This window comes from Chenopodium album, chromosome 22, assembly GCF_948465745.1.
Source record: "Chenopodium album chromosome 22, dcCheAlbu1.1, whole genome shotgun sequence".
NCBI lineage: Eukaryota > Viridiplantae > Streptophyta > Magnoliopsida > Caryophyllales > Amaranthaceae > Chenopodium > Chenopodium album.
Window position 1 is genome coordinate 6,189,695 of NC_137855.1, and position 63,918 is coordinate 6,253,612.

A 63,918-nucleotide genomic window follows, 5' to 3' on the forward strand; every position below is an offset into this window, starting at 1 on the left:
AATACGATTTCTCCGGAAGTAAAATCATCTTTGTCAAAATTCAGAGAAGTAAAGCCGTTTTGGGATCATCTTCAAAAACGATTCGCTCAGACCAATGGCCCTCGTATACAGCAACTTCGTTCTTCAATTGCTCGGTGTGAACAGAGCAAAACCATGCCTGTTTCGGTTTACTATGGCAAATTACATACTCTATGGCTCGAATTAGATCACCACGAACCGTTAATTTCCTGCAAGTGCTGCTCTTCTTGTACGGCAGGGAAGCTTCATGAGCAGCGCCGGGATCAATCAAGGCTTCATGATTTTCTGATGGGCCTTTATTCGGATTATTACGCCTCACTCCGTTCTAATATTTTATCTCAAGATCCCTTACCTAGCCTCGACAGGGCGTATCAGCTGGTGGTTCAGGACGAACGTGTCCGCAACGCAAGAAAGGAGGCCGAAGCCAAGCCGACAGAGGCTGTGGGCTTTGCTCTCCGGGCTAATTCAGGTGGTCGAAGCTCTGTTTGCTCCCACTGCAAGAAACAGGGGCACGATTTTACCTCGTGCTGGTTTAAAGCTCCGTGCCCTCACTGCAAGAAGAAGGGCCACGATCCGTCTCGATGCTTCGAGGTGATTGGCTATCCCGCAGGTTGGACACCAGGGCCGAGAGAAGGCTCGGGTAAAGGGGGGGCTCGTGCTAATATGGCAGCAGTAGGGGACTCTTCTAGCTATGCCGCAGCTTCCTCGAATCAAGTGTTCACTGCCGAACAATGGAAGGCACTCTCGGGGTTTATTGGTAATACAACTATTCCCGAAAATCGCCTACATGGTAAGTTTGATGATTCTTGTTGGATTATTGATACCGGAGCGACTCATCACGTTACCGGAAATTATTCTTGGTTATTTGACACTCGTTATATTGAATGTCCCGTTGGGTTGCCGAATGGTGATTGCGTACTTGCTACTTTGGAAGGATCGGTCAAGTTATCTGATCAAATTACCGTCACTGGAGTTCTTTATGTGCCAAATCTTAATTGCAATTTGCTTTCTGTAACTCAACTTAGTGATCAATTAAATGTTGTTGTCCAATTTAACTCATATATGTGTGCTATACAGGACCGACTGAAGCAGCTGATTGGAACGGGACTTAGAAGGGACGGACTATATTATTTCTATGGCAAACCGAATGTGGTGCAACGGGTGTCTGTGGTTGAAGCAACATCAGATTTGGAGCTTTGGCATAGAAGAATGGGTCATCCTTCAGAAAAAGTGGTTAAGTTACTTCCGCATATTAGCAATAATAAAGGTAGCTTAGATAAAAGTTGTGAAGTATGTTTTCGTGCTAAACATCATAGAGATAAATTTCCCTTGAGTGAAAATAAATCTTCTAGAATTTTTGAGAAAATACATTGTGATTTATGGGGTCCGTATAGACATGTTTCGTCATGTGGGGCTCGTTATTTTTTAACAATTGTTGATGATTATTCTAGAGCTGTTTGGATTTATTTATTGATTGATAAAACCGAAGTTTTTCAGATGTTCATGGCTTTTGTAGCTATGGTTGAAAGGCAATTCAATCAAACAATTAAAATTGTTCAAAGTGATAATGGAACCGAATTTAATTGCTTGATTGATTTTTTTATTGCAACTGGCATAATTTTCCAAACCTCTTGTGTGGGAACCCCTCAACAAAATGGTAGAGTAGAACGAAAACACAAACATATTCTTAATGTTGGGAGAGCCTTGAGATTCCAAGCTAAATTGCCTATTTATTTTTGGGGTGAATGTGTTTTGGCCGCTGCACACTTAATAAACCGAACTCCAACACCTCTTCTCCAAAACAAAACTCCATTTGAAATACTCTTCAATAAACCCCCTTCCTTTGATGCTATTCGTACCTTTGGTTGTTTATGTTTTGCTCATAACCAAAAGACTAAGGGGGATAAGTTTGCTAGTCGGAGTCGAAAGTGTGTATTTTTGGGGTATCCGTTTGGAAAAAAGGGGTGGAGATTGTATGATCTTGAAACAAAAGAATTTTTTGTGTCTCGTGATGTTAAATTTGTGGAAGAAATTTTTCCGTTTGGTTGTCCGGATGATATCAATATTGATGTGAGTATGCATGATATGGGGGAAGATGTTCATAATGATTTTTTGGAAATTTTTGAGCCCGTTGAAGCTTGTGACACTCCCGAGACAGCCCACCCCGCAACCCCCTTGCGGCATAATGCTGCTGGCCGCAGGGAGGCTGCGGAGTCCTCTGCCCCGGAGCAGCAGCAGGCCACTGCCAGCACTGACCAGCAGCAGCCTGCTGCCGAAACTGCTGGACAGCAGCCAGCAGCCACTGCCAACGCTGCTGAGCAGCAGCAGCTGCTAGCTGAGTCACCACAGCAGCACGCCACAGAGCAGCAGCGTAGTGACCCACAGCAGCCCGTTTCTAGCACCACATCTCCCGTAGCCCAACAGTCCAATATGGGGCGCGGATTTCGAGAAAAATACTCGTCTGTTTTGCTTCGTGATTTTGTTACTCACTCGGTTTTTGCCAATAGTCCGTCTCCGTCTTCCAATCAGTCTTTAGGTACTCCTTATCCTTTAGCACACTATATACATTGTGACAAATTTTCTGTGAATTATCGGAAGTTTATTTCAGCTGTTGTTCAAACTAAAGATCCGACATCTTTCAAAGAAGCTATGCAACATGAAGGGTGGCGTAAATCCATGAATGAAGAAATTCAAGCTTTAGAGAACAATGGTACTTGGATTTTGGAGCCTCTCCCTCCAGGTAAAAAGGCTCTAGGGAGTCAATGGGTCTATAAGACCAAGTTTCTTGCCAACGGTGAAGTTGAGCGACTTAAATCTCGTTTGGTGGTATATGGGAACCATCAGAAAGAAGGTGTCGATTATGATGAGACTTTTGCTCCGGTTGTTAAAATGACGACGGTTCGTACTGTTCTTGCTATTGCGGCCGCCAAGAATTGGGAAATCCATCAAATGGACGTTCACAATGCATTTCTTCATGGTGACTTGGATGAAGAAGTTTACATGAAATTACCACCTGGTTTTAAGTGTTCCGATCCTTCTTTGGTTTGCAGATTAAAGAAGTCACTCTATGGTTTGAAGCAAGCACCTCGATGTTGGTTTGCTAAACTCACCACTGCCTTAAAAAAGTATGGCTTCAAACAATCTTACTCTGACTATTCTTTATTCACTCTTACTACTCATGATACTCAGATTACAGTTTTAGTGTATGTTGATGATTTGATTATTTCTGGGAACGATTCCGCTGCATTGAATGTTTTTAAGGCATATTTGAGTGACTGTTTTAAGATGAAGGATCTAGGTCCTTTAAAATATTTTTTGGGGATCGAAGTGGCTCGTAGCTCTGCAGGTTTATTCTTATGTCAACGGAAATATACTCTGGATATTATTTCTGAGACAGGTTTACTAGGCGCGAAGCCTAGTGGTTTTCCCATGGAGCAGAATCACAAGTTGGGGTTGGCAACTGGTGATTTCCTTTCTGATCCAGAGTCTTATAGACGGCTTGTTGGTCGTCTGATTTATCTTACTGTTACACGTCCTGATTTGGCGTATTCAGTTCATATTTTGTCTCAGTTTATGCAGCAACCTCGTAGTGAACATTGGGATGCTGCAATGAGGGTGGTTCGTTACTTGAAAGGGACTCCCGGTAAAGGTATTTTGTTGAGCTCTGATTGTGATTTAAATCTGCAGGGTTGGTGTGATTCAGATTGGGCTGCTTGCCCATTGACTCGTCGTTCTTTAACTGGTTGGCTAGTTTTTCTTGGAAAATCTCCAATTTCATGGAAAACTAAGAAGCAACCAACTGTTTCTTTCTCTTCTTCGGAGGCCGAGTATAGGTCCATGTCTTCGTGCTCAAAAGAGCTAAAATGGGTGAAGGCTTTATTGTCGAGTCTTGGAGTCCAACATCCAAAGGCGATTAAGCTATTTTGTGACAATGAAGCGGCTCTGCATATTGCAAAGAATCCGGTTTTTCATGAACGAACAAAGCATATTGAGATTGATTGTCATTTTGTTCGTGATGCAATTTCCGAGGGGTGGATATCTACTTCTCATGTTCCGACTACTTCACAGCTTGCGGATATATTTACAAAGGCACTTGGGAAAGCACAGTTTGATTACCTTCTTTCCAAGTTGGGCACTTACGATCCAAGCACTCCAACTTGAGGGGGGGTATTGAGATATTATCATATATTTAGAATATTTAGATTGATTTCCATATGTTTATCTATATTCTATTTTAGTTAATTACCTAAGATCCTACATTATCTTGTCATACGAGGACTAGGAGTTGTATTGATTATATATTCCCAATTGCGATTAATGAGAAGGCAAGTGATTATCTTTCTAATTCTTCAGCATACAACCTTATTTAGAATGCATTCAATTCACTTGATATTAATTACTTATCTAAACCTACACAGAGTAGAACTTATCAAAAACTCGGGTTTTATAACTTAAAGTTCACCTCTAGCACTCTAGGTCACCTTTGTGGATCCTAGGAGTGAGTTTCAATCAACCTATCTTTTATCAAAATATGTTAGTTGCAAGTCACTCTACCATGCAAAAATAGGAAGAAAAAAAAAAATGAAAACAAAAGGGATTAACGGCGATTTAATAAGATCCACTAACAAAGGGGTGCAAATTTCATCATAAGTAATGACTAGGTGGTCCAAATATTTTTGGGAATTGGTGTAATCAAATTTGGTCAGTTGCTCAGTTGATCATTATTCAGATATTAAGGCACATGGTTGTGTCACTTTCGTACCATTACTTGTAATTAGTACACAAGTGTACTAACTAATTAATGTTTATTATCTTATTTAATGCATATACTATTGCCATTGGATCCATCCCAATCTCTTTTTCTATAAATAAATTAAAATCATGAATGTACTTTGTAATGTTTCTCTCCATATATGGATAGCATAATCGAGCAAATTCTTACATGCACCCGTAAGTAATTGGAGTTACAAAGTACGAAGTATGTAAATAATGTAATACACACTAGTACATACATTATTCAAGCATGTATGTCATAGATTTACTCATTGGAAAAAAAAAATATGGAGTAATAAAAATAAAACAATCTTTCCTTCGGGTGATTAGTAAGTTTTGAGACTCATTTTAATGCTTCTTGCAATTATTGTTTGTCAATATCATCAATAGAGTGAGTATTTATTTGGTAAAAATTAGCTTTACCAAATTTGTAATTAAAGAGATGCTAAAACCAGAGAAATTATCGTTGATATTAATAGAATTTGACTTTTATACATTACAAATAGTGAACAAAGTAGGTGAATTAATTAATAATTTTGACCTCAAAGACACTTAATTACCCATGTGATTATCTTCTGACTTCAAAGAAATTTTATACTAGTATACTTGTATTCTTTAATTTTTCTACTTGTATTTCCTAAATTTATTAATGTGCTGACTTTTATTGCCAGCAGTTAGTAATATCACACCAAGCAATTTCAAATGTAATTTCAATTAACCAAATAAATAATTAAAAAGGGAAGAAAGGGCAAAAAATGAAATAAAAGGGAAGAAATCTGACCGTCCAGTAAGTGAATAATCTTGGCCTGCTATCACCATAAAGCTCCGGACTGACCTGACTAGTACAACAATCATATCCTTAGGGCTTCCATCATCAAATTAAAATAACTATTGTATTCATGCATAAATCATACATATGCTAAAATTAGAATAACTCAAAATATGTGTATATATATTCCGCATTAAGTAATAATGCAAGTTCTAATATGAGACGATTTGATGTCATGACTCAAGAGAATTGACATAGTAGTAATTGCGTTTTATAAAAAGCACTAGACTCAGCAAACACTTTTTAAAGGAGCAAAAACTAAATTTAAAATAACAATAGATTGTTTCGATCAGTATTAATCAAGTGAAAAAAACACGACCTCAAATCCTCAATAAAGTATGAGGTCGAGTGTCAAACCGATATACGTAGTAATATAGGGATTACATACAAATGCCCTAGAGGTATATGGGATATCACAATGCATGTATTAACAAGTTCCTAGCTACTCCAACATCAAGGTTGATACTATGAAGTTAAAAAAGAGAGTACATAATACCTGCCAACCAGCTTCAATACTGTTAAGATCAGAGCCGTCAAAATTGCCAGATAAAACCCAAATTTGAGAAAGGCTAAATTCGTTCAATTCTTCAATTGATGGATCCCACACGTTTATTGTTGCCTTTGCTCCATATATTTCTCCCGATGTTCCCGTATAAGCTATTGCATGCTACACATTCAACAATTTTTTACATTACACATTGAAATAAGATGAATGATTATAAAACAATATAAAAGGCAATTCCAACACAATTCATAGAATCTGTGCACTAACAGGTAAAACTACTATAAATTACTTCATATACAGAAAGTTTGCATGTCATGATGGCACGTGTATTTTCTTTATATATAACCTCATATTTTCCATAAAATTCAGATATTTTAATCCTTTTTTTTAAATAATAATTTGATGTTTTTCGATGTACAAGTACTCCATTTTCTTTACTTGATTGCCATTTTCTTCTTCAAATAAGTGAATTAATTAAATGAATATTTATTTACAAAAATCAAGATGCAAATGTAAGTTTATTATTTTCTCCTTGAACTTTTCATAATTTTAGTTTGAGTTTTAAATTAATAATTGAAGAGGAAGACGGAAAAATAAGATAAATATTAAAGTTTTTTAAACAAACTACTCCTTACTAAAGAGTGAAAGTTCAATACTTAGAAAATCCAATTTAACATACGTAAATGGAGTTAAGTATAATACAGGGGACTCAATTCTTGCAAAATGTGGGGAAAGAGGACTCTATTTATTTAATAGAGGAAAAGGGGACTAGGGTTAAATTTCTGGTGTTAGGGGGTATTTTTCAGGTGACTTAACTCACCTTTAACCCAAGAAGAATTAAGTCCCCTTATTATTGCCTTAATTAAACCAGACAAATTCAATCCCTTCATTAATCATTTCTGCTGATTGTTTTGAAAATATAGCTGTTTGAAATTAAGAAAGTACAACAACAATACAAAAGCTTTGTTCTTGAAATTTTTTTAATGTTTGTTATCCAAAAAAAAAAAAAAAAAGCTTTCAATAATTTTTTAATGTTCTTCATCTCTCTGGTTTGTAGCTTATTTGTCTTGCATTTGTAGTAGAAGCACACATCGTAATTTTAGTGAAGGCTTGTAGGGCCCTAAATTTTTTTTATCGATAAGCCTAGTGTATATTGCAAAAGAAGGTCATTAAGGAGAGTTTCTAAGAAAGTCAAGCATCCTTTTATGAGATTTCTAATATGCCCAAACTATAAACAAGTGTATGGGTGTGATTATATTAGGTGGTAGGTTGGTTGACAGTCCACGTGAGTCAGAGTTAGTTTATGAGATGGTCATGATTTTAATTAAAGAGAAATGTGGAGTTAGAAGGTCGATGATGTAATGAAGATGATGAAGAAATAAACATTCAAAGTATTGTAATTTTATGCTTTATTTTTGTTCCAAAAAGAGGAAGGAAATCTTTTTTTTTTTTTATTGGTCTTAAATTAAAATGTTTACCAAAAAAAAAAAAAAACATACTCCTTTTTTTTAGTTGACCAAAGTGACTCAATTGTTTAACCAAGGGGACTCAATTCTTTCCCTTATTTAATTAGAACCCACCGAAAACTCAAACCCATTCTAGCCCAGTCCCTTTTCTCTCTATAAAATAAATAGAGTCCCCTTTCCCTATATTTTGCAAAAATTGAGTCCTTGTTTTATACTTAACTCTACGTAAATGTGTTATGTATGAATGGAGGATGTGGAGCAAAAGTGGTGCATTTAAACCTTGGGCCCGTCAATAAGCCAAATTCAAGGAATGAAGGAAACAAAATTGGTTAGGATAGACCCATTTTTATTAAAGTTCCTTCAATTCCTTACATCTCTCTTTGCCTCTCAATTTTACAGTTGGCATGACCTTTGTTTTGTAATTTTTTATTTTATTTTATTTTATTTATTTATGTTCTTATTTTTAATAAGGAAAATTACTACTCAGGTATGTAAAATATAGCTAATAATATTATATGATTTTATCAAGAAAATCTAACCTTCCACAGGAAAAACAAAATATTACGAGTTTACAGCATTAACAATCGCTCTTACCATGAATAAAAAAGAGTCGGTTTTCGTTGTCACAACTTGACTTTAGACTTTAGTTTATTTCTTAAATGGATGATTGAAAATGCATGAGAGGCCAGGGAAACAGGAAGGTTTTATTAGCCTCATTCTTTGTGGACCAACTTACAAGTTTTAATTACTTGTGGAAAATAAGAATAGAAATCATAATCAAGTAAGTGGAACCACAATTGGATCAAACACTTCTTTGAAAAAGTGATGTGTCTTATCACTAATTGTCAAAAGTCAAAAGAGTCAACATACTACATAATCCTAATTGACTATAAATTCCTTGTAATCTTGATTATAAGCGCATGCAATTTTTAAAAAAATTGCTAATGTTCCCTAATTAGTTGTCTTGGCCCTTCCTAATTGATTGTCTTGACCAGTGAAATGAATAGTACAAATTGCTAATGTTCCCTAATTGATTGTCTTGGCCCTTCTTAATTGAGCAAGCTAAGGTAATTACTAATTATTAATTCCAAATTTCCAACTGCTAGCTTTTCTTTCCCTTTTATGCTAAAATAGTACACTATAACGGTCTATGTATCTAATTTATAGGCAAGTAGATATCAACTACGTAGTATAGCTTAGTTAACGTTATAGCTAGCACTGTCAAAACGGTTTGACAGTTCGGTTTCGGTTCGGCTTGAAATCGGTTCGGTAGTTAATCGGGTCGGTTTGGAATCGGTTTAATTGTCTCACGGGTCGGTTTTGGTTCGGTTTAAATAGTTATCAGTTCGATTCGGTTTCGGTTTATTCTTAAGCGGTTTTAATTCGGTTCGGGTTGTAAACAGTCCGGGTAGTAAACGGTTCGGTGCAGGCGGGTTGCGGTTTGTTAACGGTGCGGTGTAAACGGTTTTTATCCAGGTTCAAACAGTTTCGGGTTGGAAACGGTTTCGGGTCAGAAACAGTTCGGTTCTTCTTTGGTTCAGTTTATAACTGGTTCGAATCTTTTTCGGTTCAGTTTTTAATTGGTTCGGTTTTTTTTCGGTTCAGTTTATAACTGGTTCGGTTCTTTGATGGTTTAACCACTTTAACGTTATTCTTATCGGTTCCATTTCAAGTTTACTAAATTACGGTTCGGGTCGGTTTTCGGTTTCAAAAAATAAATTGTTTATCGAGTTGTTTGGATTCGGGTAGTTAATTGGTTTTGGTTTGAAATTTGATAGTACTTGCTAACCTTTTGCGTTCACAAGTTTTATATAAAGTCGGCAAGTCGCGAATCATTTCTTATTTAGGCATCATATTATAAACAAATTCTCATTGATTTTATAAATACATACTATGTTCTGTTTCAAGTTTAGTCATACTGATTTTACTAGTTTATTACGAAGTAGATTATAAGAGTTAGTGTATTAATGTATTATTGTTTTACAATTAGGTTATTATATGCTTCTTATTTAATCATTTATATACTACGCATAGTATCATAATCATGATTTGATGAGTTCTTGACTTCTTGTGAAATGAAAATTTGCAATTTGGTAATTCGATACTTGATTAGTCAACAAGACTGATAATTATGACTCATTTATCATTATATATTTTCATGAAATTATGAAGATATTACAAAGTGCTTTGATTTGTATAATGAAAGAAAACACTAATGACTAATTAACAAGGTAATATTGATTAGTTCAACCGATCATATGTACACATTATTAACACATGGCATCTAACCATCTCATAGTTAAATATTCGTATCATCGTTATTCGTATGTATTAGTACAAAGTTATAGACTCATTAGTGATCTTTATAAATTTATCTATTTATACATTTTATTAATATAACGTTTTTATAATTTTTACGTGTATGAAAATAAAGATATACCAGTAGATGTTTTAATACGTGTCTTGGGCACTGATCCCGATCAAATGGGGCAAAAAAAATACTAAAGAATTGAGGGAATAATATTTTTGTAGATGAATGTACAACACACAAACACACACGGATCCCCACTCTCAACCATAGATTAAAAAATCAATGGTTAGATTCTTTCTCCCACAACACACACGGATCACCACTCTCAACCATAGATTAAAAAATCAATGGTTAGATTTACATGAAACCCTTTTGAAACCCAATTAGGAATTAGGGTTATCACTTATCAATCTTCCCCTCTCTCTCTCTCCGCCGTTCCTCTCTCTCTCTCTCCCTCTCTTGCTGTTCCTCTCTCTCTCTCTCCTATCTCTAATTCTACTTCATTTCTTGTGTATTCTTTGACAGACAAGCGAATTTCTTGATTTCTTCTAGTTTTGAAACCCCCAAAATCATTATAGTTTTGCCGTCGACCACAATCATCCCTCATTCCCTTTCTCACATAGTCAAATGACGTCCGACGGATATCCTACCGCAACGGCAAGCCGGTGACTGCGCGAGTACAAGATCTCGCCGCAAACAAGCACATGACGATGACTGCAAGTTGTAGTGTTAATTTAGATGTTTTCATGGTTTGAGATGGGTCCAGTTTAGCTATGAGTTTTAAGGAAGATGTTCATTATTAATTGTTAATGTGGTTTTCCTATGATAAAATATTACAAGATCCTTCATTTTTTTGGATTTTTGGATTATATGGCTTTGTAATTGTTGCTGGTCTGCCTGTTAGTATTATTTTTATAATTTTGTTTTAATTAATTATAATCTCGGTAGAATGGATTTAATAAAATCGGGTACCCCATGTACCTGATTTTCTCGGGTCGGGACATGGGCCGACTTTTGAACTACTCGAAAAAGCGGGTACCCGGATTTGAACACCCCTACGCCCTACCTGAGGCTTGTTTTGCTCTTGTTTGTGAACACTGATTAACCTTAAGACCTTAATGAATGATTTGCCTTGCTATTTTAAAAAAAATATTCTAATATTTAATCCATTTAACTATATTCCCGTCAAAAAAAAAATCCATTTAATTATATAAAAAAGTTTGTAAACGGTTCGATTTAGAAGCGGTTAGGTTCATAAACGGTTCGGTTTATAACCAGTTCGGTTTACATTCAGTTCGGTTTTTAAATGGTTCGGTGCAAACGGGTAGCAGTTTGCTAACGGTTCGGTGTAAACGGTTTTTTTGCCAGTTTAAACGGTTTCGGGTTGGAATCGGTTTCGGGTTAGATACAGTTCGGTTCTTTTTCGGTTCGGTTTTCTTTCAGTTCGGTTTATATTTGGTTCGGTTTGTTAACGGGTTCGGTTCTTATACGGTTTAACATTATTCGGGTCGATTCGGTTTCGGGTTTACTAAAATACGGTTCGGGTCGGTTTTCGGTTTCAAAAAAATCGGTTTTTAATCGGTTCGGTTCTCATTTGGGTCGGTCGGTTTCGGGCAGTTAAACGGTTTCGGTTTGAAATTTGACAGCACTAGTTATAGCCCTTATAGACGGCCATTTATAACGAAGAGTCATACGAAGTACTCCGTATTATTTTGCAACAAGTATATAAATGGCCATTTCGTGAATAAGTTTTAACAATAAATCTAAATTAGAGCGGATTATAATTTAATACATTAAAATTGCTATTATCCATTACATTTACTAGTTAATAATCACTCTACCTATGTATCTACTCAACATGCAATCATGTACTCTCGCATACAATGTTTAAGTTTAACAATAATGTACATTCGTGGAAATAAACCTAGCTAACAATGAAGAAATAGATTATTGGATTAATCCTCAATCAACATCATAATTATGTATGACAAAAATATCATTATCTCTTGATCACTACTTGACACACATTATAATGATACCAAGATTATCAACAATCAAACAAATCATTACACCAAGAAGTATTTCCTCCAACCTTCCTTTTCATTCTAAATTATAACAACCCAACAAATTATAAAATTTTAACATCAATTAATTAATTAATTATGTAATTAGCTAGTTTGAACACAAATTAAATTACATACCTCATGGCCATTGCCATTAACAACATCAGGAGCATCAACCCTTCTAGCTAAAGGTAGTGATCGCGGTCGTTTCTTTCCGAAATCATACAAAGATTTAGACCTCAGCACATCATGAACCGTACTCCGTCGTACCGGAACAGTTCCCTTAGGGCACCTTGTTCCATTTAAATGCCACATTTGCCATTCTATTTCTTTGCCCTTCCTATTATCCCCTTCTTTTATTTCATCTATTTTTACCATTCTCATTTTTGGCCTTTCTGTTGGTGTTTTCTGTCACATACAAAAATAAATTAGATTAAACAATTTTGTAACACTGATGAAATAATACTGTCTCTATCCGAAATTAATAGCCACGTTCACATAAACGTTATTTCGTAGTTGTGCAATTTGGGCTACTTATGTGACACCTAAACTCAAAAAGTGAAAGTACTCTCGTGAAAAGTGAAAATTAAAGTTTTAGAAGCTGAAATCACTTGAATAATGGTATAGTCCAATGTAACATTAAGTACCAATTAGTTTTGCACCTAAAGTTCCAAGCTTTTATTCACATTAGAAATTTAAATAAAAAAAAAAATTAATTTTTCTTTGCCAAAATTATTAGAGGAAAGAAGAAACAAACCTGAATCTTGTGATTCTTCAAAAGGGGATGATCAAAAGCTGGTTGTTTTTTTCTATGAACACAATCTATAATGTCTCCATCAGGGCTCTGAAATTAGTGGAAAAAACAAAATTAGTCATACAAAAAAAACAAAATAGAAGATTCATAAAACCAACAAAAAACTAATTAACAAATTAATAGATTAATTTACAAACTAATTAACAAACAAACCTGAATGGAAAAAATAGAAGGCTTGTTAATCTTGTTAATGTGCTTCTGAATCCTCTCAAATCTCAAATCACTAACATGTCTATATTTTGTGTAATTTAACCCCAAAACAACATTAAATCTTCCCAAAAACAGAAGAAATAATGCAACAAAAACAAGTTGAAAATTACTCGAAAGATAAATATTTCTTCTCTCAATTGAAAAACCCATTTTATTTTTCAAACTTTCTTTCACATTCTCACTGTAAAATAAAAAATGATAAAAACCCAGATGAGAAAAAAAGGTTTTTGAATCCCTAAAAAAACAGAGTAAGGTTCCTCTGTTTTTATATATGCTCTGTTTTCTTTCTCTCTCTAGTTTCTCTCTCTAAAACAGTAATGTAGAAGTGAAGAAGGTGGGTGTAAAAACTGGAAAATGAATTAAATTTAGAAGTTCAAAGGGTTTGAAAGAAGGACAGAGAGATCATGATTGCTGAAAATGCATTGGAGTCATATATAACTTCCCAAAATTAAAATCACTCTGTTTTACAATTAATAAGTAATAATATTTCAATTTTTTTTGAGATTTTTTTTCTGGGTTTTTATGAAGTGGGGTTGTAAGAAATTTATACCAAAAAATAAAAAAAAAAAATAAAAAGAAAAAAAAGAGGGAAATGTGACTTGAAAGGCAAAAATTATAAAGGGTGGAAGAGAGAGAAAGTAGGGCAGACCTACCCAAAGGAAAAGGAAGTTAATGAGAGTATACCCACCTAATTTAATTAATTACTTGTCAAATTGAATATGAGTTTTTAATGATTTGTTATGCATCTATCTGCCAACACCACTGAGTTTAAGAAAGGAGCATTAATTTTTCTTGAAACACCACCAATCCACCATCATTAACTACTACTACTATAGTCTAACTAAGTCTATGGGTGTTTTTTAAGTTTATATTTCCTTTTTCATTGTGATTTTTGCATGTTGAATCAAGGTTAATGTGTATTATGAAGCATGAAATTGAAGTAATTGATAATGAGTCCATCTCATGTTAACATGGTCTAAAGAATGTGTATTAAATTAGTTGATTTTTAACATTTCTTTCTCAGCTTTTTGAGTGTTTTTTGTATATTTTGTTGTAAGGTTTTAGCCTTGGTAGCTATATTGCAATTTTGCTTTATGTTTGACTTTTGTATGATTTAAACTGCATGATAAAATAGTATGTATATCAAACGTGTTTATATGTTACACAAATTTGTCTATGGTGTATCATAATTGAGAAAAGTACATTGTCAATCGATTGTAAGCTTTTGCCTTCTATTCTACTATGGAGATTTTAATGTTAGAATTTTCAAGCTATAATCGAAGTTATTTTGAATTGACAAAGGAAAAATGAAATTTAAAACAATAAAGTATGTGAAGTTTGGTATCATAACATATAAATTTCTTTGTTTATATCGTTTTCAATTGACCTAAAATTTTATTGCATGTACGGTCTATTTTTTTTTTCAATTATTAAAAAGTTGATGCAAGCATACAACGATACAATTCATGAATCATTATGAGTTATTTTCATTTTAATTTAAAAGTCAAAGAATAGTAAAGATTTTTCTCCATTTTAAATGTATACAAGGTACATGTAATGGAAAAGAACGTTCTTACCAAACTATCACCATCAACATCCCTTTTTCTCTCCTTTATTTTTATTTTCTATTTTTATTATTATTCCTTTTAGGGATTATCTTTGCTTTACATATTTCCATCCCCTATAATTAACCGTTTTTTTCTTCTAATTTTAGGACATAGTAGAAACTAGAAAAGTAGAAAGCAATGAGTGTGTTCTCTAACTAACTTACTGCCACGTGGCAAATAGGCAATTTAAACAAAGTTTTACTACTAAAGATTAAGTGAAAACTAAAGGATAAATTAAAATATTGTGATGTATTAAGTATAATATGTTGACGTACACGGCACTTGGTCAGTCTAAATGTGTAGTATACTGTAAGGAAATACATAAACAATACTACATGCAATTTCATATGGTAGTTTTTGCAGCTCAAATTGTTCAACCAAACTTAGTTGATATTTTGCCGAAAAATGGTAACTTTCACTCGTTTAGCATGTTAACTGCTTCCTTTAAATAGGTTCTGTAAATAAGGAAATCTGTTTCGGTTGAGTGTTACTTGTATCACAATACAAGTACTATGTAGGTGATAGGTTATGCGAACTTATTCGCATTTTCGATTAATTAGATAATTATTGTATTAATACAAAATCTAGTTTCTAAATCGTTAACATGTAATTGCATAATCTTAAGGTGAAAAAGTAAATTGATAGCCAAATTATTATAAAGTGAAGATTTTTTTAAGGGAGAAATATTCATATATATTGAGAGGTGACTTCATTGACTTGTTATGTTATTTAGATAATTTGATATTTCTTCAACATAATTTAAATTATACACTAAATTTCAAAAGTGAACATTCCGAAATTGATTTTTTTTTTTTAAATATTTTTTTGTAGGTTATGACTAATGAGAATATGAGATTATATTATTGCGCTGGGAACATTTATGATCTAGGACCACATACATACAACCATATTACAATATTGACAAGTACTCCGTACTAAGTAAATATAGTATTCTTAAAAAAAAATAAAAAAAAAATGTTAAAAATATTTTACTGATAGTAAGATATTTATCAGTGAGGGGATGAAGATAAGAAGCAAGTAGTAGAATGGTAGGAAAACTCTTTCTTTTGATTTCCAACCTCAAGTTCACAATACGTGAACTTTCATTTATATAGCCAAAATAATTGAATAAAATAATATACATTATTATACTTTATACAAATTATTGTACTTAGTAAAGTCTTCATTGACCTCAATTACCACATGTGAAGTTCAATTCAATCATGTTTGCATGTTTCTCAACACTCCCCCTTTGAACGTTCACATGGAATGGGGTACAAGTTGCCTCATTAAAAACCTAGTTAGGTAAAACCCTGTGGGATAAAAACCATAGCTAGGGAAAAAGAGTACAACTATATTGTATTATATGTTTTGGTGTACTGCCTCGTTAAAAACCTTGTCAGGAAAAACCCAGTGGGATAAAAACCCGATCGAAGGGAAAAAGAGTGCAGTACATATAATACTCCCCCTGATCTCAGCATAGTTCACGAAGATGTCGCATTTCGATTTTGTGAACTAACTGCTCAAATTTCTTCGAAGGAAGTGATTTGGTGAACAGGTCAGCAAGATTTTCACAAGACTGCATTTGCTGGATATTTATTTCCTCGTCCTTTTGCAGATCATGTGTGAAGAACAGTTTTGGGGCAATATGTTTCGTTTTATCTCCCTTAATATATCCTTCAGTTACTTGAGCGATACATGCTGTATTGTCTTCAAAGATGATGGTTGGGTCTTCTGTTATTGTGTTCATTCCACACTCCTTTTGGATATTACTGATCATCGACCTTAGCCATACACATTCCCGTCCTGCTTCGTAGAGGGCTATCAACTCTGCATGATTTGATGATGTCGCAGTCAATGTCTGCTTTGTTGATTTCCAAGATATTGCAGTGCCTCCATAAGTAAACACATATCCATTTTGTGACTTGGCATTTTGAGGATCTGATAAGTATCCAACGTCTGCATACCCAATGAGAGCAGCATCTTGTTTTGGTTGGTAATATAAACCAAGGTCTTGTGTCCCTCGTAGGTACCGGAGTAAGTGTCGAACTCCCTTCCAATGCCTATATGTTGGTGCATTGCTGTGCCTGGCTAACAAATTCACAGAGAAAGCTATGTCGGGTCTAGTATTGTTAGCTAAGTACATTAAGGCTCCAATTGCACTTAAGTATGGTACTTCTGGACCCAGAATCTCTTCATTTTCTTCTCGGGGTCTGAATGGATCATTTTTCATATTCAAAGAACGAACAACCATTGGGAAGTTGGTTGGAGTTGCTTTGTCCATGAAGAATCGTTTCAAAACTCTTTCTGTATAGTTTGATTGATGGACAAAAATACCATGACTCAAGTGCTCAATTTGCAGTCCAAGGCAAAATTTAGTTTTCCCAAGGTCTTGCATCTCAAATTCTTTCATCAAGTATTTTGCAGTTTTCTCGAGTTCATTTGGGGTTCCGATGATATTTAAATCATCAACATAAACTGCAATGATAGCGAATCCTGATTGTGATCGCTTTATGAAAACACAGGAACTAACTTGGTTGTTTTTGAATCCTTCTCTCATAAGGTATTCACTCAGACGGTTGTACCACATCCTTCCAAATTGCTTCAATCCATAAAGTGACCTTTTTAGTTTTATGGAAAGCAGTTGTCTAGGCTTGTGGTTTTCTGGTAGTTTTAGTCCTTCGGGGACTTTCATGTAAATGTCCGTATCAAGTGACCCATAAAATACGCAGTCACTACATCCATTAATCGCATTTGCAGTCCTTTTGTGACTGTCAAACTTACCAGAAATTTTAATGTAGTTGCATCAACCACTGGAGAACATGTTTCTTCATAATCAATCCCTGGAATTTGAGAAAATCCTTGGGCTACAAGTCTTGCCTTGTATCTAACTATTTCATTTTTCTCATTACGTTTTCTCACAAATACCCATTTGTATCAAACGGGTTTTACACCAGCTGGTGTAAGGGTTATTTTTCCAAAAACTTCTCGTTTTTCAAGTGACTTTAACTCAGCCAGCATTGCCTCCTTCCACTTTGGCCAATCACTCCTACGTCGACATTCTTCTACAGTTCTTGGTTCAACATCATTTTCATCAGACACAATGTCGATTGCGATGGAATTAGCAAATATTTCATTAACGATAACATCTTTCCTATTCCACTGAGTCTTTGTAGAGACGTAATTCATTGAAATTTCATTGTTATCGATGTTTTGAACATCTTGTTCATTCCCCGTAGGGTTGTCTTCTTGTTCGTCCCCTTTTGGATTATCATCATTTTCTTTACTTTTATCCACATGTGGTCTTTCTTGACCTTCTGAAGGGGGAACATCATTAGTCTCATTTTCTATTCCATCCAATCTTTTCAATTTTCTTGGCTTAGAATCTTTTGAACCAAGTGGTCTTCCACGCTTTTTGCGTGCCTGAGATTCATTTTCTATGGCCTTATTACCAGTTGGGATTTCAATACGTGCAGGGGAATTTTCTGCTGGTATATGTGATTTTGTCACCTTCTTTGTGTCTACAAATGCATCAGGCAATTGATTTGCAACACTTTGTAAATGAACAATTTTCTTGACTTCTTGTTCACACATATTTGTTCGTGGGTCTAACATCAACAGTTGTATTGCATTCCAAATAAGTTCAATTTCTTTCTTACGTGGGTCCACTTTCTCTCCCCCTAAGACTGGGAATACTGTTTCATTAAAGTGACAATCCGCAAATCTAGCCGTAAATAAGTCACCAGTCAATGGTTCAAGATATTTAATTATAGAAGGGGATTCAAACCCAACATAAATTCCCAGTCTTCTTTGTGGACCCATTTTTGTTCGTTGGGGTGGAGCAATGGGAACATATACAGCACAACCAAAGATTTTTAGATGTGAGATACTTGGTTCTCGACCACAAACAAGTTGTAGTGGTGAGAATTTATGATAAGCTGTAGGTCTCAATCTAATTAGCGCTGCTGCATGTATTATAGCATGTCCCCAAGCAGATGATGGCAATCTTGACCTCATTAATAATGGTCTTGCAATCAATTGTAATCTCTTAATTAGTGATTCAGCTAGACCATTTTGTGTATGAACATGAGCTACTGGGTGTTCGACATCAATTCCAATTGACATACAATAATCATTAAATATTTGGGATGTAAATTCCCCAGCATTGTCAAGTCTTATTCTCTTTATTGTATGATCTGGGAATTGTGCTCTTAATTTGATGATTTGGACAAGTAATTTTGCAAAGGCAACATTTCTACTTGAAAGTAGACTAACATGTGACCATCGTGTAGAAGCATCAATTAAAACCATGAAATATCGAAATGGTCCACATGCTGGATTAATTGGCCCACATATATCTCCCTAAATTCTTTCCAAGAATTTTGGAGATTCAGTAGCAATTTTGTTCATGGATGGCCTTATTATTAATTTGCCAAGTGAACATGCAGAGCATGTTAATTCATCTGATCGGGGAACTTTGACATTTCTTATTGAATGTCCAACTGAATGTGCTATTATTCTTTGCATCATCCCAGCTGCTGGATGTCCCAAACGATCATGCCATAAAATAATCAAATGTTTGTCATCTAACTTCTGGTTAGATACCATATTGATTTCCACGGGTCGTATGTTTATACGATATAACCCCGAAGAGTATGCTAGCAATTTCTCATATATATGTTTCTTGCCATGTTTTTCTGCCGTGAGACATATATACTCTTTTTGATCTGTCGTCATTGTTTCTAGATGATAGCCATTTTGGCGTACATCTTTAAAGCTTATGAGATTTCTTCGAGATTTACTCGAATATAAAGCATTATTGATTATTAATTTTGTTCCATTTGGAAGCATTATACAAGCCTTTCCAGATCCTTCAATTAATTTAGCTGACCCGGAAATAGTGTTCACATTTGCTTGAAACAACTTTAGTTGTGAAAAATAATTTCTATCCTTGAAGATAGTGTGTGTTGTTCCACTGTCCAAAAGGCATTGATATTCGAAACTAACTTCAGGTAGATCCATATCTTCATAAAATAAATTTGAGATTAGTTTAGAATAATATTATACAATCTTTTATTGATGATAGAGATTAAAAGTACATGACTAGAAATTTAAAATACAGGGAACTAAGAAAATACATTAAAACATAGCATATGTTACATTAGTAGATGAGAAACCTAAGCATTGTTGTTTTCTCCAAGAATGAAATCATTTCCAATTTCAGCATTATCCATGAAATAATCGGATACATCAAGGCTGGGACAAGGAGCATTTTCCTCATTAACATAATTTGCTTCTGCATTTTTCTCTTTGCCCTTTACAGAAGCCTGGTAAAGATCTACCAAATGTTTGGCCGTACGACAAGTACGTCCCCAATGTCCTGTCATGCCACATCTGTAACATGTGTCTTTTCCTTTCGAAGGAGTTTGTTTGTGGCTTCCAGATGATTGCCCCTTCTGTTTTTCAAAATTTTTGAAATTACTGTTTCTTTGAAAATTGTTTCTACCACGACCACGGCCGCGTCCGCGATAATTTCCACGGCCTCTTCCACGGCCATTGTAATTCACGTCCACCTCTTCTTGTAGCATTTGACTCGGGTGGATAGGAATTTGTTGCATTTGCCTCATGATGAGTGGCCAAAGACCTAGTTGGTCTCAGGTTATGATTTTTCAACAAAAGTTCACTATTTTGTTCCGCAACAAGCAATACACTCATTAATTCATTGAACTTTTTAAAACCTCTTTCACGATACTGTTCTTGCAACAGTATGTTGCTTGCATGAAAGGTAGTGAGTGTTTTTTCAATCATCTGTTCATCCAAAACTGGATGATCACAGTATCTCAATATAGACACTATCTCATGTATGGTTGAATTATAATCAATTACAGATTTGAAATCCTGGAACAGTAGATTTGTCCAATCAAATAATGCCTTAGGAAGGAGCACCCTTTTGTGGTGTCCAAATCTTTCATTAAGGCAATCCCATAATTCTTTGGGATCTTCAACCATCATGTACTCAGTTTTAAGGCCTTCATGTAAATGATGCCTTAACAACACTAAGGCTTTTGCCTTATCTTGTTCAGTAACAGGTTTTGCAACAGTCATTGCAGAAGTGGTAGTATCAGTTGTTTGACCAGAAGGACTTTTATTTTCTTTAACAGTGTGCTCCAAGCCTTGAACTTTCAAATTCATCATTGCATCCACTTTCCATTCCAGAAATTTCTTTCCAGATAAATCTAAGATGCTGCTGTCTTTCATAAGGTCTCCCATTTTAGCTACAACAAATTACGTGATAATTAGTTTATAATAACAAATTATATGTACAACTCACATGTTTAGTTCTTCCATATTTATAATTAAGTTAATAAGACACGTGATAATTAAATTTAATATAATAATAAACCATAAATAATATAATCTTTTCTCCCCCTTGATTTATTATTGTGAGTAATTATATGATTAGACAAAAATTAATCATGTTAGTTGCAAAAAAAAAAAAAAAAACAAAACGACAACAATAACAGTAGTAACAATAATTATAATGATAACGGTAATATTATACAATGATGATTAATAACAACAAACAACATAATAAAACAAAAACAAGCTTTTAATATACTATTACGACAAAATAAGTGAGTTTTACTTATACATAATGACAAAAACTAATATTGCTACTAATAGAACTACAAGTGCCGTAATTAGAAGGAAATATTGTTTTATCTTCCTTAAATCTTCTTCAAAGGTGAAGTTGTGGGTGTTTTGGGTGTTCTGGTTGCCGTCGTCGGGGAACATATCGGAGAAGAAGGGGGAGATAAAATTTTTAGGTGATTTTTGGATAAAAAGTGGGAAGGGATAAGGGATTTGTGGTGAAATTGGGGGAAAAATCCGCCTTTTATAGAGGTAGGTTTATCCGTTATTGTTCTGTACAACTGTAAAAATATCATATAATAGTCTAATGTACTGGCATAAAATTATGATCCATATATATATATATATATTTATAATTGTAAAAGGTTATCACACTGGGAATGCAAGCCATAGTGGTCCGAGAGCCCTAATATCTATAAAAGATCATGGGTTCGAAAACGGAAAGAAACACAAAAAAGTATGTAAAAGTAAGAAAAATAATAAGTATAAAAGGCTGCATCTTTTTGTTAATCTTAATAATATGCATGCAAAGTTACTACTTAGCAATTATAATAACTAAGATCAAAATTTATGTAAAATGAGTATGTAATATCAACATGGATCAAACAAAGAAACATCAACATGAATAAAACAAAAGATGATAGTAATGAATTCACAAGTAAGAGAACTTTCACCGTTGTTTTTGAGGTATATATAATACAGTAAATGTTTGAGTTTCTGGTATAGAGCATCCCAAATATGAGCAACTATAGAGCATACTCCTCGAAACATTTAGAAGTAGATAGTATTATTTGTTATAAATTTTTAGAAGTAGGTATAAATATACCTGACTAGAAACTGGTGCTGATAACGTGTTAAAAATATTTTACTGATAGTAAGATATTTATCAGTGAGGGGATGAAGATAGGAAGTAAGTAGTAGAATGGTAGGAAAACTCTTTCTTTTGTTTTCCAACCTCAAGTTCACAATACGTGAACTTTCATTTATATAGCCAAAATAATTGAATAAAATAATATACATTATTGTACTTTATACAAATTATTGTACTTAGTAAAGTCTTCATTGACCTCAATTACCACATGTGAAGTTCAATTCAATCATGTTTGCATGTTTCTCGACAAAAAAAAAAATTTCAGTATATATGTAAAGTCAAAGGTACATGGTCAAATAGAACTATCTTTCCAAAATTTTAAGTAAGTTCCACCAAAGAAAGTATCCTATATTTTGTTGAACTGTTGTGCCTTTTTCCGTCTAAAAAAGACAAATTTAGAGTACCAATTTCCTTTCTCCATCTTTGGCATCTTTCTTATGATCCCAATATCTTATTGTTATTTTACTTGAGTTTTTATGGTTTTGCTTACGCAGACTCTTGTTAAGGCCGCAACAGCAACACAAATTCCATTTGTGAAATTTGTTTTGAATAAATTACGTACATCCTATGGAAATTAAAAATAGCAAGAGTTTATAAAGCAAGCAAGAATTTATTTATTTTTAGCATTGCTAACAAGTTGGATACTAATTACTTTGAAAAGGATTACGCACGTCTTCTTAATAATAGCATGGTATAATAGAGCAAGCAAGAAATTACTGAGCTGAAATGAATTGTTTTTAAGAGAAGAAAATTAGGAACTGAATTGATTAGAGCTAAACTGAACTAAAATTAAGCTGAAAAGAACATGCCATTAAGGACATAAGATTAGAAGTGTTATTAAGAATTTCGGGTCAAATATGAATGCCATAAATTTTAATTTTAATCTTCAAAAGTTAAAAATTGGATTATTAATGTTTCTCACAAAAAATTCTACCGATATTAAAATAATGTCTTCTTGCATCATGTACAATAGTAGTTATATCTTCCAATTAGAAAAGAGCATAGCATATACACAAAGTCTTTAAATAGTGATTAATTTTAGTGAATGTGACATACTAGACTTAAGAAGTTGGGCGTTAATATCAGAATAAGGTGGCTAAGAGCTGTAAAAAAGTGGGGACAAATACAGAAAAAAAGAAGACGTAGTTGTCAAAAATAAATAGCATAACCCGTACTTTTATAAATTAGTCTCCCTTTTAAGGCACGATTAAGATGAACAGCGCAGCCGCACAACCAACACAATCTGATCGATCACCAGCTACATTTTCATTAATTTGCAAGTACGGCAGAAAAAACAAGTACACTACATTGCAACTAAAGGCAATTTTATTTCAAAAAAGCTCAATTTTCGACCTTTTGATTTATATTTGACAAAAAGGAATACAATAAAAAGCAATAATTGGGGGATCTAAAGGACCAAAATTACTCATACATATTCTATCTACAATCGCGGAAGGTACTCCCCCTGTAAAAGACATGTTTTCTAGGTGTGTGTTTATGGTGTTGGTATTAGTCTCCGCCAAAAGGAATCACGATATACAGCCTATGCTGCAAAATAACTCACAACGAGCATCCTGTTACAGCAGCTCAATCATCCTTTAACCAAAACTTTCTACAATCGATCAAATGAATGAACCTAAAAGTAAAATTCTCAGCCACTTGTATTGTCATCTTCACTATCTTCATCACCATCACTGCACATCAAATAACGGTCCCATTAGTGAGTCAACAAGGAGATAGACACAATCTGCGCACACAACTTTCTAAACTAAGAGCATAACAGTTTGATGGATGGGTGCATGAACGCAAATATCATTTTCACAACCCTAGGATTATATAAACTGCGATATTGCTTCAAATGTATCTACAACCTGGTATCTTTTGAATGCTAAGTATGTTACAACTCCACTCTTATCTGATCCATATTGCAACAATGTCAATTACGCAATGCAAAAAGGGAGGTCACCGCTCACTTCAGTGGAAGAATTAAAAGCTAAACTAAGACTAATCTGATGGAAACGAAAGATAATCAACTGCAACATTACAATTTTCATAAAAGCAGTTGTTACAACGACCGAAAAAAGAAGAAAAACAAAATTTACCCATCAACTACAATTTACTGATAGGAACATCTTAAAGTATGAACCAAATGAACCAATGCATTAGAGAAAATCGGTTTTGAAATCTGATATCACAGCTACTGTGTTTAATACACTTTATAAACAGGGGCATACCTGTGTTCGGGATATTTAGCAAGTCGTCTTGCATCCAAGCCAGTGATGTATTTTTGGGCTGCCTGAACATTATCTGGTCCTGTACACAGTAGGCCAAGACCCAAGAGGCATGTAATGTGATTAATTAATGTGAAATATATTACTACTTTTTATCTCTCTCTCATTAACAGCCTCAGAAAAGCAATTACCTTTAGCCAATTGGAATGAATGCACAGCACATCGTTCTGCAGCAAGCTTCACAGGTGTACTTCCATCCTTTAGACACTCAGCCAATGCAGGACCAAAGATCGACACATGTCTCATAATGGCTGAAGGATTTGCCTGCCAAACAATATAATTCCAGTGTCACATGAGTAGGGAATTAATACGATACATCAAAAGTTTATGTCTAGAAAATAAGTTTGATACCTTTGCAGCAGCCTTCAGAGCAGATAATGCTCTTCGTCTAACTTCACTGGAGTCATCTTTCAGCGCAGAAACTATAGAGGACACAGTTTGAGCATGCAAAGAGCTACTCATTGGGTCACTTTGAATCTGATAAATTAGATATCTTCCAAGTGCTTTCGTACAACTTTCACGTACTGGAAACTGTATAAGGGAAGTAGAAGAAAACCTAATCAGGATTTGAGAAAGGAAAATGTTCATTTCTGCATCTTGATATCAATGTGCACTCTGTGTGTGTCTTTCAGTTGGTACCTTCTCATCTTTTAGCTTGTCTTTCAGCATTTGTATTATGGAGGGTGACAAAGATGATAGACAAACTCTTGATGGGCAGTGTCGAAGCATGGATGAGATAGTGAGTATTGAACCATGTCTTGCAGTCCAGCTGGAAGACAAAGCTGAATCTAACAGGTCTTTGAGTAGATCAGCTAGCTGACTGTCTTCAATGTACTGTAGTCAACAATATTTTAGAACAAGAAAGAAACATGGGAGATTTAGGTACATACATGGAGATAGGCCTAAAACAATTTCTTTTCATACATACCTCAGATGTGATCCCAAGGATGCTAGCAGCAGATACACGAACTAGGTCGTCTTCAAGATCAATAAAGTCTTTTAACAGGTCACAGACACGAGTTTTTACAGCAATGCTTAAACTTTTTCCTGCATGCTTTACAACACCTCTGAGAGCAATAAGAACAGCTTCTCTCACACCCCCTTCAGAGGCCTAACAATCAACACCACACATTAAACAGCAATACGAGCCAGTGCAAGACAAATGAGAACAGAGAAACACAAATTACCTGTAAACTAGACAAAAGATCACTAACTAAAGGATCAACCCTACTGCTGAGTGCACTGAGTTTCCCCAATGCCAATGCAGCACTTGAACGAACAGTTCTGCAAGAAACAGCTATTAAAATAAACTCCCACAAAAGAACTCTTAGAACTGCCATCAGCATACAAGACTATTAACACTCGAAATCACTGCTACAAAGCTATTTAAATCAGCAGCTTACCTGGTGTTGTCCTGTAAACATTTGATGAACGTTGTTTGCAACTGTGGTAGAAAAGGTTTTAGGGCCATGCCACCCTTCTTAATTATGATGGTCAAAGTTGACAAAATGGCACTTTTAACCTGCCATGGGAACCTATCACCTATGATACGAATCAAAGGCCTGCAGTAAGAATGAAATTTGGTCAGGATTGATTTTGTATTATAGTAACACCTATGCATCAAAATAAAATATAAGAGAATAACGCTTTGTTTGGATAGCAAAGAAGGAGGGAAAGGAAGGGGAGGAAAAAAGGAGGAAGGGAAGGGAAAAGAAAGGGAGGGGGAGGTGAGCTCCATTTTCCCTCCAAATCTCCCCAAATTTGGACGGATTGTGCTCTTTAAAGAGAGAGGGAAAATGGATCCCTCCCTCTCCTTTCCCTTCCTTCCCCCAATCCTTTACCCAAACAAGAGAGTTTGTCCCCCTCCCTTTCTCTTCCCTTCTTTTCCTTCCATTTCCTTGTACCCAAACAAAGAGTAAAGGAGCTACAATCAAATTCTGTCTCTGCATCATACGCCCAGGCGCACACACACAATTACACAAACACAAACAAACAAACTTGAGAGGGGGGAGATGCAAAACTAAAACAACATAATGTGCAAGCCAAATTCAACCTTCAGACCCTCGATACAAGAGATTAGTACAATTCAAGAGGTGTAGTTCACAAGAACAGTTATATGCTGAAACATTAAGCTAGAACAGAGTAAGTGCAAATGAACTAGCACAGCAACCCATGAGAACAAGACAGACATCTGAAGGCTTATCTTTCAAAGAAAAATCATCAAACATTTTAAGTATAAAAAACCATGAAAATGCATGTATATATTGCCATCAGGATAACATACCCTGTTATTGGTATAACAAATGCCTTCAGTGCTGGCTCACTAGTTACATCAATCAACTCTCCAAGACCCAAGGCTGCCTGTTCCCTCAGTTCTGCTGACCCACTGATCAAACCCTGTTAACAAAAGAAAGGAAAAGTTCTGGTTAAGTAGTATTTTAACAAAAGGGCGGGGAGGATAAGCCATGAATATTACGAGGTTTCTAAAAGGAACACCAACAATTGTTTATAAGAAAACATAGGATAAAGCAATACACTATTAAACAAATTTATCTCGAGATTTTAACACCATCAAGAGTTGCTTATGCTGTCCCTTTGATCTATATGATCAATATGAGGTTTTCCCCATAAAAGTGCCAGCAAGAGTATAACGCATCAATATGGACTAACATGAATAATGGAATTCTTGACAGAATTGCTGGGATAAAAAAACAGAAAGGCGTCAATATCAATGCAGCTATTAAAAAATTTCATCATTTGAATAAGGCACATAGGCGGTAAGTCAGATTGAAAAAAAGGAGATTAGGAATTCATGTGTAGGCATCAAATCAGAAAATGTACAAACTACAAAGGAATGAAAAAAGTTAAGGTCTTGGCCTATTCACACTAGCATGAAAAAGCACCCGAGCAAACAATTAGAAAGTAGTCCAGGTCATAAACAGCTACTATATGCCTTTGATCCACACGAATGAGGTTCCTAGATAATGCATAAAGTTGACATACTGCCAGTGAGTACAGACACAGGACTGAAACTCAAAAGATAAGACACGGCCTCTGTAGCGTAGAACAAGTGGTTTGATTTAATAGGACATGCAAATTCTTACAGGTCCTTGACATATGAAAAAGAAAACATGATATGGCATCCAATAGAATTTGTTATGTACACCCGGGTGCACCGTACACCCAACTAACCTAAGGTAAGTTTTTGCTCTTCATTTGATGATAAAATGAAAAACAGTCATCAAAATGAGAACAAATACTCATGGGTGTACATGACACCCGGGTGTATATAACAACCTCTCGGCATCCAATGATACTTTTCTGGCTACTCAATTCTGACACCAAATTAACCCAAAACCCATTCTCGCTAATTATAATAGAGTTCAAAGTTCAACCAACGGCTAGGTAACAATACATAACCAGACTACTTTCAGAAAGAACTATATACAAAGACATTCACCAAAACAAAAGGACAAATATTTCATTCTAAAAATATTCTACCCTAGCATAGTCTAGGAAAAGCAAGCTTGATTTTAGGAAATACAAAGTCACGAAAATATGACAGGTGATTAAAATGATACACCAGAATCGATTACTATTTTAAAGAGAATTCCAACTAGCTGCAAGCCATCACACACTACAAATTCATATATAAAAGGACTGGCCACCTTTTGAAGATTTACAAAAAGTCAAGAAGATACCTGCAGGAAGATGGGAAGCACAGGTTGCAGGGCTTTTGGAAGACAAAATCCTGGTACTAGTACTGGTCCTCCCTACAGATTTAATGAACCATTAAACCTTATGACTCAAACAACGTCCACTTAAAATACAGTACAGAAATCATTAGAAAAGGAAAATCACAGCTAAAAAAATAAGAACAATAAGATGAACTTGCCTTCTTCTTTCTTCGCTCCTTATCTCTGGCAGTGGATACAGCATCACGAACAAGCTTTATGTGACTTGGGAGTACTTCTTTAGGAATTGAACTCACAACCCTTGACAAAGCTTCCCAGGCAGTCTGCAAAATAAAATATGAGAAACAATTCATGGTATAGAGAATTAAAAGCACATAGCAATGCATTTGCATATCCTACCACAACAGTCTCATGATCAGAATCACTGAGCAGAACAATCAAGGTAGATATCATGCTGGGAGCTTCATCATCCAAATAGAGCTTGCTATTCTCGAAGAGATGGCCAATAAGGTACGAAGAACTCCTCCTTATCGATGCCTAAAATCCAGATAAATTGGAAATTACAATGGCTTCAAAACATGAGAACTATAACTCAGGCTTGACAACTAAGAGATTAGATTTTGCTGGACATACCTTGCTATCACCAGAACCTTTAATAAGCTCTGATATTAAAGAGTCAATTCCTTCGTCATCAATGACCAATACAACAGTCTCTGCAGCTTTCTTTGCTAAATCTTGGACATTCTATACAGTGAAATTAAGTTGTGAGGAATTGGCACAGCTCATAAAGGAAAATCAACATGTATTGGAAGGAAGAAGCAAATAAATGTTTGAGATGCCACAAACCACATTGTCATCACCCATGGCAGACAGCAGGGCAGGAAGAACAGTATTAAGGTGCAAATTCAGACCAGACCCAGCAACCTCCGCCAAAGCTCCAAGAGCATGTGCATTAAATTCACTAACACAAGAGTAAGAAACATAAGGAAATAAATCTTTGGAGAGGGCATACATGATAACATCACACAGTTATACATACCTGAGGGGAAGTTGAACCAGCTTGGGCAAGATGTGCGGTAATACTGCAGCAGTCCTCACACTAACAATACCGTATTCAAAGATGAAAGGATCAGCTACTTTCTACAAAAGAAAATTGATTACCAATGTGTCTCACGAACAAGGAAACTAACCTTAAAATTTGCTTAAGACCATCTAATGCAGTGTCAGAGGTTTCATCATCCTCTAAAGCATGCAGAAGAGTAGGAACAATCTCATCAATTGCTTGCAGTCCAGCACTCTGTAGATAGTAGTATAGTACGGCATTAGCAGCTTCAATCTTTCAGACTTATTGAAAGGATGGTAAAAGATGCAAATCAAACCTTGTATAGAGTACTGAATGCCACGCCTGCTGACTCACGAACCTCCTGCTCACTGTTGATGAAAGGAAAAAATCATTGTCATAAAAGGGTACTAATTTGGGGCTCTAAACTAGTCAAGTCTTTGCCTACAATCATGTAGTGCTAACAATGAAAATCTTTTACCAAACTCAAGTGAATCTCCATGACAATGTATGATTTACAAACCTGTCACAAAGTGCAGTCCGAATTGTAGGGATAAGTGAATCCATAAAGCTCAACAATTGACTCTTGCCAGCACTCCCCATCACCTCACTCAAACCAATGCAAACACCCTGCCCACCATAAAAGCTATGTAAGTTAAGCTATCAATTTAACTTCATTGTAAACACCACTACCACAAGCATCAATATAACTTCCAGATAGTAAAAGATAAAGCAAGCACATAAGGATTATTATAGATAAACATAGATGACCAATAAAATAGCAATGACAATTGGCAACACTAATACAAACATTTTTTTTAATCATAAAAGCACAAATAACTGGAAACTTATCTCCAGCATCAAGTTCATAGTCTTGTTACAATAAGCTGAATTGTATGTGTTATATAAAATCATAATGCCACACTCATTTTATATTAATTTTTGTGATTCAATGTGTAGGCATAAGTGGAAGATGCCAATACAAATAACTACATCAGGCAACGTGTCATACACTCATACAGCATAGACCCAAATCGGGGGAGTCTAAGAGCACAGCGTCTATCCAGTAATTTGATATATATAATAGCAGCAACTACAGACCAATTTCTGTTAGAATGGACAAAGCCACATAAAAAGACGCAGACACTTTATATGTGCAGATTTCACTCGAAATATTGTAGCGATAAAAGTTAGCTAACAAATTCAAACATCACGACAGCTTAACCCAAATCACAATGACCAATTAAGTGTGTACCCATTAATAGTATATTGACAGGTATTACACAAGCACAATCCCAACAAGTAACAAAGTTGGTTGAATGTAGACACAAAAGTTGGGATATTTCATACTTGTCTTCTGCCAGAATCAGGGTCTTTTAGTCCACTAGATAGAATAGGTATAATCAAAGGAAGCACTCTTTCACCAAGCTTCCTAACAAGCTCACCCAATGCCCTTCCTGCAACCTAGTAGATAAACACAAGAGCAAGTAATGAACATATTTCACAAATTAAGTTCTTTAACTGAGAACAGCATTAGACATAAACAAACCTGTCGCCTTTCATTAGATGGTGATGCAAGTGAGGATATCAAGGTATCCATCAATACAGGCATAATTTCCTTGAGCGTCTTAGGGGTATTTGCTACTATGGTCTTCCATACATGCAAAGCAGCCTATGATAACAACACAAACAAATTATCAAAATTTTGACCAAATTAAGTGTTTTAAAATTCTTAAACTGGACATGTACCTGACGCACTGATACACTGACATCAGTCCGAACCATGTATAAGGCTGCAAGCACTTCATTACGTTTTTCTCTACCAAGCACCTCTATAATAGCACGTCCTTGTGCTTCTGTACTAGCTCCTTCATCATCACTACCTCCCTCAAGCAATGCTTTCCCAGAAGTACCAGCAACCTACAGACGAAATATAACTTTTCTTTGGTTTTGGAGACAAGATGAGGGCGATATGATCTCAACTATTTCAAACAGAGCAATTCAAGTAAAAGGGAAACAAGCCTCTAAAAACACACCTTAAACAACAAGTCTCCCAAAAGCTCGACTGAGCTCTGTCTAATACGCCAACTATCATTAAAAATTCCATCCTCAACAGCAGGAAGTAGCAAACGCAAGGACCTGACAAAATTACAGCAAAGCATAGCACAAGAGATAAATATTTGCCTAACGACTTCATAATTTCAGGCTCATACAGTAATATGTTCAAAAAAGACTAATCCCGAAAAATCCAGAGTTTTTGGTTTTAGAAAATAACGTTCCTTAGGATTTAGCTATAACTTGTACATGGTTCACATAAAATCCCAAACATTTGGACGGAGGGGGGAGGGGGGGTGGTGGTGGTGGTGGTGTAAGAATGGATGATGGTTGGGGAGAATTAGTAAACAAAAGAATGTATTCAGGTAAAAAAGCATAACAATGAATGAAATATTTGAACTAGTATCAGAGAAAAAGGAAGCTTAATAATAAGGCTTGGAAAAATAAAATAAAAAGCACTCACGTTGTTGCATAGTGCTCAACAAGAACATGTCCAGCACTAAGAGCTGCATCACGAACTGATTCATTTTCATCAGCAAGACCTGAACAACAATTGAGATTAATAGAAGTCAAAAAGGGTGGGGAGGAGGGTAAGGACTGTGCATACAAAGGATTAGGCTGTAAAAAATAAAAAAATAAAAAATCATAGATCAATTTCAGAAGTCTACTAACCATCAAGTATAGCAGGCAACACCTGCTGCAAATAGTTCTGAAATTGTACACCAAGAGACCTCGGCAAAAACTACAAACAAATTCAAATTAGGTCACACATTTAAAGGACAATCTTCTATCTAAACATATCACATAGTTCGGAAGTTGTTATTACCTTAAAGACAGTCAAATAACCTTCCCGGACATAACCCTTTTGATGAGCGCTATTTCTTATTATATCTGGAAGAATGTGCTCAAAGTACTCAATACCAAGAGCAGACAAAACCTAATAAGAGAGACAAAAAAGAGAATAATCAATAAATATGATATTACAGAGCAAAAATGTTTCCTTTCAATACAAAATATAATGCACTAGCAACCATTCTGAACAAGACATCATGTGTAAAAAACTAAAAAATTAAAAGTCGATACCAATACAAGACAAAAATTTCATGCTCGAATGATGGTAAGGTAACACAGTCTATAAAATGAGATTTAGAAGAATCTGCTAAAGAATCCTTCATCTAAGAAAAGGAGCATCAGGAAGACGACCATAGTAAGATATTAGAATAATGTAAAACAAATACTACTTCCGTTTTTTTTTAGTTGACATCTTATATCACCCTTGCCAACGCACTATTTTAACGTTTAATATCTCTAATTCTCGACATTGTGAATTTATAAAAAGTGGATGTTAATAAAATATGTATTGAGACAATTCAAACAAGATCCCACTTGACTATATTTTATCGTAGCTATAAGTCACAAATGCTAGTCAAAGTGTAGTTTGTGAATAGTATAAGGAACATTAGTATTGTACACACTCATGATAGATCACAGTCCTATATTAACAAACTAAGCTTATGGCAGTAACTCCAATACACCTGGCAATATATATTTACTCAAAGAAACAATTTGCTAGATAGTTATTGGTATATTATAAGATAATAATACTTGAACATATCAGATTGAGAAAATAACTTTATAACATAAATGATAAGCATATATAAAGGCTTAGAACTTTGAAAAGAGCAACCTTTGGCCTGCAAACTTAATGGTTTCAGTCTCCCATGTGAATTAGAGGAGAACTGTAAAAAAAGTATGATTGGATATAAACAGACCAGACTCACCCTGTATATTAGTTTAATAGCTTTGGTAATGATTTAAGAAGCCCCAAATACGGGGTTCAAGGATTAGTGATAGACAAGGATCAAGAAAGAGACTAGCAGATAAGTAACCACAAGTTTAAAATTAAAGTCCTCAAATCCGAACTGCTTGGGTAATCCTTTTAATATAGTAACCAATTCCTTTTGCTCATAAATATTTTTATTTAGTCCCCTAAAGATATCAGCTACACAAACCAAAATTTCTGCTGTAAGGAGCTTAGTAAGAAAAGGTAGATAAAAGTGTACATACTCCAAACCAAGTGCTACTAGCACTCCCAAGTTGAGGAATCAGATAAAGATTGGAGTCTCATATACATTCAAACATGAGTATGGAAGTAAATACTCGTCCTAACTTTTGTTTCCTTCTCTTACTCACTACTTTCCATTTTACTCCTAAGTATACGATAATTGCCTTTTTTAAATGATAAAAAGATTCCTAAGTTGGTAAGAAAGTAATTCCATGCCAAAGCTTTAAGGAAAACAACGACAGGGATAAGAATATATTGCAGGAACTGTAGGTTACACAAAAAACAATAAAATAGAGTAGGTGGATAAAGCTACACAAAAAAGGGGTGGGAAAAGCCACATACGATGTGTGTGTGTAGGGGTGGGGCATTGAAAAACAATAAAAATGAGTATGAACCAAAATGCTGATCAATTTATATACCCTATCTCTTTTCTTGATATGGGAGGGGATTAGGGACAAAGGAGGAGAACGAAGGCTCAAATATCCTACAGTAAATTCTTGTATGCAACAAATCACAATGTTGAATATCAACCAAGAACACTATCATAAGAAAAATATTAACATTCAAAAGAAAACAAATTGAAAAAGCGAAAATAAGACTTATTTTTCCCCAGTAAACCCACCTCACTCAATCCCTGTGCAGCACCAGAACGTTCAACATTACTTCCATCAGATTTAAGCGTTTCCAGAAGCCATGGAACAAGGTCAGGGAAGTGTTCCTCTCCCAGTCCTTTTATTAGGGAGCCAAGTGCCCTAGCAGCCACAGACCGAACTTCAGGTATTGGATCAACAAGAACCTGCATAGGGGCACAGATATTACAAACCAAGACTAAGTATTCAGGGGATATATCTAAGCATAAATACCTTTTTCACTTCAGGAAGGAGCAAGCCAATATAAGGTATCATGTCTCTAGGCTCCGTAACTAATGAGCACATATTACCAACAATTTGGGCAGCTTTCTTCTTAGTTTCAGCACTCCTTTCCCTCAACCCTCTATGAACAATTGGTACGAGAAGAGCAAGTGAAGGAGCATCAACAGTGTTAACAAAGGTAGTCTGCAATCAAACACTGAATATCAGAGAAAAGAATGTGTGTGCAATCGTAAGTCACAAAAGTTATAAATTAAAATGAATAGGCTTACCTGGAGAAGTATGTCCAGAGCAATTCTTGTATGATCATTGGGATCAGAAAGTGCCGTCAGCAGGGTAGGAACCAGGGAAGCAATTTCAGGATTTTTTATCACACTTCCAACCTGAAAAAGAAGGGGGAAAGTTACTAGTATATCTATTGTCTAGCACTGACTAGCTGGGATAAGCTGAATGTCGAGTTTTTCAGATCTTACCTGCTGAAGTGCAGTTTGGCCAGCTGACTGGACCTTTGGATGGGTATCTGTCAACACCTGTCACATCACCATTACTTTAATATCATGGAAAGTAAGCAGTATATCTATTACTAAACCACATTTTCAAAAGAAATGTCATAACTGTAATGAAACTAACCTCTGTCAATTTAGGCACAATCTTAGGCAAACATTGTGACAGTTGTTGAGGAGCACAATATGCCATTGCACCAAGTAGCTGCACACTACTTTGTTTAGTTCTCCAAGCCTTATCTTCAAGACCCTAGCCAGACCAAAATAAGACCACTAGCATAAGAATTAAAGAAACACCAGAATGTCTAACAAAAAATAACCACCAAAAATAAACAAATTATTCAATATGTTACTCATGAAAGCAAACAAAATGAAGAACAAATAAATGAATGGAAGAAAAGCTTAATCAATGTGACAAATGTAATGGCACTAGAACGACCTTCAAAGCACAACTAACAATATGGTAATTGCGTAAAAATACAAGGTGAAAAGAACACACACAAGCACGAATTATCAAGTAGAATGATATTGAATTAGTTCCAATTAAGATCCTTTAATAAAAAGGTTTCACTATAGTTTTTCATGATGTCAAATTATAAATTACCTCTTTCTTTTTGTTTGCCCCTATTTGCGATTTGCACAGTTGTTGATGCAATATTGCAATTAAAATATCTCAAGTTACGTAATACAAAAAAACATATTTGGAATTTAAAATTCAAGATGAATCAAACAAGATCCCACATGACTATGTTTAGAGTATAAAATTTTACTCTAAAGAAAATATTAGCTTCCATAAGCACTGGAATATCTAAATAGGACAATCAAATAGAAACAGAGGTATTAGTTTTTACAAGTGGATAATAAATACTTCATGAGACATGAGTATTTTTAAGATGAAACACTTTTAAGTTTGCACTATTCACACAAAATACATTCTCTAATGTTAATCATTTTTCATGGGGAAAAACATAGTCATAGTGTTAGAATCCAACTCTTTTCTTTCTGTACTTTCCTTCATTTTTTTACCTTATGTAATACATTTGAGACTTAGCTTTAAGTAGTCTAGGCTGTAGGCAGGTTGTAGGTAGGATTATTCCGTTACAATCATAAAGCTCTTTAGGGAGCAAATAATTTATGAAATCCAGGCTCCAACCATTAGCTTTAAATCTTGTGCATTATTTTAGGCCTTTATACTAGTGCCTAACTTTATCTTAAAGCGCCTGCCATAGAGACCCTTTAAACAGATACAACTTACTTGTCCTTCTGAGCGCCTCGACTTGCTCAACCATCACAAGCCCCAATCGACCCTTGTCGCTACTTTTGCCACAAATAGACAAGAGTATCCCTCATATACCTATCTTACTTGGGAAGCTCCATGTCACAGGCCATTCATACACTTGGCTTGCACCTGCATCACCCCTAGACGAGAGCACGCCGCACTGATTTGGTATACTCGGACAGTCATCTGATGTATAGTTAGATTCGTTTAACATACTATCATAGTCACGAGGGGTTTTGCTAGATTCGCTTTAATTTATACAGTACTTTCTAAACATCTAATTTCAACTTATTAATATTTAATAATGCTTGAAGATGTCTTGTAAAACATGAAGAAAAAAAAATGTTTCATCTAAAAAATCAGAGGAAGTAGATGTTATGATCAAAGTTGTGCATTGACAAGTGTGCTAGTCAAAATCTAACATTATTTAAAAAAAAAAAAATAGAGTTAGTATGAAATAAAGGAAAAAAAATATATCAATCAGCTTGGTGATTTAACTGTACACACTTCAAAACTACACGGCTACACAGTCTAAATTGAAACCTAACTCTGTGATTTCCAAATAAGCAGAACATCCGAACCATAAGACTTTACAGTTCTGATTCATAACCATTTACTAGGTTGAAAAAAACAAATCGACAATAAAATGCACCTTTAGCAGCGAAGGGAGAACAAGCTTGACCCCCTGAGCAGAAAGATTTGACATCATTGCACGTGCAGCACACTCAGCAGCTTCACGGACAGCGTTAACTTGATCAGAGAAAGACACCAGGAGTAACGGAAGCATTTGAATCACATAGCTGAACACAAAAAGAGCTGTCAGAAGGGGGCAAACGATGGGATATTTTAGAGGGTATGCCTGATGATAGGATGGACACAAAAATCCAAATGCATGGAATTTAGTTCAAAGTACAAGGCACAATGACATACGGTTCAAATAGTTTTCCAAGCTTCTCACAGAGACACTCAAATCCAAGCAGCGCCCCCTCACGACACTTTGCAGAGGTCCTACAAAGTGAACAAATTATTAAATCAGTGACCACATAGTTATTAAAAGAAGTAAAGAAAAGACCCTTAGGAACACAATCAGTCAATATAGCAATCCTCATCTAGTACATAGGAGGCGACTTAAGCCTGGATTGCATGAATCACAAAAATTAATCCAAAGATCAGAAATGAGCTCAAAATCAGCATGCCTCCTTGAGCGTGATGATATCCTCTGAAAGGAAGAGGACTGTACCCTCCCTAACTCAAAGAACACTATAACACAAAGCTTAATCTCCATCAAACATCCTACTAATGATGTCAATTAGTTTAGTCAAGAATGAAAAGCATTGCAGATCACCACAACAAGACCACACACTGCACCAAAACCATCTCCAAGGCTTCTCATTAATTATATCAGCAGAATTGTTCAGACAACCATTCTGAAAAATTCATTTACTACAGAACATTGCATACAAGCCAACAAAACATGTGGGTAAAAAAATGCAGCATCATACACAAAAAGAACAAAGAGAGCACCTATCAGTAAGGCCTTCGTGTAAGGCAGGCACAATACCATACTTCTTCAGACAAGAAATTCCAAATCCCTTGACAACCCCAGCCAGTCCAAACGCTGCTCCACGGCGTTCTCCGTATTTTTCACTCTTCATCATTTGACCAAGAAGCTTTGAAACAAGAAGTGGGCCATCTTCCTGTAAAAGAGAACTGTGGGTTAGGTATGGAAATTTACTACAGAGAATTGTTAGTAAAATTAAGAGGCATAAGATACCTGTTTAGATGGCATTAGTGGAGACAAGCAAGATGAGACTGCCCTCTGCACAGCTTCAGAGGGAGTATTGAGCACATCAAGCAACTTCTCAACAACTGCATGGACTTTAGGGTCATCCTGTCAGAAGAGTCAATTTTACATTTAGTGGCACAACAAACAAATTAATTAATAGAATAGAAATAAAAGTGCACAAGACCTTTCCCAAATGTTTCGCCAAAGCCCCAGTAAAAATAACCACACCTTCACGGACAAGATCATACATTTCCTCATCAGAAGCCTGAATAACAAAGCAAAAAATAAATCATATCACATAAATATACATCTAAACATTCCAAACAAATAACAGAAATATCAGTAATTATTGAACCTTTTTGTTGAGATAATTTTCAAAAATTGGAAATAACAAGGGAACATTGTCTCTCCCATGCTTGTCTATAATCAATATACCAGCATTGATCATTCTCCCACGAACATCTCCATTGGGATCAGCCTAAACAATCAACAACCACAAATATCTCGTGATTAGTTGAAACAAAGATATATGAAGAACAATTAAAAGAACATAACCAGCTTCACAATATATATACATTGAACCTAAACAGGGACCTTAACCATACAAATCTCTACTTTTGATATCTTAATGAACTAATTAAGAGAGGGATTAACCCAACCCATTTGACTGACATCCAATTCCAAACACCCTAACTCACATCATGGAGACTAACCCAAGGGATTTGCAAGGAAAAGGAGGAAATGAAGATGATAACAATTGTGGATGGCAGCTAATTTAGCCGATTAAAGTCTTAGGGGGGGAGGGGGCCTTTGTGGCTCTCTCTACATGCCAAAAAAATGATGATGAGAACTGAGAATGATCTACTCCACAGCTGCTAGTAGGATCTGAAATTTCCTTGTGATTAAAAATCTTCAACACATATTCAATACGCTGGTTATTGGATTGGATTAAAACAACTAGCTGTGTTCACCAACCAATCCAAATTACAGGCCCAAGTTTTAAGACATGCAGCATAGTTTCTGTTTGGGAATTGACCCGAATTACATGTCATATTATTGACAAGAAGGTTTTAAATACACAATGCGCCACGTGGACATTGAAGCCTTATGCAGAAACCCACAGGGAGACATTAAAACTAAAATGAAAGAAAAAGAAATATAATAAAAAATTTACTATACACTTGCAAGCAGAGTTTATATAAGCAGCACATCATCCAAGATGATGTAACTTTCCAGCATGTGATACTTTTGAAAGAATAGCTCCGCCAGAATATGACTCAGAGAGTCACCCTCTCTCCATGATCTATAGAAAAATCCCACAATATTTTGACTCACCAAGGAATTAAGAGTCTAGAATGGACTCCTTAACTCTACACCTCAACACTATGAGATCTTTCACTCCGCAAATTATATTATTTTTATAAATACGTAGACCAAGAAGATCAGTAAGTACTCAAAAGGAACACCAAAAGAAAAAGAGCTAGAAGAGTACACATATACTTGTGCACACACATCTAATGCAAAAATGCAAGGGATGTGGGAACTGATACAATGACTAACCAGTGCTCGTGAAATCAGAAATGTCATGACAACAGGAAGGTCTTTGGTTCTTAATACATCAGCAGCAGAATGTAATGCCAATGCAACTCCCTGCCTGCCTAGCCACCCAGCATCAACATGTCCTTCCTCAACACCGGCATCACGTATGTATAAGGAAAATAGAGTTGCAAGGCATTCCTGTCAATAAAATGAAGTGAAATAACATGGAAAAAAGCTAACCTATTTTGAACAAATAGTAACTACGTATAATTACCTGTATAGTATCAGGGTGTTCATCTAAAGCAGCAGCTAGTGCTTCTGATGCAGCCAAACGGACATTATAGTGAGTATGCGAAAGTGCTTTATAAAGTCCTGAATAGTCAGTCCCAAGTTCAACTCCATAACGATCCCATAAATCTTCAGCAGCTTCAGCAACTGACTGAAAGTTTTTTAAGAAAAAAGCAAATGAATGCTGATGGACATGACAGAACAGAACAAACCGTTCATCTAGCATGTTAAATTAGGTATTGTGATTAAAAACAAACTAAATAGCAGAGCGAAGATGGCATATCTCCACATCCTTATTGTTACAATCTGTAAGCAATGCTTAGTACAACTACAAGAATAACCAAGCTAATGCACACCAATAAATAAGGGATGGATTGTGATGCACAAAAAGCAGAGAGAAAATATAAGCACTATCCAGCCAAATTGCTCCCTAAGGCCAGATAAACACACACTAATAACAAAACAGCTGAACATTAAAACAGTAAGCACATCCCCAAGGTTTTGCAAAACAGTACTCGAACCTCAATTTCCAAGCAATCATCATATGGAAAAAGCAATTGACTAACTAGCTTACAAAACTAACCAAATGAAGCTATAGTAACCACGAGTAGACAATTCACAGTAACTCAAAGGAAATATCAGTGATTCAGGTACCAAGACAAACCTTCTCTGGATCATGCAACGAAATCCATATACTTGTAGCAACCTCAACATTCTCGGGAACACAACGACTAGAGACAGCAGGAATACATTTTACAGCATTCAAGCAGGCCATTCTTACATGAACATCTTTAGCATACACACCATAAAGTGCCTGTGCAAAAAAAGGTAACAACAAAATATAAACCAAAGGCAAAGTTAAACAAGATCGCATTGAAAAGATGCAGCACATACAGATGCAACTTCGTCTGGCTTCAAGCCTAAACACAGCTCATTCAAAGTTGATCCAATAGCTGCCTGATGACCAGGAACTACACCAAGAACATGATACAGAACCTATACAGAAGGGATCATAAAGATTATCAGGAAATGCAAAACAGAGAAAGGCAATGTGAAGACACATCAATTAATTCAGAAACTTTAAGCTGCCATCACTTAACTGATAACATTCTCAGCCTCGGGAGAGGCAATATTGGATCAGTATGCAGATACAGGACTCGAAGCACCGCATCATGAATAGCTGTTTTCTTTGGTGACAAAAGAATCCACTCCATAATCTGTAAACAGAGCTTATAGTTTTAGAGTTTAGAGCCAGAATAAACCGAACATTATCAAAGTATTAAAAATATTCAAAACTTACCGGGAAGACAAATAGAAAGGTGTCCACTGGAAGAGGTCCATATTTACATGAAACTGTAAATCCATTCACTACTCTATTAAAAAGACCAAGAGAAGGCCTTTCATTTGACTCTTCCTTATCATTAGTTGTGATAAGGTCCAATATAATGTGGCTTTCCTCTACTTCAATTAGTCTTAAGGCAGTAGCAATGTCAAGAGCCCAATTTTTGAGTGGAGGAGCAATACATTGGGAAAGCTTCACCAAAGTTTCATATGCAACATCGCCCACTATTGGTGATCGAATAAGAGGATTGACAAACTTTACCTGAATTATAACATCATAGAGTATAAGCATTGAAAGGAATCAATGGCAGTTCAAAGAACAACACTTAGATTCAGGAACAATATATCAATGCATGACAACCTAAAAATGTGGTTAAGAATCATGTATTAAATATCATAATTAACTGGGACCAGGTTAAACAATTTACTGGAGTCCCTCGAAAAAAATATTGCCCTAGTTGACTTTTCACAAACAAGATAGAATGTTGGGATAATTAGTAGTCTCTATTTGATGTTGGAGGACAGCTTTGTCTCCTACAATATTCCCCCAGTTTGCTTTTTATTTCAATACCGGTTTTCCTGTAAGAATTGTAATTGATGAGTTGCATTCAACCAATAAACCATAACAACACACATTAAGCTCCTTTAACCCGCAAAAAACCAGAAGAGAAAGATACTTATGAAAGGCCGCAGGAAGTTTCTCTCACCACACATGAAATGCCCACATAATCACCAACCACACAAAAGGCCACACGTTTAAGAGGAACCTTTGCCTTCCAAATAATTTTTGTAGCCAGAAGTAATAGAAAGAACAATATACAAGAAAAACTGAAAAAGGACCCAAAGGATCCGTGACCCCATCACTGCAGTCAATCAAATCTTGAACCTCCACCACCGAAGAAAGCTCCTCTATCACCTCCATTGACAAAATACAAACAAACAACATCAGAGATGTAACCCCAATAACCAGAATCGGCTTTGTGAACAATGATTTTACCTCCAACGGTCATCGAAATAAATATCCTCTCCATCCATTTCCTCTTATCAAATGTTATATGCTAATGTAAATCCAATTTATTCAATCTAATCTTTATTCTCTCCATCAATATCACCCTTAACCTCCCTCAGCTTCTTCTACATCCCTACTATCCCAACTTTCTACATTTCTTTATGGCAACCTTCTGCTCGCCGTTTCACATGATCAAACCAACATAACCATTTCTCCCTTACATTAATCTCAATATCCAACACTACAATCTTCTTCCAAATATCTCATTCCTAATCCCAGTCATTAAGGTGTTCCCACATAACCAGCTCTACAACATTCAACTCTCTAATGTAATCCTTCCTATATACACATCAGATTGATCCATCTAACAACGCTGGTGTATTTCATATAGAAATTTCCCTTTTACTTTAGAAGTATGCTACAATCACAGTGCCACACAATAATCTCGTTGCAAATTTCCATATGAGACACCCGGAATTAATCCCATGAGTCACATTAAGATCATATCTCCTCCAATCTTCTATAGGATCGACCCAAGGTACTTACAATATTCAATCACAACTCCTTACCATCGAATGTACTCACTTAAACCCCTCCTAGCAAGAACTTGCTCTGACTAAGTCTAAATAGTTAAAACAAATAACCCCACTTATGCCTCTAAGGCTCTAATTCAACACTAACCACAACTTTATTCTCATCCACCAATACAAAAGATACGCAGATAACAAATAACCCCACTGCCACTTATTACTCTTTAGAGGTTTCCCTAGAGTGTAATTTTGAGATGGCCATCAATAACAAAATTAAAATGCTCCCTCCAATCCAATTTATATGTGATATTAAAGGTTAACACAAAGAAAAAAGAAAGAATTCAATACTCGATAAATCTAACACTAGTTTTAAAGCAAAAAAAAAAGGGTATAAAATATTTGGTAAGAAGTTTGCATTAAAACTTTAGACAAGGGTTAATTTGAAGCAAACTAAAAGACACTTATGTTAAACTAGAGATGATAAAAATGAAAGCTATTCAAATGGCTAAGTATATGAAAGCAAAAATAATAACAGCAAGATAGTAACCATGGATGCAAGTTGACTGTGCGCGAATATCGGATTGGCAATGGCCATCGCACCAAGAGCCCTTATAGCCAAAGAGAGATTCCTTTGTATGGCCTTGACCTTCTTCCTTATAGAAGCTTCCTCCTTTAGGATAAGTTCTCGTGCCTCTTCTTTACCAGTCTTGCCCTTGTCTACACATATTACAAAACCCCAAAAATAAATGTTTGCACTCGTGCTGAGAAGTCGTCATCCAAATAATAGAGAAGAACAGATACTAAAAGTCGGACCAGTTTTTTTTGCTGTTTTTCCAGAGTCTTTCTTGCCTGACCCAGCAGCTTCTTTTCGAGACAGGTCTTTTCGTACAGAGTGATTGGAGCTCACGTGTTCCTGGCAAAAAATAACCCATAAGAGAAAACATAAATTAATAAATAAATAATGAGAGGAGAGCAAGCCCCAAATGCTCCCCTCTCATAGTGCCACCTCATTTGCCATGTCATACTACATAATAAGCAACCGAATTAATTACAACACTTTTGGTAACATACCAATCAAGCCAGAAAAAATAGGAATTTATCTTCAACATATATCAATCAAGCAACTAGATATTTTTAGAATACTTCAATATTGATAATAAAGAAAAATTCAATATTGTTTTCCTTCGAAAATTTATACATCAAAATTCAGATGTCAAGTAAATTTGAGGAGAGGATAATCACCTTGCTTCCCTGTTCTTCAGAGTCCCTGGCAGCAACATATACACCAACCTCACTTGAGAGAGTACCCTCTGGGGTGTTAAAGATCTGAAATCAGAGATATGTCATAAAAAAGAGATTTATCGGGAGGCTACAAACACAGGTCAAGCATGATGTTGCTATAGAGCTGTCATTATGTATGCTGAACAATTCCATCAAAAATGCATCAAAAGTTACAGTTAAACAGAGAACATTTTTACACGGCAGCTTTAACACACACCCAAGAAACAAGAATGAAAAAGAAAAACATATTAAATATACGGAGTAGAATACTCTAAGAGATGTCCATATGAGCCTTGGAACTTGTCACTTCACACAAAATATAGCTCACATTACCTTGCCTTTACTAAATGGAAATTTACATTAAGAGATGGTGTCAATCTGAATTCTTGCTTCAATACTTCATTTGCAACCAACGCCATGTAATCTCAGAATAATTTTTGAAATATACTCCACAGAAAAATACAATAATAAAACTACCAAAACTGAGTCACACTCACAGCAAGCATGGCACAAGGTAGGAAAAATCCAGTGTGTTTCTCTAGGGGAATAAAGAATAAAATCAAGTAATCATTTTTTTATGTGCTACACAAGTCTTCCGTCAAAAACCATATGAGGCGAACAATCCACTTCCCCTACTAATTGTATCAAGATCTAAATAGAGCCAAACCAATAGCAAAGAATAATCACTGCTGCAGCACATATATGAAATCAGTGAGGGAAATAGAATTTTACCTTAATGTCATTTGAAGAAAGAGCATCATGTGTATAACGGTCAGGCAGACTGCTACAGTGCTGTAAAGGGATACAGTACACAGACGATCAGCACAGAGAAATAGAGAATTAATCTTAAAAGTTAAAACTCTATAATCTAACATCTTGGGCTTCACCTTTTCAAATTCCAAATATGTATCACTTGGAGCTATTGTCATCAGTGTACACAAGGAATGAATAGCTCCCTGTTGTTCAAGAGGATTTCTACTCATCAATCCTGTTGTTCCTACAAGGTCCTGTAATAAACAACAATATCAAAAGATATGCCAAAATAAGAGAGTGGCCAATAAATGTCCTCAGATAATCAAAAATAGTGAGGATCCAGAAAGAAGCAAGTCAAGCAACCTCTCTGAATGTTCAGAGCTTCAGATAGAGAACATGAAAGTTCATGACATAAATAGTGCGAAAGCAGATAGTATTTTACCCACAGAGTAGGCCAATCGGACACTTGCAAGCATTTAACTTGGGAGGAAAGAACCAAATCACAAGAATAGAACCTTTTTTTTTTGTTTTTTTTGACAGGCTAAGAATGAAAGATCAGAATAATGAATCAAAACCAAGGACTGGGAATACAAATAAATTTCGCATCACAAACTGAGTAAGCTAAGGTATGTCAGATCATAGTCATCTGAAATTATAGTATTGCACAAATCAATGACTTGAAAAACTATGAAGAGTATAGTTCTAACGTCATCATAGACAAAGATAAATCACCTCACAAATGCTTTTGATCCCCCCAGCAATAATGCTCAGAGCATCAAAACCCTGTGTCCGCAAGCATGTTGATATTCTCTGGAAAAATGAAAACAAATTATTGAATATGACAGGCATGATTAAAAAAAAAAGAAACTGATAGAATTGTTACCACTATAACATAAAAAGAGTGGCAAAAACAAGTTTATAAGCATCAAAACATCTTAAACCATAAAAAATCACATCGGTAGCTAAATTTTGCAATAACTTATCAAAATAGAGGATGAAAAGTGACAAGAATAAACCAAACAATCATCGGGTGCTTAATTCACCAGGATTGCTAATATTTGAGAGAGAAATATGGTGAATGCGGAAGTTAAAAGGCACAAACTTACACGAAGATACAAGGAGCTAACACCTTATTTTAACAAAGAAAAAACATGTGTAGTAAGCAGGGACGAGAAAGTAGGTAAGACAAATTGATCAAACTTCTAGAATACATATTGACAGTGACCCCAATCAGCATAAAACAATGTAAAAATTCAGGCCACAAAATTTTCCTCAAATGGCGCGGAAAACGGGTCAGGTAACAATTTCACTGTCTTATATGCAAGAGATCCTTACTGGAGTACACATTTTAGTCAGAAACTCAAACAAATTTCATCAACAATTACAGAGTAGTTTATGAAAAAGGTAGCCAGTTGAGCTAATAAATATACCTGCCAAATTCCATCTCTCTTTCCGGTGCCAAGTAAAGCCGGATGATGTGAGCAAAATATGACGCGACCGCATGTCTCAGGAGCAACCGCAACAGCTGTAGAAGATATATTCACCAGGGCCTTCACCATTACCTCTACAGATGGAAGGAAAGAAACAGAAGCTTCCACTGCGTTTTCTGTGTCGCTACAAAACAACAAATTACCCTATTTGCCACATGAACTTGCTTATAGTTTCTTTCTATGCCAAAAACAGCAGGGGACATGAGGTAAACTATAACAAAACCCCTAAATCTCATGGAAGGTTTGTGGTTACAAAAGTAATTTTACAAAACTAAGGAACAGACTGATCACAACCAACGTCAGTCAAAGAGACAAAAAATAGGCTGAGCTTGCCAATTCACCCCAAAGCCACACATTAGAATATAAATAAATTAGAAAATTAATCATATTCCACCATGACTTACTAAATATCAACCACTAAAATCCAATTCTTTGATGACTTAGTGCCAAAAAGAATCAGGTAGACAAGCAATAGACACCCTAGGAAATAGCTACTAGGCAAGTAAGGAAACAAGGAAAATAGTTGGACACCAAATATAAAACAATCCACCCTCCTCAACAAACAAAGACTCCTAATATTGCCCCACAAGATGATTTTCCCATCTGGCTCATCCCCAACACCCCCATCCCCCTCCAAAAGATTATGTCTTTACACCTCTTGAATTTTTAAGACTGCAAAAACAATAGCTGGAAAATAAGGGCAATGCACAAACTAGAAAGGCAACCATTACTAATTTTCTTTTCCTGATCTATAGACTACAAACCCTTATATCGTGTGGTTTCTTAATGACAAAGGAATACTTTATCTCTTCAAGCTTTCATTTCAAAAGAGATCTTGAGGTTATCATAGGGAGCTCTAGTAACTTTTTGGTTAACCAACACCTCACAAACTATAATAATTATATTGTGTGGTTTCATACTGGCAAAGGATACTTCTATCTCTTCAAGCTTTTAGTCCAAAAGAAATCTCAAGGTTCGCAAACGGAGGACCGGAGGTGTATTAAAAACTTCAGTTAAGTTTGATTAACACAAACCTGACCAACATACTAATCGTTCTCTTCTACAAGCACAAAAATTAAAAAAAAAATAATAAAAAATTTAAAAAATTTAAAAAACAAAAAAGGAAAAAAAAAAAAAAAAAAAAAAAAAAAAAAAAAAAAAAAAAAAAGAAGCATCCTATTTCATATTTTCTTTCCAATTTCCAGATTCATTTGGAACTATTGAAAGCCAAAACTAATATAAGGTGAAAGATTTCTTTTAATAACTGCTTACCATGAAAAGGTATTTTGATATGACCTCCAAAATGTGGTATAACTATAAGTAGTTATGGAGCACAAAGAGCAGGAGATTTGCTAAAATAAGGTCTGAGTAGTTTATGCTGTTTAAGGAATAAACATTTTTAAGAAATAAAAAATCCAATTGGATAGCTTACAATATGTGCTAGGAATCAGGATGATCCTTGGCTATTCCCACACTAGACAGAATTTTTAGGATATTGAGGTGAAGGATTTGAAGATTCAATCATGAAATCACAGATCGAATTAGGGAAGACTAGTAAGAAATAATGTAGGTGCTTTCCCAAGTAATAATTCTCTCAACATTTCTCAGTACCCCTCAGTATTGCTGTCAACCCCCACTGACTAACCTCATCATTGCCTTATCTGCTCTCAATTCCAACACTCTAACTAACTTCTATTACGATTACTATATAACTACTCTCACAACTCAGGAGAATATTCCCTCTACTGCCATTCCCCCTTTCTTCTGGCTAAAGACTGAGGTAGGAGACTAAGATTGTTTGCAGAGCATGGTACAATTCTTTAACATACTAATTCTTGCAGAAAAACAACAAATTTGATATCAAAAATAAATGAAGTGATAAAAGAAATAACAGCATAATCATAAAAAATACTGGCCCACGGTAAAACATTATACCTTGTATGTAAGAGACGTCCTTCTGCTACAGTTGAAAGAAAAATTGCAAATTCTTTTAAAAGTGTGTCTGCTGTCTGGGGAACTGCTTCAATAATTCTTTTGGTGCTTAAATAGGCAGCTTTGCGAATTTGCCATGATGGATGGCACAAAAGATGGAACAATAACTGTAAAAGACTTGCATTAATTACAACAATTATTTGAACAATAACACACAACCAGCAACCTGACTAGCTTACCTGAAACAATGCCTGAACAGAGAAAGACTCCAACGTCCTGCGCAACAACAAAGGAATCAATTCCCATTAGTCCATTACTACATAAAAATATAAATGGCCATTATGGGCAGCAATTTAAGTATAAAGGAAAGGTATTGAAAGTATTTTAAAATCAAGACAAAAGACACCACAGAGGTTAGCCCAGATATAACCTTTTTGTATGGTCTATTATCATCACATGAAGGAGATCAACACAAGCCAGACAATCTTCACCTGATAGCTTTGGGACCTAAACAAAACAGACAACAAATGGAAAAGTTTTATGATTGACATAATAGCTGTTAGTCAATAACAAACAAAGAAGATAAATAAATAATGGTTCAAAGATGCAGAAAGGTAGAAGTTGAAGAGCAACCTGTCCAAAAATCATGCAACCAACCTGCTATCAGCAAAATTGCATGTAATACTGAGACAACAAGTGATGCTCTGTCCCTCTCCCTCTCCCACTGAGGCAAAGGATGGGTATAGATGGGACAGAGCACCTTGGCCTTTTCAATAAAGATGGTTGCTTTCTCTATGGTTAGATCTTCACATAAGTACAGCAATTGTTAATGATTTAAAACTAAAAAGGGCTTCACCATTGACTGTATGAACAAAAAATTTTTTAAAAAAACAGCATTCCATATATATGGTGACACATGAAGCCAAATGGTTGACCAAAAACCAAATACCAATTTTGTTCGCAATTTTATATCACCAGTAGCTTTCACGCAGAGACTATTAGTAATAAAATAGTTTTAGAAGTGAGCGCAAATTTAAAAAAATAAAAAAAAAAATTAAAATTAAAATTAAAAAAATTAAATAAAAATAAATAAATAAATAAAACATAAGAGAGACCACAGAGAAACCGAGGCAGAGTTTATTAACAGCCACAAATCAATGTAACATCATTACCACCAGAAAACAGGCATAATTCATACAAGTACAAATAAACAATACCATGGAAAGAGGAACCAACGATGGCTCATTTTGAGCAACTATAGACCAGATCTTCTCTTTTGCAACAGCCTCCTCTGGAATTCAAATTCAAAAAAAAACTTTAAGAGGACGTAAATATAGAAAACATCACTAGATGATGATAGAGCTCACTAACAGACATTATTACTCATATTAGTTACAATATAAAGGCTACCTGCTTTCATATCAACAGCTGCAATCTTTGCAACCAACAGCAACGCATAGATGCTATCCAGACGCTGAACCGATTTGGTATAACCTGTTTTTACTATTTGGATAAGAGGTCCCAGCAAAGATGAAACCTACATAGTAACATCGGCAACAAAAGTAACACTCAGAAAGAGCTGTGGCCGAAAACTATATATAGACACAGAGAATACAATAATGACCTGTATAGTGACATCAGCATTGTTGCATATAATCCTTAGGCATCTGAGATGACCTCTTCTAAGGCCTTCCTTCTCTTTCAATCCAGAATTCAAAAAAGAAACTGTGGCTGGTTGGATAGAATCTGCCCCTCGCGCTAGCCAAGAGGCCAATGCTGACAAGATGGCAAGCTTTGCTTCTTCGTTTCCTGCATATTTGGAAAACAAATCAGTCACATGAAGTTTACTAGAAAAAACATATATGCTATGCATGTATGTAGGTATATCACAGTGTGCAAAATATTAATTACCTTCATCCTTGTAACAAGACAAGAGAAAGCTGCATAATGAAGATGACAAATCGTTCAACAATTTTCCTCCAGGAGCATTGGACAATTCCTGCAGGGCATTGAACATCCCAACCCTTTGGTAAGGAAATTGGAGTCTTCCCTCTGAGCCTGTTGTTGAAAAGTAAATTACCAATTAAAGTTTCATAGACCACTAATAATACCACAAGATACTTATGCAACACTTCAACTTTCAGCCAGTAACAGCAATTCGTCATTATAGAGCTTCATAAACGTTGACATCGTACCTCCAATTACAGATTTGATGGCTTTGAAAACCATATCAATAACATCTGGATTACTGGATTTTTTACTCAAACATTGTATAATTGCCAAAGCACCACACCTCCTTCCTTCATCGACATGGCGAGCTTGTGGTAAAACCACTGAGAGGAATTCCATCGAATACTTACTCAAGTCAATGCTCACTGATTTCAAGAGAATCTCAACTGATTCCAGAGCAATCTCAGGATTGCGTTTCAACATTTTGACAGATGAAGGAACAACAACATTTTCAAATTCTTCATGCGTTACGGACAAAAAAAGCGGTGAAAAAGCTTCACTAAGTCCCTTTGCTGGTTTCTCTCTTGAACTAAGAACAGCTTTCACATATAAATCGAGAAATATTGGCTGCACAATGGAAAGCTACTTTAGATTCCATCTTGAGAGAACAGCTTCCAATATGACAAAATGATCCATACTAAACGGAGAAAAGTCTCACCTTGTATTGTCCAAACGAAGGATTCTTTCTTGAATATTCTATCAACAACCAAACAATATCAGGACATTCTTTATATGGTATCCTCGCATCTTTCAACTCATCAACATAAGCTTTGTAAATATCCTGGGACTAACGACATCATACACATAACAACAATATTTAGTACCAGATCCGAAGTCTGAATGGTAAATTAAGAAATGAAATTATTCTAGCAAATTGCAATTATGGGATAATGGGATTCAACCTTAGACCATAGGCTAAAAAATGATCGTTTAGAAGCCCTTATCTCACGAAAAGATCCTTTCATAACAAGATGAAACAGTGATGCTTGTGCAGAAATTACTCTGGACATAGCATTCTTTGAGATAGAGGGAAATTTACTGCTACTTAAAAGAAAACTGGACCACTTTATAAGCCTGTAGGATCCGACATAAGAATGAGACTTTTGCAGCCTCTCCATAACCTGAACAAGGCTAGCTGCAAAAGCTTTAATGAACCCAACCTCACTCAACGCCTTTAAAACAACATCATCGACAGCCTTCCTCGATCGAAGATCCTCATAAATGAACAAAGTTTTAAAGATAATATCCACAAGGACAACAGCGACCTCACTTGACATATCTGCAATGTTTAAAAATCAATCAATTGAGACAATGGTGTTCAGCTAAGCTAGAATCAATCAAGCTATACTGAGATCAGGTGAAATGTTGAACTTTGTTTAGATAAGAGCAAGAAATTAGATGAAAGATTTATGTGATACAAAAACAAATATTGACATCCAAATTTCCAATTAAGAAGCCCAGAACTAAACTGTGATAAAAAGAATGGCTAGATTTATTGTTAGTGTTGGAATAAATAAATAAAAAAAATTGATATCAAAATTACGGCCATGAGCAAATTATATACCCTACTGAAAAAGTAATTTATAATTCAACAAACCTCAAGCTCATTTGATGCACTTACTCTCCTGAAGAAAAGATTGTACAAAAAGTACGTGAAATTTGATATCTACTACAGCATGTAATGTTACGACTTAACAAGAAGTTTGCACAACAAAATCTTGCTATTTTAAGTCTCCCAAATTCCAAAAAATAAGTTTACTTAAACTTATTAGAAATTATTTTAGTTGTAAATTGAATTTGGGTAGCCTTAATTAACATAATTTATAATATCTTATTAGAACTTATTAACCATCATTTGAACGTGATCTTCTGAAATAAGCCACTAGAAGGTGAACATAACAATGCCTAACTTCAACTTATAGGAATGACTACACAACCCTTGACAGAACATAATTGCACCTCGACTTGTTGTCCAACATAACATGAATATTCTCAGTCAATAACGAATGTTCCTTAACATTAGGGATAGATATACCACACCCTTTTTCAGTTTGCACATGCCCCCTAAGCCCTAACAATTCTTCATAAAAAAAGAAGTCAAATATTTTAATGTGTTCAGTTCACAAGTAAGTTTCTCTGTTGAATATTTGAATGTGTATTTCAAAAGTCCATGCACAGAGTCCCACAAGAGGATATACATCAATATAGCTTAAATTCCGATGGAATAAAATTCTGGAAGTTATCTAGTATGCATCCTCATCACCAAAAAAATGCAGAGAATCAGTCTAACCAAACAAAGAATCACCTCCCAACCTCATGTACATACTCGTTCCACATTAAGCACCACTAAAAGTATCATCCTTTCAATATCGGCAAACACCTAAACTGACACTCCACTCAAGAAGCTCAATTCATTAGATCCGTAATTCGGAATACTATCCATTTCACCTTATTCATATGAGCATCCATACTTTATTACCATATGTAAGCTCCGTCATTATATCAATCAACCAAACTCGAAAAAATAACATTCCAAAATAAGTAAAATCTACATTGTTCCTCATCTCCTAACACAATTTTATCCAAAAACCTCACTTAAATTTCCAGTTGCTCTAATCCAGCTCAAATTAACAATGTCTAACTTCAACTTGTAAGATATACCACACCCTTTTTCAGTTTACCCATGCCCCCTAAGCCCTAACAATTATTCATAAAAAAAGAAGTCAAATATTTTAATGTGTTCAGTTCACAAGTAAGTTTCTCTGTTGAATATTTGAATGTGTATTTCAAAAGTCCATGCACAGAGTCCCACAAGAGGATATCCATCAATAGCTTAAATTCCAATGGAATATAATTCTGGAAGTGATCTACTATGCCTCCTCATCACCAAAAAATGAAGAGAATCCGTCTAACCAAACAAAGAATCACCTCCCAACCTCATGTACATACTCGTTCCACATTAAGCACCACTAAAGGCATCATCCTTCCAATACCGGCAAACACCTAAACTTACACTCCACTCAAGAACCTCGATTCATTTAAACCGTGGTGCAAGCACGCAACCAATTTGGAATACTATCCATTGCACCTTATTCATACGAAGGTCCATACAGCATTACCATATCTAAGCTCCATCATTATATCAAATTATCAATCAACCAAACTCGAAAAAGTACCATTCCAAAATTAGTAAAATCAACACTGTTCCTCATCTCCCAACACAATTCTACCCGAAAATCTCACTTGAATTTCCAGTTACTCTAATCCAGCTCAAATTAAGAATAATTACACTTAAATCGTTCCGAAAACCGAAAAACAAAATCAAAATCAATCTCAACACTTCAATCAATCATCAACACACATAAAAGTTCAATCCTACATTCAAAAAAACAATTCCTTAACTCTAGCAAAAAGGCGAAAAAAAGCATAAAAATGGAGAATAATTTCGGACCTGAATTTCTGAGAACATCGGGAATGTCACAGCGAAAGAGGCGAACACGAAGATCAGTAGAAGAAGTAGTGACGGACTCGGCGAGTGAACTGAGACGCTCAACAGAGTCCGCCATTGAAGAAGAAGAAGGAAGCTTCGACGATGAGGTAAGGATCCGAATGAGGAGGAGAGAGAAAATGTGGTAAAAATGGTGATGAATGAAGGATTGTAAAAATGGAGGAGAGAGAAAATGGAGGTGGTGTGTTTGAAGGTTATATGTAATTAGGGTTTTAGATGTGTTGTGTTGTTGCTGCTGAAACTGCTGCTTGGTTGGTTGCATTGTGGAAGACAAAGATATTTGATTCTGGTTTTGAAATTTTGAACGTTTTAACATTTATTTATTTTTTAAAGTTAAATTCATTTAAGAAGCTGGAATAGCTCAGTTGGTTAGAGCGTGTGGCTGTTAACCACAAGGTCGGAGGTTCGACCCCTCCTTCTAGCGAATTTATATTTTTTAAAATTTTGTACTCATCCTTGACAATTTGTTTTGCACTAATTACAGTATTTTCTTTCACTTTAATTGTCAATTGTGGTGGCTAGCTACATGAATTATTACTATTTTTAATTCTCTTAACCATAAGGGTTTGTTTTGTACTATACTAATTACTTTTGTATTTCACTTTAATTATTGTCAATTATATTTTTTGTTATTTAATTTTTCTTGAGTCTTAACAATAAGAGTTTGTTTTGTAATTTTGTACTCATCCTTGACAATTTGTTTTCCACTAATTACAGTATTTTCTTTCACTTTAATTGTCATTGTGGTGGCTAGCTACATGAATTATTACTATTTTTAATTCCCTTAACCATAAGAGTTTGTTTTATACTATGCTAATTACTTTTCTATTTCACTTTAATTATTGTCAATTGTGGTGGTGACAAAAATTATTATTTTTTTCTTAACCATAAGAGTTTGTTTTGTACTAATTCTCTTGACAATAAGACTTTGTTTTGTACTAATTATTATCTTCTTTCACTATAATTATCAATTGTGGTGGCTACATGTATGAATTGAGCTAAAAAAAATCATTAATCATATTCATGGTCTAGGTTATTTTTTGTTTTAACAAAATGATTATTCAAACGAATAGTGAGAGAGAATTTCTAAGGTTAACAACATTTTAAAATTTAGACTTTGTTTGATATGACTAACCTTTTTTTTTTAAAAAAAAAAATGAAATCACTATATGACTAAGCTAACTTAATTGTATAAATAAATGAATTGCTATGCCTGTGGTAGAGGCGATCAAAATTCAAGTCGGGAAAGACAAACCTTATCATGAAAGATTATACCCAAACCCGTTAATTTGGGTCGAGCCGAATTACGGATCACCGTTAGCCTGCAGCTATGCTTGACAACGATAGATATTTAAAAGTTTGAAAAAGAGACAAAACTATTAAAGTACAATTAATGTGCGGGGATTTCGTTACATTTCTAATGGGCTGATGTCACCGATAGCTTTTTTAATTCTGTTATTCGAGGAAATTGACAAAGTGCTAAAATTACTAAGGTATAATCATATCATTGAAGAAACTATTACGGTATATTATTTTATAATTAAAATTAAAAATGATTTAGATAACTAAATATAAATTTTATTACACATTATCTTGAAAAATAGTACTCAAAGTAACTTTTTGATTAAATTCCTTTTTATCACCTTAAACTTTATAAATAAGATCAATCAATTACTTCTAAATATTTGAGTAGTATGTAATAATTTATTTTGAACCTTATTATTTCAAGTGCTTGAAATGTAATGTCAAACATGCATATAAAAATCCCACTAATTAAGATATTTTGATTTCAATAACATTTATAGACTAGGTGTGTCACTCTCGTTGTCTAGTAGAGGATTTGTTTTTATAGATTTAATTGTTTTAACTTTTATATGTATTTAACTAATTATTTTTTCACTTTCAACTATGTTCTCAACTACTCTTGAGATATCATCTACCAAGTATAATAGAGTTGTTAAATTAGATGTACAGATTAGATATGTATCTTAGTTCGAGTCTAGTTTGGGTGTTACATTCGTTACTAATGCAAAATCAATTGATGTTAGTCATTTATTTTATTGGTTTCATAGATGGTAGCTTTTTAGTTTGAGGTATAATCAGTCTATCTTTATTGTGTGACCTAATATAATGGGAGTTAACAATTTTAAACAAACCAATGAGCATTAAATAAATCTATGCCAACCAACGACTAACATCAAATTAATCGATCATTCGATCATCAATATTCCATATACATTTTTGATACATTTTAAACACAATACGTATACCACAATTTAGATGATCTGTTAGTTTTTTTATACTGAACTACACTAGCTTATTGCCATATAAATTATTTTTCCTATTTGAACAAAGCAAAGGTACGTATAATTTGGCGTTTATTTTTTTTGGTGCAATACACCAATACTTAATGCATGCTCAACCAGGGTGGGAATAAAACCAATGGGAAGTTAAGGAGGCTGAAATTTTTGGTTGGCAGTTGTGCAACTATTCACAATTAAGTTTTAAAAATAACCATCATTTTGATTTACTAACATACCAAGAAAATGAGAAGAGTTTAGGTGGTTAGTAAAATAAACATTCTATGTGAGTTTTGAAATCACTATTTCATTAGACATAGGAAGTTTTCACAAAACAAACATGCATTTTCAATTTGAAAGATTACTTTTTTCATGCATCTCAAATCTATTTGAAGTACTTGATATGATTATTGCTAATTAATTAAACTCTTATCAAAATTCATTAGATGGATTCTTAGGTTAGTTTTGGCTTCTTCTTTTATTTTTTTTACGAACATTTTCTAAAAATACAAATGCATGTTATAGAAGTACTAATCAAGTTAAGTGCGGGGTTATATGAATAATTGAATTGAACTTTCCTTTTAGAACTTGATATATGGAGATTTGAAATCAACCGACAAGAAGTTAGTTGATGTTGGCCAAAACAAGCCTGCCTAAATACACTACTACATTTTTGACCTAATGCAACAGATAATTAAAGGCTAATGCAACGGTATTTTTACTACCGTTGTAATAGCATAGGCTAATGCAACGGATTCACCTTTAATATTTTAATAGGGAGAGCTAATACAACGGCACTAGAGAATCGTTGTGTTAGCCTAGCTATTTCAACAACCAAAAAAGCTGATGCAACGGTTTGTAATGAAAATTGAAAATTTAGAGGCCAGGCGCGGAAATTTTCATGACTTCCCTCTACTTTTACCCCAAATATTTTAAACCCCTTACACGTGTTGCTAGTCTAAGACCAAAAATAATAAGGAAAAAAGAGAAAAAGAAAATTGGAAAGTAAGAAACTTCTTTGAACTAAACCCATTTTCTGATTTTCCCCTTAAAAAAAAAAAAACCCATTTTCTGATTTTTCTCACATTCTTGCACTATACCCATTTTCCCCCAATTCTCCATTTTTGAAGCCCTAAATTACGATAGGAAAAGTACTCAAAAATTTATGAGAGGAAAATTGAGCAAAGAAATCTGAGCAAGTAGACGAAGGCGGCACTTAGGTGGTGGCTAATTGCTTGAATTTCAGGCAGACAAGTGGTGGCTGCGAGTTTTAGGCTACTTAAACTCCCATTTTCATCTTTCTTGTTCCTGCCTTGTGGTTGATTGCTCGAATTGTTGTTTAAGGTTTACGGCAAAGTTTTGTTTTTCAAATTGCTTAATTGAAATTTTTGTTGTTGCATGTCGTGGTGATTAATTTGAAGTTTTCGTTGTTGTGCTTGCAAATTTGTATTTGAGGCCATATATTATGATAACAGGAAGATGAAATTACTTAGTTCAAATTTGATATTTTAGAGAGATTTCACGAGTTGGGTGAGAAACGATCTGGGTAATCGTTTTCCACGATAACTCGAATTAGCGACCATATACAATCTGGTTAATTTCTGGAAAAATAGAGAAAATTTGAACTAAAAACATCAGGAAACGGAAAGATAGATAAGTTTATTTGTTACTTTGGGATCTAACCATAAAAGATGATTTGATATATGTTTGTAGACCAATCTATAAATTTTAATGTAATATGTATTTAAGCGTTTATCTAGATTTCAAGACTCTTGGCATTCAGAGTCTTTGTTAGAGTTCCTTAAACGGATGTGATGGAGTACTAATCCTTTGTAAATTTATGACAGCTTGTTGGACAAAAATTAATCTTGAGTTAGTGGTATACATTGTTGTAACTGTCATCTGAGATAAAGATCAAATGGGCAGTCTAAGGGTAAGATAACTTTTTATTTTTGATTTTTTAAATCGGACTTCCATATGAGTATATTAAACGACCAGAAAACTTGCTACCCTAACATATTTTACTCATCTTGTGTTAATCTGGTCGTCTTTTGCTAGCTGCCTGCTGACTTTTATTTATTGTTAATCTGTTATTTGGTGTCTTAAATTCTAAGTTTGCTCAATGATTTTATGTCAATAAAGCTGTAAAGATATAGTGTTGTAGTTTTGTGATATTGTGTTATGTCATTAATCTTGCAATTTGACATTCTTTTTACATATAATACGTTTGTCATACTTCATATTTAGCTTTTATTATGCATTTGAGTTCTCGTGAATTTAATTTTTTTTTGTTTTTAATAAATTAACTTTCTTAATTCTTACCCTGAGGAATGGATAGTGAAACCAAAAACTGGTGGATGTTTTCCAAATGAAATGATGAATATGAATGGGGAATAGACGAATATGTCTAAATCTGGTGCCACAATTAATCAAATATCATAAATTATTTTCTATTGCTTCTGTGTAGCTTTTGATGCATGCTGCTAACCTGACTATACCGTAGCTACTGTTGAAATGTTGATGTTGATGAATTTTTCTAATGCCCGCTGTTGCTTTTATTTTTGTATATAGTTGATGGTTTTATTGTTTGCTGCTGCTTTTAATTGTTCTATGTTCTGTTGTTGATGTTCATGCTTTTTATTATTTTATAGTCTTCTGCATCTCTAAATTGCCATCATTAGAATAGTGAAACTTTGTTTATTAAAAGCCTTGCATGCATCTTGGTATCTATAATTAATATATATGTAAAATGTTTATATAATTTGCACACTATAATTATAAGTTGGGTGGAGCTTTTAAGTAGTGTCCTGTTATTTATTGGTTAGCTAATATCCCAGATACAGGTTGAATGTTAAGCTTTAGGAATATGATTTAAAGTTGAAATTCATTTCACTTATAAAGATTATCATGAATTGGTACCACTAATTGTCCTTAGCATGTATTATGAGAAATATTCAGGCTAAGAGAAAAAATTTGATTAAAACATGAGTGAAACTTATGAGTAGTTTCCTATAAAGTAAGCTAACTAAAAGAGATTGAACGATTGAACGTGTATAATCGTGATACTATAGTGGAAACTAAGGAAAGCAGACCAAACTTCATGATTTTGTTTATATTTTTGGATGACAATGTGAGACCTGAGACGACAGCATCTCAAGCTACTGCTCATGAAGTATATGTTAAAATTTAAACTATTATGTGACAGAATAAGAATATGCATTCTTTAATTAATTACTTAGACACTTGTTATTATTTTACTTTTGTAGAGTTTAAGAAACTTGCACTGTCTAGCTTTTTTGTATGATGCTGCCTTAATTCTATTGTAGCTGTTATTGAACTGTTGCTTCTATTGATGTTATTAAACTGTTGCTTCTATTGATGTTATTGAACTGTTGCTATACAGTCCAGGAAAAAGTTGCAAAAAACCCAATGAGAAGGAATGGCCCAAGATTCAACACATCCCTTACATTATTCATTAGATTACTGAGTAGGTGCGCTCCAATCCATTCATTCAGTTATTTAGTCGTTAAAATAGTTTGTAATATTAGTATATTTTTCACTCAATCTCTAATTTGCCTCTCTTTTTCTACTTGAGCTTTGATTTAGCATGGGGGTGATACAAATTTTTCGGCAGAAATCCCCATAATAAACTATTTGAATATACCATTAATTTGCCTTTTCATTAATAAACTTTTTGAATATACCATTATTCATTAGGTTAGTAAATGCTTGTTGTTTAGCAAAAAAAAAGACACTCACTAAGATTTCACCTCTGACACTTAACATTGCTTTCGACATTGTCCTGAGACTATTCTTAATTAGTCCAGTGGCATACATGTTAAAAGTATGTACCTACTGCAATTTGTTTTATCAGTCTTAAGTTCATAATGCTTGGTGATCAACATATTAACCCCTTTCCGTTGTATCTATGAATATTGTCTTGGTGAATATTTTAGAATATTATTTTTGTTATGTAGTACTATATAAGTTGGGATCAATCTGTGGTTATCATCATAGCAGTCGCTTTTTTTTTTAATTTTTTTTTATTTCACTCTGAAAATCTCGACATTCTTTTCTGCAGTACTTTATATAATACCACCAGGCTGCCGTGAATTATATGCTAAGCTAGCAGGTTTGTCTTCTCCTTTAATGATTTTATGTGTGTCTCTTCTCCTTCTAATGATTTGAAGTTCGGTGACTTATTACAGATTCTTATATATAATTGGATTAATTTGTTTATCTGGTAAACTAATTATATCACTTAGATTTGAGGTTTCTTGAGTAGTGTTATTGAGGATTATTATGTTTGTGAAAATAAATATACTAAAAAAGAGTGGGAGCAGGTTTATGATACCAATTTGCTCTGTTCTTGTTTGATTTAATTGGTTGGTTATATATGTCTTTGTTTTACTTTATATGAACTATGGCCTTACCATTCATGTTAATATTCAAACTATTACATTTAAGAGGGGCAAAAAAAAAAAAAAAAAAAAAAAAACAAACAAACATCAAGTTCCTTTTTTTTTTTTTTGAGTGCTCGATTATTCTATAATTCCATTTTGATTTTTTTGGGGTTATTGTTTATCAAGGGAATCAGGTGGATACTGAAGCTGAAGAAGATGTTCCCGAATTGCTTTACTTGAGAAATTGGAGAAGTAGGAGAAATAAATGGAATTGGAGAAGCAAGCTAAGAGAAAAAAATGATAATGCGGTCCAAAGAATTGCTGATAATATTGTTTGGGGGACAATTTATATAATATTTTTAATTGTTTTCTTTCTTAGTTTAACTAATGATAATTTAATTTTAATTTGTAATTGTTCTTGTAGATAACATTGTGCAAACTTTTAATTCTTATTTTATTTGTATTATTATTATTATTATTATTAGTAGTACAATTATTTTTATTGGCATTAGGTTTAGGGAACCGTGGCATTAGGGTATATGCATCGTGGCATTAGGTATAGGAAACCGTGGCATTAGGTATTATAACTAATGCCGCGGCAATAATGTTGCCGTTGCATCAGGTATTGATCTAACGCAACGGATTATTGATGCCGTGGCATTAGGTCTCATATACCGTTGCATTAGACCTACTGCAACGCCAGCAGATGCCACGGTACATGGCCGTTGCATTAGGCCTAATGCCACGGATTTTGACGCCTAATGCGACGGATTTAGGGGTTGCAATATATCAAAAATGTAGTAGTGATATATACTCCCTCCATTTTATATTGTTAGTCTCATTTACGAATATCAATGCAAACCTTTAATTGTATATAGCTTTAATCTCACACTAGCCAAAAAATATAAAAATTAGATATTAATAATCAACTCACCAAAACGAATAAAACTATATACTAGAGAGTAATTATGTATGACTATGTTTGTCCTTGTATTGTAAAAAGATTATAAATGAGACTAACATTGTGAAATGAAGGGATTATATATATACACATTAGTACATTACACACACTAGAGTATCATTTTACTTTACAACACAAAAACTTAACAAAGTACTTTTGTTTGCTTATGTAGCCCTAAGGGCTATATATAAGCATTAAATACACTCTAGAAAATTGTATAAAATTAGGAATTCATGACAAAAACACGCGTAAATCAGTGTAATTAGTGTTTCTATTTTCATGATTTTCTAACTTTTTACGGTTTTCTAGTGTAAATTTAATGCTTATATGTAGCCCTAAGGGCTATAAATTTATAATACATGCATGCATACATTATTTTTTATTGGGGTCATAGTTTATGTAATTGATGAGCTAAAGCACAACAATGATATCCTTTCGAGTTTCGATACTATCTCAATTACTACCTCTTCAATCATCATAACAACATAGATCTTTGTAATAGATACTTTTTTAATTTTTTTGAAAAATACTTTTTTAATTTTAAATTAAAAGAAAATAAATCCATTGTTAATGCCTTAAAGGCACCTTCAAGGTTACAACATACAAGAAACATTTTAAATTTGATTTAAATTACTATATTTAGAAGCTGATAAGGTGATGAAGTATATATATAAATTAAGGACATATGAAAAATAATAAAAATAATCATAATAATTAAAATATAGGGTTCCAATTTTGTATATATCAGCCACAGTCCTACTTGGATAGGTTAAATGCTCTAGTAAGCAATTTGTAGTAATGTAAAGGACAATAATCCAGCAAAAAAGACGAAGTTAAATCAATGAAGAAAGGCAAGATGTTTGGAAGTAAACCAAATGAGTGAGAAATAATCAAAGTATGTAAGAGGTGTTTAAAGAGAAGTAGCTGAAAAACAACCCTACCCTATTTACTTAGATTCTCATAGTGCATTCATTGCTATGGTTTTATTCTTTATCTTCTAGCTTACGTAAGTAATTAATTGGCCGCCAATTGAAAACTAATAGTAAAATTACTCCAAAAAATTAAAAAATAGTTTATAATTTCATGCTCTATCTTCTAGCTTAGTCTAGTAGAGATAAGCGCATTCTAAGTTTTTTTTTTTTGAAGAATAAGCGCATTCTAAGTTTTGAAAGTGTTATCCGTAAAAAAAAAAATTAATAAATAAATAAATAGATAAATAAAAAAATAATAAAAAATGAAAGTGTTAAAATTAAGTTTACGAAATTAAAATTTATAAATCTTTTGTGTCAAATAATGCATTTAAAGATCAAACTCTAGATCAAACTCTTTAAAACTTTTCTCTACCTCCGACCTCCGTTAATTAGATGATCATATCCGTTCAAAAAAGAAAAAAAAAAAGATGATCATACTAGATCAAATATATTTTATTTTATTTTATAAAACTGTTTTTCTATTACAGTTTTTTTATTTTTTTTTTATTTTTTTTATTTTTAATGATTAGTAACTATTAAGGAAAAATAAAGGCATTTAGGAATCATATGGAGTACTATACTATTGTTGGATCAAAGCAACAGTACGTTATAATATATATATATATATATATATATATATATATATATATATATATATATATATATATATATATATATATATATATATATATATATATATATATATATATTGCTAATAATCATTTTTTAGTAAATGTGTGACATAAGATGTGTTGCGGCTAAGTAAAATGAATTGAAAGAACGAAGTAACTTTTATTGAATACTAAATATAGTTATGAGATAGATATTTGTATATTACTCTTTGATGAGACGAATGAATTGAATACAATAAGATTTCACCTTATAACATTTTTTTCTTAAAATTTAGGCTACAGTTATCGCATGCATTAAAAAGATTTAGATTACAAAAAAAATACAAAAAAAATACAAAAAACTTAATAAGTTAGAATAGTACATACACTTTATTTTAGCCTTTTCAGACGAAGAGAACAAATCCATTACTCTGTAGAGAACAACAATGCGCGGTACAATTTTACCACAAAAGTATTTATTTGATCTTTGGTTAGGTGATTAATTAGGTTCCATGTTAATACAAAGTTGGCTTAAAATCAAAACTGAAATGAAGGACATTAAGTAGGTCAAGTCCAAATTCAATAACCCTTTCAAGAGAAGAAACTGCAGCTCATAGGTCCAGCTATTTTGACTTTTTAAGCCAAAGTTTGAGTTAAAGTCCCACTCTTTTAGCAAAACATTTTCAATATACTTTCCAAATTAGGCAATGATTTACTAACAATCCTACCACCACCATCCTTATTCTTATTATGGTAAATCCAAAAATTAAGAAAGTAAGAACAAAGTGTGATCCCCAGCTAACTTCCTATAATCCTATACTATATTGCTGGAGGGTATTTTTTTTATTTTTTATTTTTTTATTTTATTATTTTTTTTTTGACAAAGTTGCTGGAGGGTAGTTGAATAGTTGGCCATGATTAATTAGTCATGCATGTTTAATTTGTTTGAATTTGGCCTAAGAAAATACTAGTATGTGTTTTCCCTTGAGTATAAATTTATAAATCTGACATTTTATTGTGCTTTACATTTAGCTTGGAATAATGATATTCATTTTATTAAGAGATTTGATGAGCATCATAGCATAATCGATACATTGTTAAGCCTCAATTACCATTTACCACTATATATCGCTTTTACAACAAAATCTTCTCAGTGTCAAAAAAAAAAAAAAACTTCTACGTAATAATATAACTAATAATCACAAGTAATCTTTGATTAATAATCAATCACAAAAGTAATCTTTTAAATACTAACTAGCCTTTTGGCCCG

General features: G+C 34.3%; 2 protein-coding genes, 1 long non-coding RNA gene and 1 other non-coding gene across 6 annotated transcripts in view; 2 read left to right on the top strand and 2 right to left on the bottom strand.

Moving 5' to 3' along the window:
* The window catches only part of LOC145604703 (protein neprosin-like), a 15,469-nt gene extending 1,942 nt beyond the window's left edge, over positions 1–13,527 (bottom strand). The window contains exons 1-5 of the mRNA XM_081660623.1: positions 12,933–13,527; positions 12,723–12,809; positions 12,104–12,373; positions 6,117–6,287; positions 5,573–5,626 (exon numbers count right to left, since the gene is read on the bottom strand). Of these exons, the coding sequence (XP_081516749.1) occupies positions 5,573–5,626; positions 6,117–6,287; positions 12,104–12,373; positions 12,723–12,809; positions 12,933–13,139 (789 nt within the window). The 5' untranslated portion in view covers positions 13,140–13,527. The remainder of the gene's footprint in view (positions 1–5,572; positions 5,627–6,116; positions 6,288–12,103; positions 12,374–12,722; positions 12,810–12,932) is intronic.
* A 9,899-nt stretch (positions 13,528–23,426) lies between these two features.
* Positions 23,427–53,631, bottom strand: LOC145605618 (protein ILITYHIA-like). Its single transcript, XM_081661689.1, has 60 exons — positions 53,346–53,631; positions 50,797–51,173; positions 50,553–50,681; positions 50,080–50,461; positions 49,796–49,942; positions 49,509–49,693; positions 49,295–49,421; positions 49,102–49,175; positions 48,315–48,391; positions 48,124–48,160; positions 47,888–48,051; positions 45,893–46,076; positions 45,195–45,272; positions 44,597–44,716; positions 44,442–44,501; positions 43,671–43,754; positions 43,242–43,341; positions 42,976–43,145; positions 40,849–41,151; positions 40,649–40,765; positions 40,443–40,544; positions 40,213–40,362; positions 39,535–39,699; positions 39,282–39,458; positions 38,077–38,199; positions 37,906–37,986; positions 37,710–37,826; positions 37,460–37,632; positions 36,866–36,943; positions 36,588–36,735; positions 34,784–34,906; positions 34,627–34,683; positions 34,426–34,536; positions 34,148–34,339; positions 33,907–34,080; positions 32,046–32,156; positions 31,892–31,961; positions 31,683–31,761; positions 31,201–31,303; positions 30,914–31,084; positions 30,714–30,836; positions 30,515–30,628; positions 29,688–29,794; positions 29,484–29,535; positions 29,295–29,401; positions 29,144–29,203; positions 28,951–29,065; positions 28,738–28,848; positions 28,504–28,641; positions 28,305–28,427; positions 28,111–28,182; positions 26,694–26,806; positions 25,813–25,971; positions 25,597–25,693; positions 25,338–25,520; positions 25,049–25,243; positions 24,761–24,940; positions 24,541–24,673; positions 24,353–24,431; positions 23,427–23,812 (listed from the first exon to the last, which is right to left on the bottom strand). Exons 1-60 carry the CDS (start codon positions 53,458–53,460, stop codon positions 23,770–23,772), a joined length of 7,839 nt encoding a protein of 2,612 aa, XP_081517815.1. The 5' UTR covers positions 53,461–53,631; the 3' UTR covers positions 23,427–23,769.
* A 121-nt stretch (positions 53,632–53,752) lies between these two features.
* TRNAN-GUU (transfer RNA asparagine (anticodon GUU)) lies at positions 53,753–53,826 on the top strand. The gene has a single exon. It is a non-coding gene; the product is annotated as a tRNA-Asn (tRNA).
* A 2,634-nt stretch (positions 53,827–56,460) lies between these two features.
* LOC145605965 (uncharacterized) lies at positions 56,461–60,586 on the top strand. 3 transcript variants are annotated; one of them, XR_014105172.1, is made up of 5 exons: positions 56,461–57,046; positions 57,550–57,635; positions 59,106–59,193; positions 59,784–59,834; positions 60,292–60,586. It is a non-coding gene; the product is annotated as an uncharacterized LOC145605965 (long non-coding RNA). The 3 variants fall into 3 exon arrangements; XR_014105173.1 differs by lacking the exon at positions 57,550–57,635 and having other exon boundaries at positions 56,469–57,046; XR_014105171.1 differs by having other exon boundaries at positions 56,473–57,635.
* Positions 60,587–63,918: the final 3,332 nt, after the last annotated feature.

What these genes read in the sequence shown, in the direction of transcription:
- LOC145605618 (XM_081661689.1), bottom strand. Translation starts at nt 53,460, where the DNA reads ATGGCGGACTCTGTTGAGCGTCTCAGTTCACTCGCCGAGTCCGTCACT. An exon ending in ACAGTCAACTTGCATCCATG is followed by an intron (nt 41,152 to 42,975) that starts GTTACTATCTTG and finishes GTTATAATTCAG; the next exon opens with GTAAAGTTTGTCAATCCTCT. An exon ending in CGAGGCTGAGAATGTTATCA is followed by an intron (nt 40,545 to 40,648) that starts GTTAAGTGATGG and finishes CCTTCTGTATAG; the next exon opens with GTTCTGTATCATGTTCTTGG.